General features: G+C 48.6%; 1 protein-coding gene across 4 annotated transcripts; it reads right to left on the bottom strand.

Moving 5' to 3' along the window:
* Positions 1-34,607: 34,607 nt before the first annotated feature.
* Positions 34,608-57,140, bottom strand: PFKFB3 (6-phosphofructo-2-kinase/fructose-2,6-biphosphatase 3). 4 transcript variants are annotated; one of them, XM_075024611.1, is made up of 16 exons: positions 56,488-57,140; positions 51,230-51,355; positions 50,808-50,904; positions 50,225-50,291; positions 49,996-50,070; positions 49,632-49,688; positions 47,694-47,818; positions 46,737-46,944; positions 45,730-45,876; positions 45,255-45,359; positions 44,102-44,231; positions 43,831-43,893; positions 43,608-43,672; positions 41,894-42,064; positions 40,699-40,721; positions 34,608-37,706 (listed from the first exon to the last, which is right to left on the bottom strand). In XM_075024611.1, exons 1-16 carry the CDS (start codon positions 56,564-56,566, stop codon positions 37,700-37,702), a joined length of 1,545 nt encoding a protein of 514 aa, XP_074880712.1. In that variant the 5' UTR covers positions 56,567-57,140; the 3' UTR covers positions 34,608-37,699. The 4 variants fall into 4 exon arrangements, with proteins under 4 accessions (XP_074880712.1, XP_074880711.1, XP_074880713.1 ...); XM_075024613.1 differs by lacking the exon at positions 34,608-37,706 and adding an exon at positions 37,723-38,757 and having other exon boundaries at positions 56,488-56,769; XM_075024610.1 differs by lacking the exon at positions 40,699-40,721.
* Between the last annotated feature and the right edge of the window lie 13,906 nt (positions 57,141-71,046).

Raw genomic sequence — 71,046 nt, 5'->3', positions numbered from 1 at the left:
GGACAAAAATAAACAAAGCTGTTAAAAAATATTCCTTTTTAGTAATAGTAAGGTTGCCCTGTGTGTACAAGAAGAATTGACTTCAGGATACGCAAGAAAGCTATGCTAAGGACAGCCCAAATCATCTTTCTGAGACATAGCTCCTCTTATCAAGTTCTATCTCCTAGTAGACAAGAAGTGGAAAGAGTGAAGTATTGCCATCTCCTTCTGAGGCACAGTGAGATGAAGCAACTTGCCCCAAAACCTACAAGAAGGTCTCCCTAAGCTCAGCCCTTCTAGTTCAGAAGAGTAGAAACTTAGTGTCTTCTAAACTGGAGCTTGGTGGCAGGATGATTTGATTACAGAAGCCAGTGCCTGGGCTACCTGACCCAGGAGAACCCATCTCTTAAATTCAAGCCTTCAAGGTCACACTGACACACTAAGGTCATCAGGTTGGACTGGTCTCCTAAGGGATGCCTATAGCAGAGTAGGGACTTGACTCCATGCCAATCACAGCCCCTACACCACAGACTAGTCTGTGCTTTTAGAGATGATTTTAAAATAGGTATCTGTTTTCTAGGGCACCAGAGTAGTAGGGTGTATGGGAGACGCTAACTGCCTAAAATGACACAGGGACAGGACTCAGTTGACTTAACATAAGCATTGTGTGTCATTTTTTTCACCCCACAGTTTCTCAGCAGGTCTCCAGCTGCTGCTCCCCAAGGGCATGGATCTCTCATAGACCTCTGTCATATCTGTCTGCCCCATGTGGGAACATCTCAAGTGACAACAGACACTTCTGTTTAAGCAACAGATCCTTCTTTATGTGCAGGTGTCCCACTGGAAGGTGGACATCCAACCTCCTGTTACAGTCAATGGAGACCTAGGGCTCTACCAAAGTGCCCACTCAGAGGTGCCTAAAGCCAGTTGAGATGTTCTGGCTTCCCTGAAACGTCTAAGCAGCATGGATAGATAAGACATAAGATCTTCAGGATACTTATTCCATTTTGGAGTGGTAACTGGGGGCTGGGAGGTACTGTACGGCCTCACGTATGGCACCGGGCATCTCTGCTGGGAAACTGAATCACGTCCCTAACCTCTGAGCTAAATCCCAGCCACCCAGTGTACTCCTCCTTGTTGGGTCTTAAAAATACTTCACGTTCTTTCTTATATTGCGTCTTGGTGGGGTTTTTTTAAAAAAAAAGAAAGCTCTTCTGTTCTTGTGACTGTTTTTTAGCAGCATCCCAAATGCCTTTTCAAAGAAAAACGAGCTATTTCACAGCTGAGGAAAGCATGGCACAGAGAGGTGAGCTGAGATGCCTGTGGTCATCCAGAAGGCATAGCTGGGAACAAAGCCCAGTTCTCTTGATCATCCATCCAGGCCTCTAACCATGAGGTGCAACTGGGCATCCCAGCCTCTGATCCTCAGATCCAGCACAGGAGATACTGGAGTCCAGCTGCTGGCTGAAGGCTGCCCTTTTTCCTGTAACCATAGGTTGAAAAGTAGTGAAGTTTCCAACATTCAGCTTGTCTAAGCCCCTAAGCCCAGCCCCACTCTTGAACCCACTGAAGGGTAGATGTCCCTCCCATTAATATTTTGGGACCCGCAAAGGAAGGTTTGGAGGACATGACCACATTACACTGCTTTGATGCGCAAGGAAGTCCCAGTCGCATTTGCTGCAAGGCTCTGAAAATTTGAAACTTCTCTCTGCCCATTCCCCCTCCTGGCTTTGTGCATTGATATTCTCCACCATCACACTGCACTGAGGTGACTCTGTGCACTGAATTTCAATTAGTGGGTAGGGGGTATGGTCCTCATACAGAAATCCATTAGAAGCTGCCTGCTATTGAAGGGCAGTGAACAGATAAATGTGATTGTCTATCAGTCTGAAAACAAAAGGAATGTGCTGTGATTTTACTGGAAGCAAGGTACTGTCGGTGGAAACAGGTCAATATAATAACGACTCTCAGCTACTGCATTAAAAAGTCTGGGAAAACTGAGATGAATAAGGAAAGCAATTTAGCTAGGAGAAAAAAAAGGAGCTTTATTTTATTAAATGACAGCTGTAGCTTGCTTTCTTTTTTTTAAAATTCATGGGTTGCTTGAGAGAGAGGTCAGGATCCTCATTCTTCAAAGCTGATGTTCAAGTCCCATGCACAGCAATTCAGAGCAGAGGTTGCCTTTTCACACTGCATTTATAATCTGCTAGCCATCCCTGGGGCTTTCAGGGCAGGGTCGTAATAATTTTCTGACAGCGTGTCCCAGCTTTAGCTGGAGCAGCCACTTCTCCCTGGGTGAAGGTGAGTCAGATAAAGGCTCCGTAAAGACCTGTGGGTGGCTGAGTTTGCATGGAGGTCCCATACCTCGTTTTCTCTGTGGATCCAGCCCTTAGATTCCCACTCTACCACCCTTACGGTATGGAAATCCCTTGAAGAGTTGGATATCCAGCGCCGATTGACACGATCTGTTTGGCCTCCAACTGCCAATCCCAAGGTTTGTTGTCTTGTAGATCCTGGGTCATATCTGCCCGCTCCACATGGATGTCTTGTACCTGGGGTGAGTTTGAGCACATGAATCAAGGTCCTGAAGTGGGGTGAGACGGTTGCCACCTCCAACACCAAACATCTTTGGGCAATTCATCTGGAATCGGTAGGTGCAAAAGTAAGGCAGAAAGCCTTGCCAGCAGCAAGTCCCGCAGGCTGTGCCGACAACTTCACCTGCATGTTCTCGAAGAGGTATGACATTCATTTAATTTTCAATCTGCATAATGGCTGTCAGAGATGGGAAAGCCAATTTCCTAGCCAGGGCAGGATATATTGCAAGCTATAAACTTACCCGGACTCACTTCTTCTTCACATTTCTGTGTCCTCCAAGCCTGATATTTCAACATTTCTGCCCAGCAGGCTCTATTTCACAGCCTTCAAACTATATCCGTTGCATAACATATCTGTCTCCGAGTATCACGTCTATAACTTACACTTTAGTGCAGCCCGCCAGAGTTTTACAGAACTGTTAAACAGCGAGGATGACTCCTTGGTAAGTGGGGAAGGCGTCCATGCATTGATGGTGTTTTCTGCACTGCGTTCTCCTTTGACTTTTTCTTAGACCAGGAAGCTTGTAATTGTGACGCAAAATGTATGCCCAAACCACAGAGTTTCCTGCATGGTCCACAGTGCTACAAGCACCAGCGCTTGAAACAAGAAACAAATGAGGAAAGAACCACAGGACAAGTGTAGAAACCTCCTTGTTTTCCTGCCAAGCCACTTCCCTCCTGCCCTTCCTTTCTGCTCTCACTAATAGTTACAGTCCCTCGCTGCCTTGAGTCTTCACACGTCCGGATCCCACTGATCAGCTCTTCCAAGCAGACACAAAAATCCCATTTCTGGTCCCCTCTGCCTTGTGGAGCTGGCTGGGATCAAATTCAGAAGCTCGATTCAGTCGGTTGTTTCAATAGCATAGAAGTATCTAGTGCCATTTGAGATCCCCTTGGGTGCCTGAAATATCTGCAAAGGACTTGCAGACGTGACACAGCACCTGTGGGAGGTCAAGGGCAGCTGAAGAGGCACCTTGAAGCCACAGAGGATATAGCTCAAGTGGCCCTGGGTATTTAGCTTTCTGGATCCTACGGAATATGCTGAGTAAGGGCAGGATAAAGTTGATTAAACCTCTGGGTCTAGAAACGTTTGCAGTGCCCAAGAGTATCCAAAGCATTTGCCCAATACTGACACACATGGCACAAGACCACGGAGGACATCTGCTCTTCAACAGCAGCAGCTGAAGACCAGAAGGGATGTATCACAGTGTCTAAGGTGGCAGCAGGCATCTGCGCCTAGGCAGCTGAAAGCTGCCCTAGATGTCCAATGCATATTTAGGAGCTCAGACATCAGACTCATATGAGGACACCAACACCACAAGTATGAAAAGGGAGGTCTCTGACGCTGGAGCTGAATCCCACCATAGAGTGTAGACGTGTATATCTGAGGTGCTGTCTACAGCCCTTTGGAAACCAGTGGATAAAATAGGCCCTTTTAGGACACAATTCATCCCGCTGTGGAGCAAATATCTATAAAAGGTCAGAATTATACCCTAAAATATATAAAAAGCTCTATAGCAGACACAAGTCCTAGACATCGGAACAAAAATAATGTGAGTCCCCACCACTCTTCCTGCCTGTTCCTCCATACTTTCCCACCCAAAACACAGCAGATGATAGTATCCATCTTCTTCTGACTCATTTGGTTCCCACTTACCTTCTGCATCGAGTTCACATTTCTCATCCTTCCCTTCCAGTCATGGCAGGATTACACATCTACTCTTATTTCTTACCCTCTCCTATCCAAGCAACCTTTGCTTCAAGAATAAAGCTACTGCATACCTCCATCCTCATCCTAATTCCTGCCTCAGGACACCCTGTTCCCTGCCTGGCATGTCTTCCCTCAAACACCTCCTTAAAGAAGACACTGGAGTGGGGTAGCTGACACGTCCCATAATTGAAACAAACAAAGGGGGGGAGGGGGAAGTTCAACAGAATTTAAATTTGGATCGGTGCAGAAGATCAGTGCATGGGGTACCACCACTAGAAGGTCTGAAGATCTGGGGGGGCTGGAGGACAGTCCAGCCTTCAGTGCTTTTTTTTTTTTATTCTGTTTTTGCACAGAGCAAAATTTTATGGGTGCTGATTTTACTTTAAAAATCACATGGTGAGAAATATGCATGTACTATGGGCTAAATCAAAACACTGCAAAGCCCCTTGTGGGTGACTGATCCTTTTAGAAAGGCAGATGACCAGCAGTGATCAGTCAAGTCCTGGTTTCACCTTTCCATCACGTAGCAATACATAGTGTGCTACGTGTTTTGGCTCTTTCCTAGAGAGGGCAACCAGAAATGCTGCTACTATCTCCCATGGCTTTTTTTTTTTTTTTTTTTTCCCAGCTGGGCTACAGCAATGAAAGATAAGAGTGGGACTGCAGGGCCGCCAAGTTATTGGAGTGATCTGAAGTCATGTGGCATTAATGAACCAGAGAGCTTAATGCTAAACTTGTCCTTTAATCATTAACCATCTTGTAAATAGCATTAATCTGAGTCTCGAAGGAATTACTCTGCAAAAGGCTTTGATCCCAGCCTTTTGGGGAGCAAAGCTCTTTAGGAGTGATTTTAAAATCACTTTCTTTATATCAAATATGATGAATTGAAGAGAACCAGCACTTCCTCTTGTTTTCACAGCGCTTCAAAATAGGCCAAAGATTTCTTTAGAGTTAGCCAAAAAAGGAAATTGCAAACACCTGAATTCTCCTTATTTTATTGAAAGTTTTTATTTCCACATGTGCTTACAAGATATTATGCCAATCTTCACTGCCTTATCTGGAGTCAGGAGTTACAGAAACAGACTTTCCAGAGCATATCAGAAGTTGGCATGGGGCAGAGATAAGCTTCGTAAGAGGTCAGAAAGAGTTCAAAGCAGCAAAACAAGGACAAAAGGCAAGAAGGACTGATGATACAAAAATGCAAATGCATCAGATTGAACAGGAAGGTATGTGAGACGCAGTGCATGTGAGATGCAGCTGTATCTGCTCACTTTGGACCTTGTGGAGGGGTAGGATGTCTAGACCGTGTGGCTGTACGAGTCAAAGGTAGAAGGAGCCACGTATGATGGGAGGAAGGGCAGCAGGAGAAAAGGGGACAGCACGGTCTGAAAACAGCGACGGCAGTTCCCGACTGCCTAAACCCATTTACATCCAGGCTTCTGGGTCCCTCTACATCTTTGGGCAGACCTTTGCCTCTTGTCCTCGGGACTGTGAATGCTCTAGGATGAGAGTTTGTTCTTAACCTGGTATCTGGGATGTCAAACAGTGAAGTGGTCCCTGTGCCACAAGGCCCCCAGTCCTGTGACTACCAGTGGACACAGAAGATACCGTGCTATGGGTGCACCAAAATCCCAGTATCTGCATTTTGTAATCCTGCAACTGATTGCCAAATCTTTCTGTGGCTCTGGCTGGCATTTTCAGTATCGATCACGCCTTCAGCCTAGGTGACATGAAGCTTAGGCATAACGATGCTAACTGGAAATAAGGATTTAACGCGTGGTTGAGGCACCACTGGCTCAGGGTAGCTGTGGCTCTGTGGAGCTCACAGCACATTAACCAAGCATTTCCTCAGCTTCTTGGGCAGGTTTTGCGATTGACGTCAGGTCCCACAGCTTCACTAAGAAGGTCAGAGAGGGTCCCACAGCCCGAGTACGCTGGGGTCTACTTCCTCCAATGAGGAGGAGGAGGAGAGGGCAGAAGTAAATCTGTAGCCCTCAAGATGAAGATCTCCCTTTCCTCCAAGTCCTGCACTGCTAAAACAACAGTCATCTCTGTTTCTGGAAGGCAAAGAGGGTTTGGTCACCCAGCCGACAACATAAACACCTAATTTCAGGAAGTTCTGGTGGGGTCTGAAGCCAAGAGCAAGAGAGGACGGAGCACCGTTCTCCTCGGCACGACCTCTCTGCTGGCTGCCTTCCCCTTGCGGTGAGGAGCACGTACACACGGCATCACCAGGGTCTAGATGCCCCCGTGGATGTGGTCTCAGGGCACCGCATCTCTTTTAAGGCCATGCCTATCTTTAGAATTAACTGCTTACCTTCGGACTCTGTAAAATGACATTAGTAATTACAATAGGAAAGGTGCCATCGCTGAGCATCTTGATAGAGTTGTACTCTACCCACCAGAAAGTTCAGTTTAGAAGAAATGCAGCCTAGATTTTCATCAAACCACAGCGTCAAGTTTGGCATTTCTGAGAGATTATGAAAAGTTTCTTCAATGACTTTGGGAAACTGGAGAAAAAGTTCATGATTTCTGGCACAGGACCATCTCATTGCGACATTCCTCTTAAATTTGTTCACATACCTCCTCACCATCTCTCTTTATGTTTCACACACATGTCCCTCAGAAGCAAAAGATGTTCTCCAAGGCTAAACGTTTTTTTATTTCAGACCAAAACAAAAAAAAAATCACGTGGCAAAGATGAAAACAAAATGAGTCATGGTACAAAAGGACGCACCTGTAAGGAAACCTGAAACAGCAGCTTCCTCTTTGCTGCAGGCTGCAATGTGCTGCTGCATATAAGGAGTTGAGAGAGGAAGGTGAGAATGTGTCCTTTCTGCTCCATGGCCAGGCACATCCAGTGTTGAAACCAAAGTACTGGACTCCCCCAGTGCTCAAACCCTCCATTTTCCCAGCCAGGGCTGCAGTGTCAGAAGAAAAAAACAAATTAAATTTTGCTATGCTTCAGCACAGGCAAGCAAAAGCTTTGTATCAAAACTATGCGATGTTGCAAGTGACAGCAAACTCAGACCACAGGCAAAGTTCCCACAGTGAAGTAAAACTTGAATGTCTTCAGCAGATCGGGCAAAAAACATGCCAGCTTCACCTGAAGTCATCAGACAGAAGTTTTCTCTTCACTGACTCAGAAGAGGAGAAATCTTCTCTATTTAGCTGGTCCTCTGCTTGTCTATACAAAGCCCTGCATCATTGTAACTGAGATGATCTCATGAGGAAAACCTGGAATTTAAAATAGGAGAAAAGTAAAAAAACAAAAAACAAAACAACCTTGGCATTTTGCTGTTGGTTTGGTTTTGGGGTTGGGTTTTTTTTTCCTTTTTCAGAAGTCATGGTCTGCCTTAGCTCTGTGTGGTTTCAGACACCCCACCAAGCCACCCGCAGCACAGGCAGCTCAGCCTGAATTTATACTCAATGCAGAGCAGTAGGGCCTCATGGGTCCTTTGTTGCTCTTCTCCTCCCAAGATTTTCCCCTTTCTTCTACTTATCTAGTGACAAAAAACCTCCCACCAATAAAGTGGGTAAAAATGAGGAAGGAAAATAAAAAACTGCATTCATTTTAGCAGGCAGTGACTACTAGAAGTTGTCTGAATCCTAGCTTTGAAAAAAAAATGATGTTTCCAAATTTTTTTTCATCTGCAATCATTTGCGGAATTCAGGCAGGATCCACAGGGAGCTTTTGCCTGTCTGAAGCTGTGCTTCATACCAAGAGCACCCTCTCAGATCAGGTCCTGAGCCCTTGAAGTCACTGGGAGGTCAAAGCCCTCAGCATCATCCATTCCTAATCCATATATTGCAAGACTGGGTCTTGTAGGAAAATTAAGAGAGATGGAAATGGGTCAAACTCCCCTTCATCCCTTCCCCCCCCTGCCCCGGAGGAACTGATTGCTTTTCCAATTAGCTGAAGCTGTGAAGAGAGAAGACAGTTTACATACCAGGACCATGGGTCATATTCGAGCATGTTGCCTCCCTCCTCCTTTACATCATTAGACAATTACAACAGGGAGGCGTTCTGCCTTAATTTGTCAACCAAGCTGAATATTAGCATTTAACCCAAGGCCACGGTTTCCTCTTAGCACCGACAGCTTCTCATGCCTTCTTTCAGGAAGCTGCCACCAACTTCCAACGTCTTTCACCTTAATATTGACTTCCTTTTCTTCTGCTGATATTTCCTGGCTCTGCACCTCCACGTGACTCAGAGATTTCCCGGACCCCGACTCTGCGGTGACGTCAGCTCCGAGAGCTGAAATTAATGAATAGCACTCACTCATTATGTCAAACTGTAATTACGGGGGAGGTGGGGATGGTTGGTTGGCTTTTTTTAGAGCGAGGATGTTGCGTTTCCTCTAAACCTATATTTGGACCTGAGCTGCAGCACGCCTGCTATACGGAATCAGTACAATTTTAATGACCAAGGGAAAGAAAGTGGAACACCCTGCTTTATTTTGGTCCCCAGTATCTCAAGACACAAGAAGTATGTATAAAGCAAACTGTGCTGCAAAACACCTGGCATAGACATAAGACAAAAGTCCAGCAGAGCTTCGAGGCGATTTCCGTGTCCTGAAGTCACCTCTGAGAGTGACTTCATCTCCATGAGACTTGGCAACTTAAAAAAAAAAAAGAAAATAAAAAAGAAACAGTAAAGGTATTTGAGACATGCCTAGCATCTGCCGGCTCAAGCAAACATTAGTAACTGTATGAATACATCTGCTTTCCCTGCTTGATCTTGTACATTCACTTTTTCCTTTAAAAGGGAGTATTTATGTCATCCTACAGAAGCAAGGTGAAGCCAGGACTGATGCAGCGCATTGAAACCAATGCTGTTTACAGTGGGTCTCAGCACAGCAAATTTTGCACTAGCCCAAACACAGGTCATTTGAAACTCTTCATCCTTTTACAGATTCTCAGTTTCCACCCAGATTTACATGAAAACACAGCTCTTCTATAGTTGGTAAGACTTTTTTAAATTATTTTTTCTACCCATGTTTTTTGGGTTGACTGCCCTGAAACCTCAGTTCTTTGGCCAATTTTCAAGAGAGTGGCTTGGAACCAGATCACTTTTTCTCTCCAGGACAAGGTGATCACCTGCCCATTGCAAATGCTACCTGGAGCTGTGATGCAGCACCGCCGCGAGTCACGAGCCCTGGGGATCTGCCGTACCGCAGGTAACACGTGCTCATACCGACACGGACGGTGAATTATGAGCTGTCACGAGAATAAGGTGCGAGCCCATCAAAAACTCAAGCAAGGCAGTGCCTCTCCCATCTGTACAGGAACCAGTAAGATTACAGAGCTGGAGAGACTCTTGCAGCACTATACAATGCTACAGCAGGAGACTTTTAATCTGGTTTATTAGCAGGTCATATGAATTTCGGCAAAGTAATTGAGTCTACCACAACTTTAAAAAAAAAAAAAAATTAAAAAAATCAGACTTCATAACATAAGCAAGATGTTATGAGAAACGCCCCTGAGTTCTGGTAAGGATATTTGTTTTTTCAGTCTGGATTTCATTTTTTTTTGGGTGTGTTTTTTAATCTTTTAATAACTCTGTCCGGAGTTATTTCTCTGTGAAAACTGCTACCCTGCTCATAAAAGGTAGAAATAATGCTCTTATGCAAACGCAAAGGGACTCTTTTTTAATATTTAGGGATTATTTTTTTTAAAAAAGGGAAATTTGGGGTTGAGGGATCAAAGCAGGCATGCCCAGGTAGGGAAATCTTGCCTACTGTTTGAACAAGAGATTTTGGCTGATATCAAACTTTCAGGGCAGGGAGTTTGCTGGTTTTTTCCTCCAGGGCTGATGCTGCTCCAGGCAGGTTTATTGACCAGGTCTGGCCATGGGTCAGCAGCACCCGCTGCCCCTCTCTCCCCGCTAAGGCGATGCTGCTCTGCTCATGGATGCAGGTTGGAGCACCTCTCCCTGATGCTCTTCACATTTCTGGGCCTGGGCTTGAAGACAATAAAAGCACCTTTTCAGTGCATGCAAAAGTAAACCTGCCCTCTGTCCTAAGCCCTCTCAGCTCTCCCGATTTATCCTCTCCGGTGCCCAATGTGGATACAACTGCCTCGACACCAATTGCTCATCGTTCCGCAGGTCCCCGTGAATTTCTGCACAGTTGCCTTGCTGATATTTAAGTACTGGGCTTTACACTGAATAACTGGGAGCCAGTGTAGAAGAAACAGGATGATTCAAAATGGTCAACAGCTATGTCCCGAGCTGTTCAACCCCATTTTCCAAGCAGCTCAGACCAAGCCAAAGACACAGGGCAGAAATAACCCACTTTCCCATCAACCTCAGCCCTTCCAATGAGTATTTGTATGTACACCTTGGTCTTATCACCTCTATCTCCATTGCAAAGAAAACAGGAGGCTGCAGTAGGGACTGATGTATCCGAGCCTCTGGATACATCAGTTTGAGTGACTATGCAACAAGGATGCTGCAGCAGATTTTAGGGTGAATTAGCAAACACCAGGACCCAGGATGGGCTCTCGCTGGGCACGTCATTGGCAATGCTGGTCCATGACTGCCAAACTCAGAGCCACAGATCACTGGAAGGGTATCCTGGGAGAAGGCTCCCATATTCTGGGCAGTCACTGCTGGCAGTGGTCTAGGTGGACTGTCAGTCTGATCCTGTACACGTGCTTTCATGCCCTTCATGTTCTTACATGTCTGTCTCCCCTAATTTCAGGGGTGGCATTGGACTGACCCCCTTTCATCCCACTCTTGTGCTCATCTTGTGCACTGGGGGCTGGAACCTGAGAGTGCAAACAAAAATGTTGTATTTATTTTACAAAACAACATAAAAATGACTACGCTATGGCCATCTAGCCCAGTATTATCACTGACAGCAGTGACCTAAGGGAAAATATGACAAAATAAACATACAGTCACATTTTTCCTGAACGCTCTCCCAGTGAATTTGTCCAAATAACTTCCAAAACCCTGAAAGCAGCAGGACTCTGTCTGTGGCATATTTGGTGATGGAAAATCTGTCCCTGGCAATGGAGAATATCCATGGATATGCACAGCTTTGCTTTTCACCCCCTGTGCTTTAAAGAGGCTGAGTCAAAGATGCTGCAGCCCCAAGAGCAGCACTTGCCCGGGGTAGGGATGAAGGTCCCAAGGAAACAGTACAGCAGCAAACAGCACAGAAAAGCCTCAGATGTTAAAATTATGCCTTTTCTGTGGTCAGATTTGGGTTATTTGGGGATGACTACTGAGACCATTACTGTCAAATAAATAGGATTTCACTTGAGCTGTGCTATCTGGAGTAACTCTGTTAAAGCCAGTCCTGCTGCACTGAAGCATGAGCAGCACAGGGTGAATCCAGCTGTTAGATGTGCTGGATAAGAAACTCTTTGTGTCCCCAAAAGTAGTCACGTCTGTGTTGTATGCCCTCATGAGCACATGTTAGATTTTGCTGCTAGGTGTGCTGGTTATTTTAGTGTTTGCCTGCAAATATCCCAGGAGAGAGGCTACAACGTGGCTGTGTCTCTTGAAAAAAGTCTGAGCCTTTAAAGACAACTGAATCATTTTGGAATTTAAAGGGCTGGAAAAAATCATGAGGAAGTGTGAAAAAGGAACCTGCGTAATGTAACATGATCAAATCACCCTTCTTTAAACATTAAAAACTACAGGAAAAATGACTGAAACTGTCCGGGCATTGTTTGAACAGGAATGTCAAGGTTTGGTTCAGAACCCATTGCAAGGGAAATATGAACACTGCAAACCTGTGTAACGAATATCTCATTCTCAGCCAACGACAGAGCCTGCCGTAGCAAACTAGGTCCTCTCATGCCACCTCACTGGAATAATCCTGCAGAGGAACTATTTTTGCCTGCCATGTAGCAGAGAAGCAAAAGATTCAATGGATGTGAGAAAAGCGTCACTTGAAAAATCTTAGTAGGCCTAAAGTTTGGGCCAAGGCATAGTCACGGAGGAAAAATTGTCTTGGCAGTGACTCGGTCCCTGGAGACTCACAAGGTCCCTGTAGGTGCTTCCCTCTTTCTGCAACCAGCAAAACTAGCCTGTAAATACCACGAAGAACCTGCTTCTTCTCATCTTATTCCTGGAGTTGGGACATGTTTCTCTGTAGGGGATCAAGGATCAACATCATCAGTTAGATGGTGTTTCTGTTTGGTACCCACCATCAGTGTCACAGGGGGTTTGGTTCCCGTTTAGCTCATTCAAGTGCTGTCTTTCCCATGTGGGGTCTTCTTTCATGGTTTTATTCAGCCAACAGCTCAGAGAGACCTTACTGGTCGTAAGAGCCCTACCTTTTCTCTGTAATGAAAACTCCTTACATTTGTATATTCTGCATTTCTGCTAAGGAAGGCAAACATTCACATCTCAGCTCCAGCCTCAGCACATGGCTTTGCTTGGTGCCTTGAATAAGGTCATCAGAGTAGAACATGACGTCCACAGAGGGCTTTCTCCTAGTTGGGAATAAAACCTGCAGACATGGGAAGGAGTAGGGCTCCAGGTTATGACAAGGCTCAGAGGTCTCTGTGGCCTGAAGACAGGCACGCAAACCCTGGTGTGGGTGTCTACCTTCAGTTTTACCCCCACCCCTCTCCGTGGAGCTGACTGCCTTGAGCTAAGAGCTGGTTTGAAACCCTCATGGCTCTACTTGGTTGGACATACCAGGCGCTTAAGTTGCCCGTGCCTTGTTGCCCACAGCTGAGGTGTCTCAGGGACTCTCATCTGTCCTCCAGCTGGGTAGAATGGCTCTTCCTGTGGTTTATCAACCAACCCTGCATGGATGTCCAGGGCAACCCTTGCACTTGGAAGCGGTGTTTAGGCAAATGAATCCTACCCCAGCTGTCCCTTTCAGGGCAGGATGAATCTCTCTGTAGACACGATCGGCTTCATTGGTCACATCTCAGCTGATGGGAACTGAGACACACATCTCGCATCTAAAAACCTCGGTGTAGGAGTCTTCCTGTGCAAACCAGAGGTAATTACAAGCCATTTCTGCCCTTTGTTTCTTTGTAGCCAGCAACCTGGAAAGGTAAAACTAATGACAGCAGGACTCAGCTAATCTTACATTAGCGTAGAATCGGAAGCCTTCAATGAGTCTGACCCATTAACCTTAATCTCATAATTACCCCACTATTGATCAGGAAGTGTGCACTAATTGGCAGAGCACTCGAACAGAAACTCGCACCCAACGCATGAATCATGAGCCTAATTAGCAACTCCTCCTCACAGGCCTCATTAAGGCTGGCACTGCAGCAGGTAATGCTATGGGCTCCCTCTCCTTTTGGATGGAAACGGCACACAACTACATGAGAAAATGAGTTTGTCTTGCACCACGTTGTCCTTGTCAGCTGCTTAGTGCCAATATGGTTCCAAAAGAATTTACATAACACCACGGTCTAAATGCCAGCCCAGAAGAGTCCAGCCTTGGTCTTTGGATGACACTAACCAAAAAGGGAAAGCTGGTGGACTGATTCTTGTTTATGTTGTCTCATTTTCTTACGCAAAATGACCTATAGCCCCTGGACTGCCTGAGGCAGCCATGTAGAAATAACTTAAGACCGTCAGGCTGCAGGATGCACATTGGATACGTGTCTTGCCTTCTCCAGTCTTTCCGCAACTTTGCAGAGCTGGAAGTCCTAATGACTCAGCGTGGCTGATCCTTGAAGAGGTCTCCCACTGGAACCGAATTGCTCTAGGTGGCATGTTTACTCCTCCTTGGGAGAAATGTGGGTTTTATCCAGCAATGTCCCCATCTGGTGGGGCTCCTATGGAGGTCTAAAGAGAGGGTGCCTGAATGGTTTTACGAAGGCAGGATCTGCTCTGTTCCCAATGCCATTCTCACCAAGATGAAGGGAGCTATTGGGAAGGGAAAGCCTCCTCCCTGACATCTGCTGGGCCCAAGGGAATGGCAGGCCCATGGAAGGAGCATCCTGCTATTCCTGTACAGTCACACCGGGGTTTGATCTCTCAGGGGTTCAGGGAAGACTTCTTGTAGCAGACACATGGTGCACAAGGTCCAGGTACAGGTGTCATCCCTCCACATGTTGGTTATCTCCAGGAGAGGAGCTGTATCTCCCTGCCACCTTGAACTTTAGCCCCATGAGATTTTACAAAGTGTGGGGAGCTGGGCCAACCCCAGAGCACCAATGGGGACAATGAAGAGGAGAAAAGCGCTTTGGGCTTTGCATCTTTTCACTTTTCAGCTCAAGTTGACAGTGCGTTCACCACAGAGGTGCCTGGGACCAAACAACCTGATTTTCACCTGTAGGGTCTTGTGCAATGCTCAAGGGGAAGAGACAGAGGCAAATGGCCGTTTTATTTCACGTCAGCATTCCCACTGAAGATTAAGCATTTCTAGCCAACGAGTCTGACGAGTCCCGTGATCAAGGCTTCAAGAAAGACCTACCGTAAGAAGGGGCTGCCTTTCCTCTTTCCCTTTCTGTTTCTCCTGGGGATGTCACACTGACCATTTTACCACAAGGCACAGCATTTTGCAATAACTGCTCACACCAGCACTCCCAGTGCTCTCCGCAGGGCTCAGTTTGGTAGTTTGGGGCAGTGACCAGCACCTGGGTGCCCTGGGCCTCACTTAGCAGGTGAATACACATGCAGAAATGCTGCACTGGTGAATTTTGCAACATCTCTGCACCTGCTGGGAAGGATCCTGTGGTGCTCCTTGCCAAAATAAGGTAGCTTTTTTCTCTTTTATTGGTTAATGTTGCAGCCAGAGGAAACTGCAGTGTGGGACTGGAGAACTTCATGGCTAAGGGCATCCCTAAATCAGCGCTACAGTAGTCCTCGAGCCCCAGCAATGAGCTCTCACACACAGCCCAGATAGATTGAACCCTTGATCCATGAGCATGAGTCAGGACTGAGTACGTTTTGCTTCTCATTTGTCAAAAGCAGTTTTACTTCTGGTTTTATTTCTTTCAATTTCCAGTATGGGACAAAAAGAAAGTTTAAACAAACAAACAAATAAACAAAAACCCCAAAACCAAAAGCCAAGGAAAAAAATCCCACAGTATTTTGCTATTAACACCTAAAAAGTGAGAATAAAAATTTCCAATATTCCAGCAGCTGCCTAAGTCCAGCTCAGCTCCCACACTAAAAGATTAATTTGCTAAGAATAGTGTTATTCTGCCTTGTGTCTTTGAGAACTTTGTGAAATTCAATCTCAGGTTTTTCATCCCAGGCTGACAAATTATCTGCTTGCTTTAAAACTCCATTTTCAATTATTGTAAGCAACTTGTGACTGGAAATGTTGTCAGAGGTGGTACAAAGTCCCCCCTCTAATTAGCAGCTCACCCTGCAGCAATGATCAAATTCCACTGCTGCATGTGATGTGTAGCTCTGTTTTGCCCTGACCTTGGGATAGTGCTACTTCACATGCCTGGAAGGCAGAATTGTAACTGATAGTACTGATGTTCTCGCCCTTACACTCTGTCTTTCATCCAAGGATCTTAATGTGCTTTAGAAAACCTGGGAGGCTCTGGGCCAAGTTAAACATCACACCTCTCCCTGAATTGTTTTTATTCACTGTTGTTTCAAGCATCACCAGGTTAGCATGCTCTAAGCATCAGTGAGTGGTGAGAAAAATGGAAACTCTCAGTGTTGGATGACATTGTACCATGCATGTGACTCAACTTTATTCCCATGATTTCGGTGTGATTCTTCACAGTGCTGCAAATGGCCACGTCTTCACAGGATCTGTGTGTAAGTGGGACTGAAAAGGCAATTCTGCCTCGACTCATTGTTGGAACCAGGCTGAAAGACATATGGCAAGCTGAGTCAAAGTCATGTCCTTCAGGCTCCTTTATTACTTTTACATTTCTTCCACACATCAACTCAGAATGGACAAGAACCTAAAAAAAAAAAAAAAAAAGAAAAAGAAAATGAAAAGGAAATAAAGAAAAAAAATTGCTAAAGTGCTACTGACAGCAAAGGTTGAATGGCAAGTGTAAGAGATGAACCTGTGGTAGATGAGAATGGATTAAACATGTCCCTTTTCTCCCACAGGGGAAAATTTAGCTGGTTTTAACTCATTGCTTGGAAATGCTTATCTCCATCAGTCTGAAAATAGCTGTGTCTCTGGGAAGGTGGTCAGAAGCTGCAGTATGACTAATTCAAGCTGTGTTAGAGTAAAAGAGAAGCAACTTCTAAGTGGAGAAATGCCCTGTGGAAATCACCCAGGGGTAGAGTCAACATGACAGGCACTCTTAGCTCTGACCAGGGGACCATGTCAGCTGAACTTGATTGCCATGACCACTCATGAAGAAAAATTCAGTTGTCCAGCAAGTTAGAGCCTATTAATATATGGAGCTTTAAAAATCTCCATTACTGGATGTTTGGAATAGGGCAGAGTAGTCCAAGCTTTTTCTTTTTTCCCCTGATTTTGGAGCACTTTCTACCAGAGGTGTGGATCCCTTTGTTCATGTTGGTTGTCATAAGCCAAATACAAACTTGCTATCACAAGCCACTCCAGAGCACAGCATGGACGCTGAGACCACAAACTGAAGCCACAAAGAGGAAAATGATAAGCATTTTTGCATTCCCTGGCACTAAAAGCTTCTAGTCATCTTACAGACAGAGGAATTCATGCTTTCTGCAGAGTTCTCTGTATTGTTCTCTGTTTTACATATGGGTAATGTGAGGAGTAACAGTCACAGATTCAGGAACAGAGCTCAGATGTCTCCTCTCCAAATCCTGCTGATTGAGCACTATAAAAAGTTTCTTGTCCCATCACCTCAGGTAGATTCCTTTGTGCTAAATCACTGGTAGTAAAAGGGCATAATGATTAGAATAATTAACTCCTACATAAGCAAGACATGATGCAGTTTGCAAAGATCTCCAAGAACTCCTTATCACCATTTTGCATCTAGGTAAATTGAAGCACTGGAAATTCAAATCATTCAACCCCAGGCCTGTCCTTTTCAGTCACAGGTATGTCCGGGATCAGAGAGACTCTGTAAGGTCACCATGAACTCCTGAAACCCAGGTCTCTGCATGCCAAGCTGCGGGACTGCCAAAGAGAGATGTGAGGTTTGGCAACAATGGGACACCAAAGGCGGGTGAGACACACGAGTGTTAATCTTATCACATGTCTACAAGCCATCTCAGGAAGGCTGATTGCATCCCTGGAGCATTCAGCAGGTGATCAGGGTCATATTTTGCATGTCAAATTTCCCAGCTGGGAGACCTGGGCGATGCCCACTAGGAATTTGGGTGTGTTTGAACAAACTTACTCTTCTCCTGCCACTCAGCATGCCAGGAAGAGCAACATAAGCTTCTTAGCTAGAAGAGATGTTGCTAAGAAATTGGTGAAAAATGTAGTTTTTCAGGAGGTTATCTCTGGTTGAGAGAAGTCCTTATTACTCATGCCCTTTGTAGAAGTGGTCAATGGGGCTGTTCTTCAGTGGAGATGGACAAAGGCAATGTTTCAACTGGAGTTTCATTCCTGCAGAAACCTCAGGCTTTTTTGTTTGTTTTTCTTGGAAAAAGCCTGCAGGTTGCTATACAGAGGACTCCTAATTTACCCAACCATCTGCAGCAGAAGGCTGGTGATGAATCAACACCAGCTGGAGCTTAGCAGAAGCATTTAGGTTGCAATTATGCTAGGCTATGTTCTGAACCCTCGTTAATGGGAACTTCTCAATTGTTTCTAATATCTACTGCTTTCCTTACAACAGTGCTGAATCAAGCTGATCAAATCCTCACTAGAAGAGCATGCAAGAAGTTCTGAGGTTGTATTTAACTCCCAGACCACAAGCACTCCTAGATGACTGTTGGTGGTACTAAGCAAACTGTTTTTAATGAGTTCAATCTCCAGTTTTCAGTTTCTCCTCCAAAATCCCCCTGGTTTTGGCTTACGAGTTCCTCAAAAGCCGCTTCCTTCTATGTTCCAGGTCCCAGAGGATCTGACAGCATATCAGACCTTGGGGAAGGCAAAGCGTTTGGTGTGGGATCACACTGAGATCAGTTCCCAAATCCCTCAACCATGAAGTTAGATGAAGTCCAGGCCACCTGTAGGATTCCCTGCCCTGTTCAAGGATCACAGGAGAGAGATTTAAAGTTGAATGTGCGCACTTTGTCAGAATTGTGACTTGGAGCCATCCCACAGCCCCTTTCATTAGCTCAGACTGATCCCAATTCCTAATAATGGTTTCACTAACCAGAAGAATTAAAAGCAAACAAATGTACATTAGCTTCTTGGCTACTGGCAAACACAGGAGCAAAAAATGTTGCTGAGCTGGGATCAGTCATTTATGTGTCTGGAAGGCTTTGTACTCCCTAAATAAGGGCAAGTTCTTCTAAAAGATGATTGATGGGTTTTCTGGAGCCCCAGACACCTTTGGTCACACCAGAGGCCATACAGAAGATACCCAAGTCCTCCTCTTTTCCATTACATTGAAACCCTTATAATGCTCTATGATAGCTTTACAGGTGATGTGAAACACTTACACTTGTGGATCATCTTCCTCCTTGCCTAGAGTGTGGACTGCTGAGGACTGGAAGACGCTGAAGCTTCTGCACAGCCTTTAGCTTCACCTACAGAAGAAGCAAAGTTGAACAGGCTCGATTTTGGGTCTTCACTTTATCAGATTAATAACCAGGCTCTTGGGCAGGTAGAGAGGATCATGTGTATTTCAAACCACTGCTACCACCTGGGAGTGCAGGGGAGGAACGTACCCCACAAAATGCCTTAGAATGACACCAGCTCCCAAATGGCTAACGAGATGGGGTTTGTGGCTGGTTGTCAAGTTTTTTCTCACATGGATGAATTCCTGAGACACGTTAGAGATGACTTGCTGTCCTGCTCCATAAGTTAGAGCTTTTCTAGACCTGGCAGAGCTGTTAAACCTCTGTGTTCTTCTACCTGGGAAGAGCACAGAGAGCCAAGTTCTGTGCTTAATACAGGGGCTGTAAATTCAATGTAACTTCGCTGATCTCATCTGACTGCTTCAAGTTGATTGAGATTAGAACATGACATAGAGACAGATACATTGCTTCAGCCACAACTATCCTATCAGATGTTCATCTAACAGTTCTTCGCTGCTTTATGTGAGGGATGTTTTGTACCTGATCACAGGTGGGTCAATGAACCCATAGCGATAACCACTCAATCTCTGTTTCCCTCTGACCTGCACTGAATGGTCTACTCAACCTTCACTTTGTAACTTCATGCTGGCAGTGGAGGACATCCTATAGGCAGAAGCAGATCAGAAGGAACAGCACCGTAGCTCCCAGTTACTATCTTTTGCCTGGCTTTTGCTCATTTCCAGATAACGCTCCTCAAGTATTTGCTTTTTCTTGCCCTTTGTATAAATTTGTAAGGGAAATAGCACCAGGTTTTTGTCTCCAGACACTAGCATGTTTCTTAGTTTGTACTCAGCCCATAGGAACAGCAGGGCAATAGATGTAGCTACTAATTATCTCCATCCCATGAGCCTGCAAGTATCCCCTAACCCGTTCCTGGAGGGATGACAAGGGAGCCAAGACTGCGGGTGGCAGTAGATGGCGCTGAAGACCTTGGAGCCCATCAAGGAGCCTTGGCCAACCCACACCCACCTTGTAGGGCTTCCCAAAAAGCCTTCACCCCACTCTGTTCCTCTCCTACAGTGAAACCACCGCAGCGGAACACGGGGAGACCTTGTCACTGAGACCTGGGCCACTTCGGGAGTGGCTTATGCTAAGGTCAGAGATACTTTTATCAGAAGTGGGATCACACACCGGGGATGATGGTAGAGGGTCTAACTGGGCGTATGAAAAGGGCAGCAAGCCATGGACCACAGGAGAGCCTTTTTTCTGGACAGCAGCCATGTTTAATGCCTTCTCAATAGACTTTGCTACTGGGCTATTTAGAGGGTTCAGCATGATCACAAAACAGCTGATGGCCTTCTTTCTCTGATCTCAGTAATCTCTCGAGATGCAATTACATTTATAGCTTCAGAGGTGTGTCTCCAATTATAGAAGTACTGCAAGTCAGCTCCAAGCCACTGTCTGCCGCTGTTACCATGAGATTGCTGGGAACTTGTGACAGCCTGTGCCCCGGGATTTCAGGTCAGAAGCCATCATACCTCCTCTTATCTGATAGAACGTGCTGTATCTTAAGTGGAACTTGACACATCTGACTGAAAAAATCTACCTTGACCTCCCAGGCTTCCCTGCCTGTTTTTCTGATGGTTTCAGAAAAAAAAAGTAGAGGAAGATATTTCTTTGGCACACAATGTAACAGGTGATGTACACGTGGTACGGCTGGAGGAACACCATACCTTATGGTGGCTTGGCTCTGGGACCACAAAGGTTTCTTAGCTGGAAAATGCAAATTTGTTTCTATTCCACTGGTGGGTAGGTATGCCTGCGGAAGAAAAGCACATTTACAGGCGCCCGTGGCAATGAGCAGTGGAAGGATGACTTCAGGTGGAGCATGTGTCATATTGAACCACTTTCTGGTATGACTAAGATGAGTTGTGCCTTCTATCCATCTTAAAAACAGAAAGCAGATCTGAGCTGCCTGACCCCAGCTTCCTATCCAGTCAATGGAGTCAATGGCACATGGACATTTTGTCACCTATGTCTAAACTGGGCATCACCCCCCTTTCTCTTGAAGTTAAACTGCAAGGTGGGCACTGAAGTATCTTGCAGGTGCTGCAGTGGGATATCTCAGTAAAGTCTTGTGTCTCCTTAGCAAATTGCTGTCATAAAGACTATAAAAGCAGATAGTCGCTGATAAGGATAAAAAAAGTCCTTAAGTACCTGTTGTAGGGGTGTAGGGACAGACAGACTTGGGCCAGAACAAGAGTCTCCATGTTGCCTTCAACACTTCTCTGAGTTACTAGTTCAAATTCACGAGTCTCACCAGGGCAATGGAGAATCACCCCAAGGATCACTTCTGGTTAAAATCCCAGCTCCATAAAGTATTCAGATATAGCTGAGAAATCCTCTCCTTTCACATCCTTGAAGACATTGAAAAAACCCTTCCCCTGGGGCCAGTTCCCTGACCTCTAGCAGCCCATCATTATTCGTCATATCACAGGTCATCATGACCATTTTAGGCAGGAAATTAAGCTTCTCACTAAACAACCTTATCTAATCGCCATGGTCAACATTTCAAACTCACTTGTCCTAAAGATATTTCCCCTAATATCCATAAAGCTGGGACAGATCAAAGGGTAGTTATCACATGTTGTGTGTGCTCACCATTCTGGAAAGCTTTTCTCCCGGGTGCCACACCTCCACATTTTACCCGCAGCCTTATTCAGTCTACCTGGGGATGAAGCACTTTAGTGGTCATGGGGGTCAACCAGGAACTTTTCCTCTTTAGTCATACAAGGACACTTCATTCTTCTCTTGGTAGTTACATCAAGATGATCAGGATATTGATGCATGCATCAGATTCCTATTGATTCAACGAAATACTACAGGCATATGATTTTTAATTACATGGTTCTGCTGACATTTACTCTGGCTGAGATAACCAGTGCTGTGTGCTAACTTAATCCATCCACATTCCCATATAAGAACATACCAGTGTTAAGCACACCTATAAACTGGCATGTTCGTAACTAGACAGCTGGAGAAAAGATGTGTTTGTGTGTATGCAAAGATTAAAATGGCATCATGTGCCATGTATTCACTGCTGTAAACATCAGATTTATCCACTACTAATGCCAAGGCATCCAGATTATCATTTCCAGCACTGTGTATTCATATGTAGGTGAATGTGGGTGGGTAGATATACATATATGCTAAATACATAAGCACACACACACATATATATGTAAAAATTTGCGAGTGCATGAATATAAATGGATAGACAAATGTGTCGTGCAGAAGAGTGTTTAGGTGGAGGTTCAGATACCCAAAAAGAAATATCCTTGTGCATCTAGACACCAAATTGCTAGAAATCCTAGCATATTTATAATTAACCTTGCAGGCAGGATCTCTTTCTTCCCCTGCTTTAGCAGACAGAAGTGTGCCCAGATTCGCTGCGAACAAAGGCATCTGGCAGGCAGCCTGAATGTGAGTGTGGGCCCCTGAAACAGAGAGAAACAAATATTTGGATGCTGAGTGGCGATGAATAAATACTTGCCAGTGTTTATTCCACACCCCAGGGTGGGGCTGGCACTCAGGCTGATCAGGTGAGCCTTTTTTTGTGTTTGTTTTGTCAGTCTCCAGGGGTTTTTCCCATCCTTTCCCAACCCCCCGGTGGGATTTGGCTTGGGAGGTAGGTCCTCTCGGACAAAGCTACTCCATGTAACAAGAAAAGCTGCAGAGGTGGGCTGGGGACCGGCTGATCAGGGAGGTTTAATGAGCGGTGTGGGGAAAGGGGAAGCATCCCTAAATACAGAGTGAGTCAAACTCACCTCTGGGGAGGGGAGGCGAAAACCCAAAGCAGAGAAGAGGCGTTGACGAGGCACCGTATGTGCTCTCAGTCACATCCTCTGCTGTTTACTCAAGCTGGAGGGATGTGAGCAGAAGTAAAACCTGATTTAGGTCACATATGCCTTTCTCTTTGCTCAGTGCCGGAGCCAAAACATCCCTTGGGCAAGAGAAGGAGGAGACGAGGAGCCGGTGCATTGTCTGGGAGATCAAATAGGACTTGATGTACAGTCCTGGACTAGCAAGGATGCCATTTCTCCCAGCTTCAGTGCTCCAAGCAGAGGGCGGGTTCTGCATCTCTCTAAACACTTTTTGGTTTTTGTGGACCTCATGACAGGCTAGTTTGGCTTATCTGAGACTTTATTTTCATAATCATGCAGCTTTGCATAACTAATGAATGATGTTCCCAGCATGTTTGGTAAAGCAAGCACTAGCTGGCGAGGAATTTGCTCAATTTATGCACCTAAACAACGGGCATGGTTTGGTTCCTCATCTCCTCCCCTTCCACCCACACTGCCTGCTTAGTGCACAGCCTCTGGGCTCTGCATAAAACCTTCTGGATTGTTAATTCAGTGCGGCAAGGGCCTAACTGCAGCTCCACATCCATGCAAGGCTTGGTGCAATATTGGTTGCGGCGTGGTCAGCCTCTAGGCACTGCCCTCATGACTTAATTGGCCTCACCTCTAATTTACTGACTTGAGGACTTGAGTTTCCCAAGGCATCGGTGTCCTTGGGTTTTTGGCACCTCTGACATCCATCTGCTGAGCAAAGCCAGAACGAGCTGTGCCGGGAGCCCCATTGCAGGTAACCCAAAGCACCTGACCCCCATCTCATGCACTTTAGATGTGGGACACTGGTAGGACCAGACCCAGGTCCACCAATGCCTGTCCTCAGGCATCCAGGGCCAAGACAGCAGTTCTGCCAGACCAGTAATTCAAGTGAATTAACTGGTAGAAACCTTCTCACCAGGAGATCACATGTAGAGATGGATCACAAGATCAGTGTTGTTGATTGCCTCTGGTTGGGGCAACAGCAGAGAAGAAAAAGGAGACTTCGAGCCCTGTGACCAAGCAATGGGAGAGCTATCCAACATCTGCCTGGCAGTAAATTAAACCTGAGCTTTGCCTAAGCCGTGCAGCACACAGCGATTACTGGAAATGACTATCTGTGACACGTGGTGACATCCTCCCCCCTGCTTCTCCTCTTCCCCTATGGTCGCAGCCGCGGCTCTCATTTTGAGCAGCTGCGCTGCTTCTCGCCTCCGAGCCAGCGCCAGGCGAAGATGCAAATCTCAGTCACTTCTTCCACTCACCACATGTGAGAAGACGGCATTTACTGGCGGAAACTAACTACCCACAGCTTTAAATACCGCTGTACTCAAAGCCTCTGTCTGCCTCCAGTTTCTCCTTCAAGGGAGGAGCCAAACCCGCATGCTTTCTACAGGGTTTATTGGAAACGGATGGACAAAATGCACCTGAAGTCAAACAGCCTTATTGCTTAGGCTGGCTGCTGCTAACTTATTCCAACCTGGTGGAGAGTTAGGCAATGCGACAATTAAAACCTGATCGCAGCAAAAGAAGCTGCAAACATTTGCCAGTGGCAGTACCTGCCGGGCAAGGCACAGGTTGTAAATCAAAGCATCAGCACTAATAAATGCAATGTCAAGAAGCTAAAGACAGTGTAAATATCCAGTTTGGACACCAGTTACAGGTTCTCCTCTGTTTTGTGATTCCACTGGTCCATCATCCACTCCATTAGACAACATCTGTAATTCCCCAACCCCAGCAGATTCTAAACTAGAATCTAGTGACCATAGTGAGGTGAATGCACAAGACTGATGTGTCCTGTGGGAATGCTGTTTCCCCAGGATTGCTTAATGCCTGGTCTCAGGATTGCAGAAAATCCATAACTGGGACCATTGGGGAGGAAGGGGCATGTTGGCTCTGGAAGGCAGGGTGGATGTTTTTCCACCTTGGCTTTCTTTTGGGAGATGCCCTGGCTGACTATGTGTGAAAGCAGAACGGACTTCACATCTAAACCCTGGGTTTTGATGTCTTCCCCATGCAGGTTCATCGGTCACTCAAACTACAGGAGATCCAGATGGGTACATGACTCTTGCTAGAGGCTATAACAGAAATTTATCCCCCCAGGGATCAAAGAAGTATGCCTGGGGATCACAGAGGATGAGAAATGAGGCAATTTACCACCTCTTTTCCCAGACCCTTCCCAGACAAAGAAACTAAATACAGGGTTTGGCCTCCAACAGAGCTATACTGAATCCACTGTGCAGCCTGGATCCCCCTCTGACCTCCTGGCTCCTAAGATGCACAGATGAGCATATGCCACTCCCAGACTTAATAATAGTAATAGTAACAAAGACAACAACAATAATAAAAATAATACTAATACAAGTTTTCTATTCATTGAGGGGCAGACATTCCCTAGGGGTGATTTACACACATACAGGCTCAGAGACCAGCAACTTTCAGTGGTCCAACGACCCCAGCCCTGCCTTTTAGCCAGGGGCTGCTGTTTGGGAAGGGAGGTTGCCCCAGAGGCAAGGGACAGCACAGAGATTTGTCAGCGTGCAGCTGAGGGTAAAACCATTTTCTGCCTCTGCCCCAAAACCCTGTGAAACAGGTGGTTTCCCACAGCTCTCCCCTTCCACATGCAAGCGGTGCGGACGCGGCCGTTGGGATGGAGTTTCGCTCTGAGCGCGGGGACTTTCCCTGGGGCTGTGCATGGGACGGCCGTGGCGTGCATCACGCTCACGTGGGCCCCTCTCTGCACCTCACCCAGCTGCTGCCGGTCTCATCCAGTTCATCCATCACGGAGGGGCATTGGCCTCTTGACAGCAGGCTGCTGCCCTTAGCTGTGTTCACAGACCCCATAGGTATAATCCACATAATCCCGCGGTCCACGGACTGCATCTCTAGTCAAGGTCTCGCTCAGCGTGCCTTAAATAAGGAGCTGATAGGAGCACCCTGATTTATTGTAGAAGATTCCCTTTGGAGAGGAAAGCCCCATATCTGGTGCACATACCCAAGCTGGGTGGTGGGTATAGTGCGGCTGCATCCAGGAGCCATCCCTGAGTCGTGCCGTCCCCTGCACCCATCAACCACTGTGCCCAGTTAGCCCAGGCCAACACTGCACTGGAAAATACACCAAAACACCGCTGACGGTCACGGCCCCAGCTCCAGCCCTTGTCCTGACCCTGTTGGTTTGCCAATACAAACATAGCCTGGCATCTCGCTGCAGAAAGCTTCAATTTTTGACAAACCAACTTTTTCAGCTAGAAAAAAAAAGCTCATCCGGAAGAATCCTGCCTAGCTTTTCCTGCGTTCCCAGCCTTACTTAAACACAGCTGATTTCTCCCATCAGCCACAGCCCCTGCTATGCTCCTTGCCTGCTCAGACGAGCTCCTACAGACAGCGCAGCTATAAATAATCCCAGCCGGCATAAGAAACAACCTCCTTGACAGTTTTATTTTCTGCAGGCATGACCAATCCACAAAGATTTAATTTGCTATTTGTGCATATTTGCTTTGGTCCCTTGGTTAATTACTTGAAAGAAGACGCTACTGGATTTCCACCCCGGAATATATCTGGTTTGCAACTGAATGCTTCAGCGTTGTGCTTTGTCTCATCTGCCGCGAGCAGAGGTGATGATAACCCAGAGCGACTTGGTTGCAGCTAATGGGATTTATCTAAAACGTATCCGGTTCAACAGAGGAGACAAGGCCTGATTCTGCAATAGCTATTAGGCCCATTTCCTTCAGTGGATTTATTCCTAAGCCCTTGCAGCAAATGGTTACTCATCCAGAGGTATCTTGACCTCTGGCATTTGTGTACTGAGGCATGCAATTTGATTGTGAGTTAGCGTGGATCCCCCACACAGCCTGGCTTTGAACATCCCTCTATGAAACTGGACCCAGACCGCTTCCAGCAATGGGTCCCACAGCTGTTTATCTCAAATCACCTCTTCAAAACAATAGGGGGATGTAGCAGCTGCTTGATACTTCGTCTGACCTTTGCGCAAGGGCAAATGCAGCCCCTTTTGAAGCAGATGGCCAATTTGCTTGTGCTCATTAGCGCTATAAATACCAACTTCCCAGACAGTATGTATTTATTAGTTGTTGCTTGTATTTCTTCTTGCACTGATGATTTAGTTCTAAGTAGTACTGTGAGGAGCAGGGAGTTGGACTCGATGATCCTTACGCGTCCCTTCCAACTTGAGATCTTCTATAATTTTAGGACTTTGATCCACAACCTGCAAGAGATGCACTGACACGAGAACTCCCGTTATCCCACAGCCAGTTGATGGGCTGGACATGACGATTGCGTGGGTTCCTGCCTGCTCTTGGCAAACGTCGTGCTTTGCGAAAACCCTGGCTGTGCCAAAGACAAGCCACGAAGCCCAATCCTCTCTCCCAGACCAGCACAAAAACCCACCAGAGCAACCAGAAAGGGAAATATTGCGCAATGCATTGCGCTGCCGCTGGGAAATACCAGAGGGTTTCAGATTCCCAGGTTGCATGTATGAAGAAAAAAAAAAAAAAAGCCTCCCAAAGAAGCTGCAAAACTCACATTACAGGCTCAGACACACAACCAAGCTATTGCAATGGCAGCCTGTCAGCCAAAGCCCGGCTGCCCAACACGTGCGTGTTCTCACCCCGTGGCGGGCGGGCGATTGCCTGGCTTAGCATAACCCTCACAGCACCGCTGAGTCAGCCTCTCTGCAGGTAAATCGGCTTCAAGGCCATGGCAAAAAAGCCTTTGTGGGCTGGCTGACATCCTCGCAGCCCTTAATCAGCACCGGTCCCATCCTTCCCAGCCCTCGGAGCGGCCGTGCGAGCGCGCAGACAGCAGCAGTTTTGCTAGGAGCAGCTTCAGGAGGAAGCATCCAGCCACAGATCAGCTTAGCAGATAGGAAGGTAATTAATACCCGAGTTAAAACCACCAAGGACACACAGGTGGGCTTTTTGTTGGGAGACTACCTCTCCCAACCTTTCTCCCTGTCCGGGGCATTGCTGGTCATCCAGCTCACGTAGCTTCCAAGAGCATTTCAAGGGTTGATAGTGAGATGCCAGAGATGCCACGCTGAGCCGTAGCTGCATTCCTGAGCCCATAGCTCCTCTCTGCTGGGTCTCCCAGGTGGTGACCTGTTGGGTGGGCAAGGTGGGCATCCAGCCTAACGCGAGAAAAGGGAGATGAAACCCCCATTTCATCTTTCCTGAGTGATGAAGGGCCATCCCCCATTCTGTCATCAGCGGTGCGTCTTCCCCCAGCGTTCCTGCAAGTTAATTCAGTGCAGCGTTTTCCCAAAAAGGAGTGTTTTGTCAAAAAAAAAAGCCAATGCTCTTTAAAACGTCTTCAGCAAAACAAGGAAAATGATATGTCAGTTCATGGGGTCAAAAGGAGCTTTGGAAATTTTGAAAAATAGTGGTTTCCATCCCATTTGGACAGGAAGATATTTTTATTTTTATTTACATTTAAAAGAGAAGATCTCTGGTGAACCGAAAGCCTTGGGTTTCAGCCAGCTTTAACCATGAGTCTCGCAAACCCCTTATTACAACTATTCTGACTTAATTCACTTTCCTCCCAGTCCCATCTCTCTCCAGGGTTTGCTGACTCTTGCAAGTGATTTTACGGAAGGGATGCAGATGGACTTCTCTCACCTCTGCAAGAGACGCAGTCGTGGGCAAAGATGTGCCAGAAGAAGACGCTTGAAATTAGTCTCTGTGCAATGGCCATGCTCAGAAATACTCACTATAAGCCTGCATGATGGTTTAGCAAGCCTGGAAAGGCATCCCAGTCATTATGACAAATTAATTATAGTGAATATTAGTGCTTTATTATTTTATTATGCCTTGCTTATACAGCACCCAGTCCCTGCTGGGTAATTTATAGCCAAATAAGAAAATAACTTCCCTGCCCCAAGTAGCTTCTAAAAAGTGGGCTCATCCACACCAGTGGGGCCTGTAATGGTGCAAAAAATGTCACTGAGAACGTGCCCAAATAGATTATATCCTCTTAGGGAAAACTGGGAGAAAATATTAAAAAGATAAATCGAAGAGGTGGCTGGAAAGGCATTGGGATTTTTTGGCAATGACTCTGACACTGTAGATGGGTACACCTCAGGTAGAAAGGGCAACCTCCTCCTCCAAAAACCTCTCCTGGGGATGACTCCCAGGTCTTTTCTCTCATCATTCTCCAGTAGGATAAGCCACCAGTGCAGACCCCCAAAAACCTGACATCTAACCCTTGTACCCATACAGCAGAAACTGGGCACGGGGAGCTGCTGGTGGTGGTTGAGCAATTACAGAGCGGGTTAATGAGCAGGATGTCTGCCGTCTGACAAAGGATAAAAGGTGGCCTTGGGATACTGCAGAAGGAGGACAGGCTTGGGAGATGCCTACACACTGCGCAGAAAATACAGAGTGAGAAGCAAACGTGTGGCGCTGCAAATGCCTAGCGAACGCTGGAGGATGGGGCAATTAGAAAGAGTAAGACGGCTGCATGGCAGGAGAGCACGTCTGCCGCTTGTCACAGGTGAATCAAGGCTGGGCAGAAGGAAGAGTGAGTGAGTCAGGGCGCCTGGTTGGTAGGGTGGTGTCACCCATCGGAGCGGGTGACATTAATACTGTCTGGAAGGTAAAAGAGCAGCCCAGGAACAGCCAGAGTAAGTCACAGTCCTTGCAGCATCACCAGTGGGAGAGCCAGGAAGGAAATCAGCCATTAACCCTTATACCATCACCCTGAAATCTAGGTCGATGGTGTGATTTGCTTGCAGAGACACCCCCGAGGACAGCGTGCTGGCAGCACGGAGTGGATGGGGCGACCAGGTGCCCGTATGAGAGCTACAGCTTTGTTCCCCTCCTTTCCTACTGGTGCACCAGTGCCCTGGAGTAAGGAGTGGGTAGAGATGGACCAAGAACCAGAGAAATCCACGGTGACGTTTGCTTCTCCATGCTGCCATATGGTGGGACTCCTGCTCTCAAGGGAGGACGTCAGTATTTTTAGGTACTCCCTACCTCCCCTAAACCAACACATTCCCTGCTAGCCAGAAAGCCTTCTCCCCTCTTCATCGGGAAAAGGCAGCTCTGCCCACAGGTTGGCATCCAGCTTTGGTGGAGGCATCCAGTGCAGGCTAACGCAAGCTCTTCAGTCTGGTTTGGATGACATTTATCAAAATGCTGGGTTTTCTTTTTGCTGATGCTGAGTCAGTTGTTTTGGTGGATAAAGGCGGCGGAAGGCAAGACCCAGCTCTGGAAATACCTCCTCATAATGACCAAAATCACAGCTTAATTGTGGGGTTTGAGCTGCAGCTAGAAATATCTGGATTTGGGGCTGTGCTCATTCTCGAGCTGCCCTCCACCATGGTAATTATTCGTTAGGTCTTAATTACTGTTTCTCTCTGTAGCTCTAATTCAGCCATGCTTTTCGGTCACAACCTCTGCTGCCATCCACTTTTCTAACTTCTGCACCAGGCCACCGGTTGGTACAAATTTTTGCCAGCATTGATTTCAGTACAAAGAGCACTCAGATACCTCTCGTGGCAGTAAAGACCAAGTAACGTTTGCTGGGTATCTGACTGGGAGTGCATGCAATATAAGATTCTGTACCTTGTACTAGAGAGAGAAGCAATTCACAGAGCCTGCGTGATCCTGAACGTTGTCTCCTCACCATCCCTTCAGATCATGCTAGCTCTGAGTCTTAGATCGGCAAGATGTTATCTTCTCACTTTGCCAACAAGTTGAGTGGACAGATGCATCAGTTGGGTTTTGTCTGGCTTGTCATGAAGCTCACCAGACTCAAGGAACCTTGTCATGGTCTTATCAGGTTGCAAATTAAATTCCCCTTAGGATCGTGGGAGATAACATTCAGGAAGACCTCTCAAGGCATTTAGCCCATCATCAGTTGGGTTGGAGCTGCTGGGTCCTCAAGGGATAATGGTGGCTCATGAGGAGGTGAGGAATGTTGGGCCTGGCAACACTCTGTACACCATTGACCAATTTCTTTGTATTCTGTTGCTCTGTGGACTGTCTCCTGTTTACACACGTTGGCCGGTGCATCAGACCACAAGGAAAGCACGGAGCAAACCTTACGATGAAGGAGCAAACCTTACAATGAAGGGTTCCGGGGACACAGAGCCCAGCCTGGCCCCAGCAGCAGCAAGGACTGGTTCCCCCCATGGCCTCCCCAGACCAGGCACTGGTCCTGGGGCTGGACCACGGAGCAGGACAGAGGATCGGCAGGATGCGGCAGGGCACACAGGAACATGAGACATGAAGCCAACTTTGTGGATGTAGGCACTGTACATGAATTTCAGGGGTATGATGTCAACCATTTTGGTATTGACTTTTACTACTATTCCTCCGTCCACATGATGTCATTTCTTCTAGCATTGCTGACAAGTAGATTCAGTTTCAATTCTATTTTTCTGACCATTTCCCAGAAGCACTCCCAGCAGAAGACGAGTGACCAAACCTTTAAGGTCTCCCCTGGGTCCTGCCATGGCTGCAGAGACCTGCAGCTCTGCAAACAGAGGCCAGATCGTCCACAGTGAACAGGTCATACACCAAGAGGAAAGAGATTAGAAAGGAAAGGCACATGGCTGGGGAAATAACACAGCCTGATTTCTCAAGTGACCTGTTTACTGTAAAAAAAAAAACCACCAAAAACCCCTCACTGTATTTACCCAGGAAGTTGCAAGGGACTGTCACAAGGTATAGGTCACTGGCCAGCTATTTTAAGCAGCACCTCAAAGACAGAACTGTTTGCAAATGGCTCTGATGGCTGCTCCTTATCGCTGCACACAGTGGGAAGCAGGGCTGGGAGGATGCTCTGCAGTGGGCAGGAGGGTAACAGAGGGGCTGCAGATGGAGGTTTCTCCAACAGGAGCAACCCACAGGGCTTAGGAGCATCTGGGCAGGTCTGGCTGCAGACTGGATGGCTGTTACTGGTAGCATGGCTACTGTTGTCCCCTTTCTTGCCTTCTAGATGAGTCCTTTTTTACTGGCCCTTTTAAATTTAGAGAGGTTTTCAAAAAAAACTCAAAGTCTGTGCAGTTTTTGGAAACAGCAGGACTTCAGCATTGTAGGTCTTCCCGTCTACTGCTGGTGGGACATTGCCTGGTGAAAAGCCAAGGCAGGCATGGCCAAGGGTGGAAGAGGCTCTCAGTGCCACGGTGGGCAGGTGCGAAGAAGGGAAGCCAGCAGCTAGTGGTGACTCCCGTGAAGGTAGGTGAGATGAAGGATGGGACCAGTGTGGGACCCTTGCCCACTTGACTGGGCAGGCCAGCAAAGATGTGCAGTGCCAGGGCCAGAGGACGCCTTAATGGGCCCCGTAGCAAGATCCACAACAGAAGGATTTTATTGGGGGGCATGAAATTGCCGGGTGCGAGCTTGCACCTCTTCCAAGATCCACCCTGAGCCTGACCGCTCATGCAAAGGGGCTGTTTCACACCCAGGGAGGGGGCAACTCGGGGAGAGGAGGATGGCACTGCCCCGTCGCACCCCCTCAGTCTCAGAGAGGAGAGAGGACACGGATGCACACACAAGTAAGGGAAATGCAAGGGTCAAATATTCACGTCCATGCAGCCTTCCCTTAGCCACGAATGAAGCCTGGGCTCTGAGCCCACCCTGGGGATGGGGAAGGGACCCCAACACTTAGAAGGGTTTAGGCACGGAGCAGCAAGACTGTGATTTACACGGGTCTGTGCACAGCTGCAAAATAAATTTTCCATATTTCAGTAGAAATATATGCCTTCCCAGGACATGTTTGTCATAGCGAAAGTGCATAAATGCATCTAGATACCTGGAGCTGTTGCAAATAATTCCCATCAGAGCCATAAGCAGTAAGTAAGTTGTTTCCCCTTGCAAAATATCCATTTCTTTTTATTTTTTCTCATAGGTAAAAAAAAAAAAAGAAAAATCCCTCCAATCCCATGACGTGATGGCAGTCACTCCCCAGCCGGAGGCAGGTGAGTGGGGTGCCGGCTGGGCTTCATCCAACACTGTAAAGGTTTGCCCATGGTTTATTTAATCCCTTGCACGTATCAGACACATTCCTGAGCCATCAATCAGAGCTGAGTCAGCCAGCGTGACTGGTCTGTTCTTTTTTTTTTTTTTTTTTTTTTTCAATCACAAGTTCTCTAGCCTTGTTTGCCAGCAGTGAGCTGGGGTTTTTGGTGCTTTTTTTTTTTTAAATGAAAATGGGACTTGACTGGGAGCAGGGAAATGTTCCTGCTGTCAAGTATAACCTTTAAAGCCTCCCAGCCTCGAGGAACATCTCTTGTCTGCGATGCTACAAAATGCATCACATGAAAGAAAAATAAAGGCTGCTGCCTGGGATGGCATTGGCCCACAAACCCCATCCTTGCGTGGCTGTCCTGCACGACACAAGCTCCACCATGCCCTGCAGAAATAAAAAGCTTTTTGCAGGGGGTGTTCTCTTGCAGAGCAACCTTGAAAGCGCTGCCCACAGCCACGCTCTGGGAGGCAAAGCCTCCCTGTGCTCCCCCTGCAAGGATAAGGTTATCACGGCTTCAAATCAGCCCCTGCCTACCCGGGGAAGGCAGAGGAGAAGTGCTGCTGTTGTGGCTACAGGTAATCTCAGCCCACCGCAGCGGGCTGCCTTATCGAAGCCCCCCGCATCCTTTGCGGGACACTCTGCAAGGCAAGGCTACACTCCCTGCCCTAAAATAAGGCAGGAGCGTTTCGTCTCTGCTTGGGTCAAGGAGACAGCCAGGTTACTGGAGACTTAAAAAAAAAAAAAAAAAATTAAAAAAAAAAATTGTGGTTTCTGGCTTTCTCAAAGCGCATGGGTCTTCCCTGCCCCCAGGATGCTTGCAAAGGGATGAGCATCACCCTAGAGACTCACATATCTGCATGCAAGCCTAGAAAAAAAGTTATTGCAGATGCCTCAATCAAGCTTAAATTCAGAGACCCCCTCTCGGTGGTGAGGGGTCCTGTTGCACAGAGCGATCAGGAGAAGGGAGAAGGCAGACGGCCCCTGTGCATCCCGGCTGCATTGCAGCAAGCCCCAGCCTAAAACAAGGCTCAACCTGCTCCGAAAGCCCAGGGAAGATCAGAGCAAGGGCTGCGCATCAGCCAACGGTAGCAAATCACAGAGCTGAGCTTGAATACACGGTGGTCCACACCTTTTTTCCTCCTTTGGTCCTTTAACAAGCTTTCAGAGGCACAACTGCTTGAGGGGGAAAAGCCTCCAACCATACAGGGAGCATCCACCCAAGATGTGCTCCAGAGCATCGCATCCAAATTACGCCTTTCCCTGCCTCCCCCTCTTCTTTTTCTTTGGACTCAGAGAAAAAAAAAAAAAAAAAAAAAAAAAAAAAAAAAAGCAACAACCTACTTGGTGGGGAATTTTACAACTCTGCTTGCAGGTGGCATCTGCTGTTTCCTTACCTTCAGGGCAAAGACAGCCGTGATCTCAGAGGACAGCTCGTGTCCAGCCCTTGGGCTTCATTTAGCATCATTTTAAGCAGGTATTTTATTTCAACTGTACTAGGTTTGAATGCCTAGTCCTGCCTAACTTGCAGCCTAGATGAACACTTGCTCTAAGTAGGTGTCAACACTTGGTTGGAGGAACAACAGCCTCAACTCCACTGATAATCATGGAATCATTTAGGTTGGAAAAGACTTTTAAGGTCATCGAGTCCAACCATCAAATGATGAGCTCTTTAGTCACCATACCAGAAACCTTAAAATCGCTGTAAAGTGGTCAGAAAAAAAAAAAGGATCAAGCCATAGGATCCAAATGGTTTCTCTCAGAGATGATCCTCAGAAAATCCACCGTGGGGTCAGGAACACATGTGCAAGGCAGGACAGCATGGCACGTGGTGACCCTTGGGGCCACCGAGCCACAAGTGAGACAGGCCTGAGAGTATAACACCTAACGCAAGGAAGAACCAGGTCACGTCTGTATTTCAACAAGATATTTTATTGGTCCAGCAACTGCAAAATATACAAATTTCTGAAAGGCATACCCTGTTTTTAAGCTGGCACAGCTTTATATCAGGCAATTATTCCAGACGTATATACATAACAGTTAACATACCACAAATCAAAAAAAAAAAATCCCAAGTAACTACCCTTCTCTCCAAGCTTTGCAGTATACATTAAATAAATAGACCGCTTTGCTATCAAAAAAAATAAAAAAATAAATTCAAGTATCACAAAGGAAAACAAAACCAGAAAAAAAAAAAGGGGTGGGGAAGAAATCATTGGTGTGGTTTGACAAGTCCCCTCTCCCCACCCGCCTTGGCTGCAGCATCGCTACCTGGTCCTTGGCTGTTAACCAAAACCGATGGGCAGCGAGTTTCTGGGGCAGCATGATGGCACGGGGCTGACACCACCCCACCTACTGCCAACCCCTCCAGCACGAGAGGACTTCTCTGCTGCTCACAGACCAATTTTTCCCTTGCTGGAAAAAAATACCAGGTTCAAATGTCATTTTTTGTAGACCTACCAAGACCTCTGTTAGTCCCAAAGGAAGAAAGTTTAGGGTCATTAAGTTTTTTGCGGCTTGCTCTTTTTTTTTAATATATATATTTTTATTTATATATATACACACACACACACAAATACACACCAAAACATCTGCAGAATTACATGTGTACCGGATTGATCACGGGGCAGTCAGACGTCATGTTTACATTTGCCAGCTTATCTTTTCGTAGCAGGAGGAGAAAGATAAAACTCCCCAGGAAGGAGGCTGAAAAGACAAGTGACTCGCCTTCCCAAAACATTCATTTTTCTCAAAGTCAGAGAAACCGAAAGGGCAGATGTCAACTGTGTGCACAGGGAGAAGCCTGCTTTTAGTGCGGTTATTAAAAAAAAAAAAAAAAGAAAAAAAAGGGGGGGGGGCAGTGTTCTTTATTTCATCTGTACAGGAATATAATACACATATGCACAAGCTCACACAGGCAGGGCACTGCCGAGACCGTCTCCCCCAGTCGGATACGGACCGAGCTCGGTCCCGGCCCCCTCCCGCCGTCGGTGCCGCTCCGAGCACGCGCTTTGGCTGCACGAGGCTGAAGCGCTAGGCACTGTGGTTCACCTTTTCCCAAAGGAAAAACAGACCAAACCCCCCAAAAAACATACACACGAAAAAAATTAAAAATAAAAATAAAATTAAAAAAAAAAAAAAGAAAAATCGTCATTTCTCCCCAAACCTCTCTGCTCCCATCTGTAGGGATGATGTTTCTTACACAAGGGGTTGGGAAAGCCATGGGAAGGATGAAACCAAAGGGCTGCCCATCTCCAATCCCCCAGCCCAGCACTGCAGGAGAGCTTGGCTGCCTTCACCTCCTGCCTCCAGCTCAGCCATGCAGCCAAAAAAGCATGAGATGGGGATGAAGGTGATGCTGCACGTAGGAGTGGGAAGGAAAAAAAAAAAAAAAAAAAAAAAATCACAACCCAAAACCCTAAAAAAACAACCCCCCAAAACAACCATATTCGAAATCCACAGACTTTTGCACAAAGCAATAGTGGTTAATTGCCATTTTTAACCACTGTCTCGCAGCCTAGGACAGGCTGCCAAGAAGGGATCTTGCATTATCAAACCACTGGGAGTTCGCTGATGGCGGCGTCTCAGTCAGGACTTCGCCCCTTTCTCCCTCCACATACACACCTCGAACACCATAACTACTATTTTTTTTGTAGTCCCAGCTTTCCAGCATGCAAAACAAAAAGAAAAAAAAAAAAAAGTTGCCTGTATTCAGGCTTCCCCTGTTAAGGGGCACGACTCAAAAAAAAAAAGTTATGATCCTGCCACAAATAAAGTGCAAAAACCAAGCGGTTTCTAGATATACACATATACGCACACATGTATGTGTGCATGTATATATATTAAATTAAAAAAAAAAAAAGAGAACACAGACAAAATTGTCCCTTCTTGTGGCTTTTTGCAGCCACACAGGGACTTCTGCATTCCGGCCAGACCTCTGGCCACCTCCACGAGACCTGTGTGTCTGCAAAACCCACCCAGCTCAGCCCATCCACCCGTTAGACAATCCTGGGACGATGCAGGGATTCAACCCCCCCCACCAAACTCTCCGCTTTCCTCCAAGCCAGAGGAAAGGGGAGATGAAGTACTGGCACAGCACCTCAACCGGTGCTCAGTCTCCCCAAAAATCGACACGTGCCCGAACTCGGACCATCCCCGGGTGCTCGCCGAGATGAAAGCATCACCCGAGCCAGCATCAGCGTGGGTCCCTCTACACTACAGGCAGCTCACAACCAGTTTTAGAAGCAGATCAACATTCTCTGCAAACACCTTTAAGGTGTATTGATTTAAAAAAAAAAAAAAAAAAAGAAAAAAAAAAAGAATGTTTTGGGGTGTTGTTTTTTTTTTTGTTAAACCCGGCAGTTCTTGCTGTGGAAGACTTCACACAACTGCCTTCCTGGTGCTCACAGGCCTGGGTGAGCCGGGCTTGGGTGTGCAACAGGTTGTAGCGTGGGTAAAGGACTGCAGCACAGCACAGTAGAGGCTTTCTTGAAAAGTAATTAATAATAATAATTAAAAAAAAAAAATATGCAAAACCCCTTCACTCCCCACCCCTTTCCCCTATTTCTCTGCTAACCCTGCACCATCCACATATATACACCCCGCCCAGAGACGGATGGGTACCAATCGTCTATACAAAAGGAGATCAAAACCACTGACAGAAGAAAATTAAACTCCTGTGCGCTAGAAGCACTTTACAGCTTGCTACGATTTAACAGGACGCCAGAGAGGAGAGCAAATGCTGCAGCCTAAAGAGCTGGTGGTGACCCTGGGGAGCTTGGCTCCTCTCCTCCGCTCTCCTGCATCTCTCCCCCCCTTCAGCAGAGCGGTTTGCAGATGAACGGGCGCGGGTAGAAACAGCCGAGGGTCGACCTCACCGCAGACGGAGGAGACCGGTTGATAAGCAAGCTTCGGAAATGGTGATGGGATGGGAAGCTGGCGTCGCCGGTGACGTCGCTGGTGGCCTCGCGACAGCGCCAACAGAGTCACAACGGCTTCTGCGAGTTGTTCATGTTCTGCAATGAGAGGGGAAGGACCGGGGTTGGGGGTCACGCTTGGGTCGGACCCCATCCCGGCAGCATCTTCTATGAGCACGTCAACAAGGGGAATAACAGAAAGCCACAGCACGGGTCACTACGAAAGCATCCACCACAGAGGAGAGGACACTGTCCGCTCAAGGAGGCAGGTGGGGGGGGATGCGCTGACTTGGTACCCACATCCCTCCCCTCCAGCATCACCTGGCTTTAACTACAGGGCGGGAATTTGGCAGAGATGTCCCTAAAAACTGAGCTAAAAACCAAGACAACCCTCCCACCCCACCTGGTCTGCACTTCTGAAGCTGCTCTTTGGTCCGTGCAAGACAAGGTGACAGGGGACCACAGTGTTGATTCAAGGAGCCCAATTAAACCCTTCTCTCTTGCTCTTCTTGAGTGTCCCCCACCCGCCTACCAAGGAGGTCACTGTTTGTCCATCCTTGGCACTGCCAAGAAGACGCAGCTCATGCCGCCCGCGCCAAGGAGTCACCATGGGGACCAGCCGCTGGCAGGAGTGCCTGCTCCCCCGATGACACCCCATGAGGTTTCATGGGCCCTGGAGCTGCTTTCGGACACAGCCCTGGTACAGGGTGATGACAACGGGCACCCACCAGCGCGTGGGGAGGACCACAAAACCAGAGACAACCAGCTAAACACAAGCAGGACCAGCCCCAAGGGTGGTGGCTGGAGGAGAGCATCCGCTAGAGGAGGAACCCAAGGGAAGATGATCACAACAAGAACATTGGCCAATTCACAAAACTACACGAAACGAGGTGGGGGAAAAAAGGACTAGGAAACAGCTAGGAAGGTTTCTCGACTTTTTTGTTTGTTTCGGTTATTTGTTTTTACTACCTAAACTGCCTCTTACAATCACCAAGAATCCTGGCCAGGCTACGAGGCAGAGCAGGCTGAGCCGTTCTCTCTGTTATCTAAGGAGACAGGAGGAGGGTTAGGAAACGCCACATGCACCACAGCCATTTACCTTGGAAATATTAGTAAAGAGAAAACTTTGAGAAAGTGACAAACGGGTCGTCTTTAAGCATGAAAAGTGAAGGGGAAGAAGAAGGGAGGGGATCAGGTTGTTGTTAAAAAGTGCACTTTGGATCACAAACCAAGCAAAACGAAACGAAATCATCGCGCCAGGTACTCCCACGACCCCAAACCAGCTCGATCCCACAGCCAGGAGGACTCTGAGGTACACAGCCATGACCCCAGCCTCTCCACATGTCCCCTGGTCCTCCTGGATGGTGGTCAAGACCCCAACAGCGAGGGCTGACACAACAAAGCCCCCACTGCCAACCAGGTCCCATGGTGCCAATTAGGAAAGAGGCACCTTCCACCTCCCCTGACCCCATACGGGTTGTGGTGGGACACAGCGAGGGACCAAACGCACGCACGTACGAGACAACAGCCTCCAAGAGAGGTGACAGCAGTTGGAGTGCCACCAAGCCTTTGCTTTGGGGTGTCTTCGTGGCTGCCTCAAAAGCAGGCTTGCAGTCCCACACTAGTAGGTGGAGGCAGGCTCCCTTCAGCTGGAGATCTTAAATGTGATGCTGCCAGCCTACACCTGGGATGGGTAACCATCACCGCCTGCTCCAGCAGAGCTCCTGATCTAGCAAAATCTGAGGCAGCCATCTCCCAAACTCAACACTGGAGCGCGTTTTCAGTGTCCCAGCCAGCACTGAGGCATGCAGTGCTTTTTATTACAACATGGATGGGAAAAAGCTGGATGGAGGGATGGACAAAGAAACAAGAATGCTCTCAAAGCAACCCAAGATGACCAGGCACTTCATCAGGGGCTTTTATGCCCATGAGTAGCAAGGGAAAGAGCATAGACATGCAGGCCATGCTGAGCAACTCAACCGCTACATTAGCCCAGGACCATGAGTGTGATGATCTTCCCCAACCCATCCAGCAAAGCCAAATCTGACCTTCCTAACTTCCCTTTTTTCAAAAGCGTTGACTCTAAAAGGGGAAGAAACGTGAGTTTCGCCAGCTGTGACATGCAAGCAGGACTGAGTTCTGGCCTGGCCATTTTATAGGAAATCCTTCCATCTTCAGCCCACAAAATGAACCAGGACAGGGATGCACATAGGCTGATTGCCTATAGGCTGTCTAGTCTCCCTGGTCTTTGAGAAGACATTTGAGCACAGCTCAATGACCGCTGCTTTCAACTCAATGACGTAGCACGAATTAAGTCCAAAGGCTTCACTTTTATCCAGAAGCTGTCCTGTCCCTATTACACAAGGATCTAACAGCACTAAGCCAAACTGTCAAAGCCTTGATTATTCACAATTAGTGCATTAAATGCTCAAGGCATCTTGCTTTCCGAATAGAGGGAGAGGAGGACAATATCCTTGCACCTACTCTGCCCAGAACATCTAGGCAGGCTGTTCCCAACATGCAGGTTTGCAAAACTGCAGATGCCAGGACCCAGGATCAGTCTGGCTCCAGAAAACACACTCCTGCTCCCACGCAGGCAATAAAACCCTGTTGGGGGCTGAGGTCAGAACCTTCTTGGATATCTCTCTGGTGCTATCACTCATAGACATAAACTGGGAGCCCTCGGGAAGGACAGACCACCTGGGTCTATCACCTACAGCACAATGTGCTATCAGAGAGGACAGAACTCCAGGTAAACCCAACAGCATCTCCCATCCTGTGACTGTCCAAGGAGGAGGCAAGGAATTTTGACATCACCAATAGAGGGCAAGTGATAATTTGCTTCATTTCTCAACAAAATTGGGACATTTAATCAAGCTAGGATACTTAGGCGTTGGACAAAGCAGCAGCATCCATAGTCTCCTCTTTACCCTTCCTAAGATGCATGCAAATCCCCCCCACACAGAGAAATATCACCTCCAAGAAGTCCACGCCCCGGCCGGGTTTCACAGCAGCAACAAAACAACCGGTGGGATGGCAAGAGACATGGAAAGGGGGTGAAAGGAGGAATAAGACACAAGAAGGTACTTACAGGCATGCCTTCCCTAGTAAAGGCTGCAGAGAGACAGAGAGAACGGAGAGAGAGGTGTCAGTAACGCCGCGCGAGACCGGGCAGAGGACACTGGACGGCAGCGAGGGGCACCCGAACAGCGAGAGCTTCCAAACCCGAAGCCGGTAACGGGTTTGTTACAAGACTCAACCAGCCCAAGCGGAGCCCCGAAAACCGAGAGACCAAGTTGTCCCACTCGGTCCTTGCTGGGGTGGGAAGGCTCATGCGAAGCGGGCACCAAGCAGAGCAGTCGGACGAGCACGGCACCCTTCCTAACCTGCCCGGGACCTGGCCAAGGAGGGACCAGAGGACACCAGACAACACAGACAACGCGAAGAGGGGCTGGGCGAGACAGCGCGATCCAACAGGCAGCTGGTGGCAAGGGCAGCATGGCGAAGGGGCTCCTATATATATATATATATATACATATACTACTTCTCCGGTACCACCCCAGCTCCTTAATGAGCACAGGAAGGGGGGTTTTGTTCCCGAAGAAGCGTGCGGCAAGCGAGGTCTCTCTTTCTACATCCCTTCATCGGTGGGTGAAAGAGGAGAGGACACATGAGCATCACGGCAGCTACCCACAGGTTCTCACCCAGAGCTGCAGAAGGCAGCCGGGTTCACCGTGCCAAGAGGCTTCTACCCATCTTTTGGTCCATTTTGCCTATTGCTCCAGGAAGGAGGAGACCTCTCCAGCCAAAGATAAGTCTTGGCAGCTCCTTCCCGAGGGAAGCACAAGAACATTTGCTTTATTGCAATGCCGGGGTCTACATCGGAGCCGAGCGCATCCAGAGGGAAGGCACGAGCCCTTTGGTCCTGCCCGCTCTAGAGATGCGGCTCCTCAGGAGGTTGACACCACGATGCCAGATGGCGAAGGCACTAAATTAATGCAGCCTAGAGCTCTGAGGGGGGTGGGTTATGATGCTCTCAAAACCCGAGAGAGGATCGACAGCGACCCTTCGCCGGGTGCTCCCGAAACCAACCCAAGGCAGGGAGGGACAGCAGCCGTGGGAGAAAGATGCATCTCAGAGACAGCAGCACAGGTTGCGACAAGTGCAAGCCGTTCCCCAGCTTCAGGAGCGACAGGAGGACGACAAACAATAAAACAACAGGAATAACAACAAAAAAAAACAAAGGAAAAAAAAAAAAAAAAAAAAAAAAAAAGAGTTCAACTAACTTGTCCCGGTAGCTGCGTGGGCACTTCCTGAGGAACACAGCCTGGCAGGGCGGAAGAAACAGCCACATGCTCCTCAAAGCTGTTGATGCGAGGTTTTTTGGTGGGCTCTGGGCTTGCTAGAGGGGTAACGCTATTACGTCTCATGAGCGGGTTAGGTCCCTTCTTTGCTTCCTAAATTAAAGTGAGACAAAGACAAAAAAAGTAAATAAAAAAAATAAAATAAAGGGAAGAAGGCGACAGTTATAAAGGAAAAAAAAAAAAGAAGCAGGTTCTTTTGTTTTTTTTTCTTAAAGCGGCCTCTGCTTTTCCCCCACAATCACTGTCAACGTGCAAAGGATGCATTGAAAGGCTCTGGACACCGAAAAAAAACCCAGACGCAAAACGTTCAAGAACTCAGCATGATTTCCTAAGAAGGGGAAGGGGCGGGGTGAAGAAAAAAAAAAGACCCTGCACTCAGAAACGAGACAAACTTTCTCCTCACCTGAGCCTCTGCTCACAAAAAAAAAAAAGTAAATACAGATTGCTAAAAAAACCCCCTAGCAGTAATCAAAAGACATGACTTTGCACGACAGAGATTGGCGCCCATCGGTCTCCTCCTCGAAGCCGGTCCCTCCAGCCCAGGGAGAGATGTGAAAGCAAGAAGAGGGAAGATGAGCCAGCCCGGGCTGATGATAAGATTTGGGAAGTGGGGGCAGAGCAGCCAGCGAGGGTCGGAACCACGGCAAGCTCCAACTCAAGCGAGGCGGGATGGAGGGGCAGCGCCCGCGCAGCCGAGCAGAGGGACCCAAGCGCTTCGCACGCGTCTCGCTCCGTCCTACCCGCGGCCCCCCTGCCATCCCCAGCGAGGGTGCTGGAGGAGGACATCGATGGTCCCCACGGCGGGGGGAAGGACCGGATCCCCCCACCCCGTTACGGCCGCGGGGAGGGAGAGGCGGCTCAGATGCTGCCGCCTGCTGAGGTCGGGAAGCGAAGGAAAAGGAGATGGGGGGCCAAAAGGGGATGGTTCCGACCGTCCAACATCCAGTTGGGCTCCATCACCGCTAAGTGCAAGTTGGAAAGGTCCCAGAGGCTGGGACGTGGGTGCTGCCAGGGTCCCTGGGGTCCCCTTTGGGTGGCCGCCCAGCCCCGACACCAAGCTGGTGTCCTCCTGCTCTGGCCTCCGAGCTCCCGGTGGAGCACATGGCAGATGGACCTGACCTTATAGGAGTTTTCCTCTACGTGAGGGGTCTCCTCCCTGCAGCACCCCACCGCCACCCCCCCACCCTACAGAACGGCACTCTGGTAGCCCCACAGAGCGGTGGGCATGCCAGGAAAAAAACCCACAAAGGCAGATGTTGGGCAAAGTGTTGAGCCTGGGCTCTGCCAGCCAGCTGGGAGATCTGGGAGAAGTCACCTTCTCCATCTGTGGCTCCGTTCCCCGCTCGGGCAAGTGGATGACTGCACAGGTGAAAGTCAAAGACCAGGGAGGAACTTGCCCTGGGCAAACACATTGGGAAGCAGGCACATGCAACAGTCCTTTTCCCTTGGAAAACCCTCAACCGGCTACGTCTTTGCAGAGCAAGAACCCATCTGATGCTCCAGTCCTCCAGCAGCGCTTCCGAGCATCCAACTGAGCCATCTCCCCATGCCCACCCCGGGCGTCCTCGCTGCCGGCAGACCGTAGGGGAAAGGAGGGGGACACCAAGGGACAGCTCTGAGGAGAAGGAACACTCACCTCTGGCCGTTCCCTGTGGGTGTTAACGGCTTCGATGTTCAGCGAGATGGACTCCACCCGGCAGCCTGCAGAAGGGAGCACAAGGAGACAGAGCGGCCATCAGCAAACCCAACGAGCCCAGGATGCCACCCCAGACCCCTGCTCTTCTCCCACAGGCAGCGTGGAATCAGGAGGAGGTACAAGTCAAACCCCTTGGCATGTTTAGTAGAAAGGTCCCACTTACCATAGGCCACCGGGGTCAGCTTCAACACTGTGTGAAGGGGACATTTCAGGTAGGGCATTTCATCTGCAGAGAAAGCAAAGCAGGAGGGTTATCCCATCCCCTCTCCAAAAGCAGGCTCAGACATCTTCCTCAACAGCCAAAGCCATCCCACATCAGAGATGTATGCTCCAGGCCCCGCATGGCCCCGAAAACAACTCTCATCTCCCCAGAGCTCTGCCTATCATCCCTCCTCCAGCAGGATCAATCCCCTTCCAAGGGACGGGGAGCCCACCTGCGCTCTTGTCAAGGAAGTACGCCAGGAGACAGCGCATGACAGCCTGGTGACAGATCACAAGGACGTTCTCTTGTCTCTCCAGCTCCATGATGACCGGCTCTAGGCGCTGCACCAGATCTTGGTAGGACTGAGACAGAAGAAGGCAAAGGAGATACAGCATAGAATCAAGGAAACAAGGACCTCATAAGAAATGATGGTCGTTGTCTTTGTCCATCTATTGATTTCATGCCTCTAATTAAATTAAACCAACATAATTACTGCTAAAAACAAGAGAAGTTCAACAAATCCTCATCTTCAGGCTAGCCTAGAACATACCTACTTCTTCTGGTCAGAGGACAAAGTAGCCATTCACATCTCAGTTACAGTCCTGGAGAGTTTATTAAGGTAAGCAACAACTGCGGAGCAGCTTTGAGCATAGTGTCTCCCTATCATTTTGAAATTTGATTTTCTATAGGATTTCTAAGTTCGGAAAAGTCTGGAGCATCCTGAAAATCTCCAGGGTTTTGAATGACTTCATAAAGAACCATGACAGGCAGCCAGAAGGAACTCCAGACACCCAGCGTCAGTGTCAGACATCACTGAACATTCTCCTGTTAGACACGCTGTCATTGGGATGTCTCCAAAGATTTACTGTTCCCAAATATCTATGGACGTGACTTAACTTGGGGACAAAAAGCTCAATTCACAACCTAAAGTATCATCCAGAACTGATGTCAATTCCCACCTCAGCGTGTCACACCCCAAAGCAGATCACATTCCCCATGCCAGGAACAGAGATACCAACATCAACCCAAGAAGTAGAAATCCCTTCTTTGGTGAAATGAAAAGGAAATCGGGGCAGCACCACACTTTGAGTGGACGTAACGGAGGATGTTGGACTAGAAACCTCCAGAGCCCCATTCTTCTAGTTTGCTATCAAGTCAGTGGGACTGTTTATTAAGTGATACGTTTCTTAATAAGATCTTCATGCACCACAATTTCACAAGAGCTCAATACAAAAGGTAAACGGGAGCCCTGACCCTTCTTGATTCCAGTTTCTTGGAGCACTTGCTGCTCCCCTGCTCCAAGTGTAGAGGACAGCATGAAGACAAGAAGGCCATGTTTAAAGTAAGAGTCACGTCTCTGAAGGTATGTGTCCTCGCAGACCTACCTCCCCAGAAGGATAGCGGTAGTAATATTTATCCTGATCACGTAACGCAAATTCCTCTGGATGCTGCTCCCTGATTTCTTCATACGACATTTCTTCACACACACCCTGTCAGAACAGGACATCCACCAGTTTACTGGACGTGCTTAAAAAGCATGAGCACACCCAACAGGCAAAACCGTCTCCAAAGCAATTGTCTATAACCTTTTGAGTGGTCAGCTACAGGGCATTTCCAAGCAAAAATCATTTTAATCTACTCACTCAAGTCAACATCTTGACACATCTGCACAGGGTAATGATAAGATCAGAAGCCACGTTGTGAATACTGCAGCAGAAAAAGTACCCTTTGCTACAGAAGGAAGATGTCCCCACAGAAGGTGAGATTTAGGCAAAAGTGAAAAGACCGGTGCTATCACCCTCTCTACCAAGCAGCAACCGGCATAACCTAGCTGTTCCTACTGCAATCAAAGATACTTACAGCATCTATTTCATTGAGTGCTTTCCACTGCTCGTAGGGCAGTTGGAGAGCTTCTGCCGTTTGGATCGTCCTCTTTAGTTGGCTGGTCCAGACTTTGAGGTCCTTCAGGTTCTGCTCCTCAACAAACTTGTTCAGTGCCAGTGCAAACTGTGGGCCATAAAAAAGAGGTTGATTCCTGATCCACAGCTTCCCAGTAAGCTGCCTTGTTCCCTGCTTCCCAGTAAATGTTGCCTTGTCCAGGTCCTTCTCCAGGACCTCTTTTGCCTTCCATAGGCAGACATACTAGCCTTCTGCTCTGAGGTGAAGAGCAGCTTCACATGCGTTCATCCCCAAAAGCTACGATGGGTACGAGAACAGAGAAAACAGCAGAGGAGAAAGCGGCAACCTAACGCCATCAAGGAACAACATCAGCACCCAAGAAAAAGCACCACAACCTGGGCTCTCCTACAATGCTACGGAAGAACCCTGGCCACCCCTAACCACAGCTCTGCTTATTTGTCGTAGAACTAAATCGATGTATCCTGTAGTCCTTAATAATAGTCACATGACTCCATTTGGACTTCAGAATCATCTGGCAAGCCGAAATAGCTCTTAACCCTCCCTGAAGCAGTGCGCTTGACCATGTCTTTGGAGAATCAAGCAGCGGGCAATCTGAAAGCACCCTCGGAGTTGGCTATCCCTACCAAAGGTGGCAGCAGTCCTTGTACATCTCGCCTGGCTTGTGCAAGGTCTGAACCAACCCGATGAAGATACTCATACCTTTCTCTCCTAGAGATTTCTGCAGTCCAACCTCTGTTAACCCCTAACTACATGCAAGCCTACACGCAATGTTGATGGCTGGAAAGTCTTGTTTTGAGGCCGTGCCCGAGCCCAAATTTAACCAGCCCTATAGATGGATCCTCTGAGCAACCCAGCTGTCATCAGATATGCACTTAACCCAATGTATGGCATCTGCTACAGCCGAATCACCCCTAGAAGCCATAGGGGAATATTCCCTTCCCCCTTACCTTCTTGCCCCTGTTGGAGAGGCCCGAGTCACCTCCAATCTTCCCCTTGAGGTTGGACTCGCACTCGCCATGCCGACAGAGATAAATGGTGCGGGGCTGGACATGAATGTTCATCAGGTAGTAAACGATCCTGCTCTGGATGTGATCCTGAACCCTGTTGACCAGGAATCGCCGCCCAACATCGATGACTTTGATGAGAGAAAGCTCCCTAGGAAAAGCACAGCAAGGATAAGGGGGTTGCCAGTGTGGAAAGCAGAAAGAAAGAAAAGCCATCCTTGAAAAACAGCCTTGTGAGGTATCTCAGTCAACATAATCAGCCAGCTAAAAGGATTTCCTGCAGGCTATTTTCAACAGGAAGCCAACAGGTAACGGCGATTCATGAAGAGCTAAGTAACACCAGTGTAATCGCCATTCCTCCTTGCAGCAGTAAAGAGGATTAAACAAGACTAGCAGGGAGCACGTTCCTCTCCAGGACAGGGCTCAGCAGGACCAGGATTATCCAGACAGGGCACACAGACGTATTTGTGAGCAGTGGAAAGGCTGGGAGGTGCCTGCATAGTCATGCAAGACAGCAAAGGTCTTCCCAGGGCACACAACTAGGTGGAAACCACAGGGCTTGCTCAACCTTGTGGTTTGAGCCTGTTCAAGCAGTCCCTTCCTTTAACTGACAAAAGCATCTCAGAAGCACTCAAACCTTTGTATTTAGACCCACAGAACCAGCGTATCTCAGCCCAGAAGAGCCTGGGAAGGTTTCAGTGCCCGGCTCCCTGGCACAGGGCTGGGGAAAACCAGCATTTTCAAGGAAGACAATGAATTCATGATGAGGCTTGGCCATACATTGTTCTAGAGCAGTCACATATTTGAAGACAAAGTGAGATACAGCTCCATACTTCATTAGTCTTCTCCTGGGAGAATAAAGGCATTGAAGCCAGTTCAGAAGTCAGCAAAGTTTCCTACCGGTCATAGTCATCAGGGTCGAGCGGCTGGTAGCTGGCTTGGTAACAATTGATCCTCTTCATGAAGTCCTCCATGGCATCGGTCGAATTACAGTCCCGGTAATCAGGGCTGGACAATTTTACTTCCTGCGACAGGGGAAAAAACATACCGCAAGGAAAGGTTAGGAAGCTTTCCAAGCCAGAACATGCTGACCTCAAATTTCAAAGTCCTGCCAAGATCCATCTATCAGCTGAACCACTTTATAGTCGTCACTTATATCATATGACAGAAAAGAAGCAAACTAGGCCCAAAACCAAGCACAAGGTGAGAAAATCAGGTATAAACAATTGCATGACCGGTATAAATGCGTATCAGTCCACTCAATTTCTCCCAAGAGTTGGGGTAGCACCTCACCACCCAATACAGTGGGAAAACTGAGCTTTCTTATGGCAAAAGAAAAGCATCAGGTTTAAGCAATTCAAGCTGAGAATGGAAAGTGCATGTGCTTAGACAATATGCTTATCCCGGGCCTTTTGAGCGAATAAAGATCCCAGGAGTTAGGGGTCGACCTGGCTGTCTGCAGGATAACAACATTCAACCTCTCTCTCTACATTATTTGCTACAATCTACTGGGCTGCAAGATGCTAGAAACAGGCGATGTGAATATCCAGAACTCTCATGGACTAAGCTTTGCCTGAACTACTCTAACAGGCTATTTTTCCTGAAGATTTGGGTTTCAGCAGCAGCATTACACATTAGTAAGTTCACAAACAATCCTGAAATCAACAGGATAACACAACCAAGCGACACGCGGCAGCACCCCAGCCCCGCAGCGTATTTTCCGCGCTGATCCCAGCACTAAGAGCACCATTCATCCGCAGCGCCTTGCAGAGCAAAAACCTACACTCAGCTAGTAATTCATTTTTCTCTCCCTTCAATCATTAGTTTCCAAAGAAAGGGATTAAATCCTCCAAAAAAATCCAGCTTCAGGGTGTTGCAAAGGAAAAAAAAAAAAAGGATGGAAAAAAAAAAAAGATGAAGCAAACTGAGCATTTTTATTAGCATCATGGAAAAGGCTGTGTGCAACCTCCCAAAAAGCTGGTCACTGGCCACAGGACACCAGCTCCCAGCAGGAGCAAAAGCCACGCTCTAGCCCCAACCCCAGCACCCTTTGTGGAGCCCACCCCAGGGGCAGAACAAAACCCTTCTCACAGACTTTGGGTGTCCTCCGATGCATTCCCAGGCACCTTAAAATGGCTCACAAAGTTCAGATGTACAACTGGAGATAAAGCTGGAGCAGAGTCCAGTGGAGGAAAGGACACTTCATTCAAGTTAATCATGCCTAGGTAGACCAATTAACGTCTACCTGCCCTAGCCAAGCCTAATGGACAAAGGAGTTCTGCTGGTGGTGGTGGGAAATCAAAGATCCAGCAGCTCCAAAGGAGGTGGGAAGCAATGTTTTATGCTCCTCTCCCAGCCCAGACTTCAGCTAGTGGCAAGAAACCTCTAAGCTGAGCTGTTATTCTTCTCAAAGCAGATCCCAGTAGATTTTGGGAAGCTGCATGGGGCCAAAGACACCAAGTCTGACTGCTCTCTGATGGGATTTAAACCTCTAACCACATCCACCACTTCCAAAAAGTGGGACTTTGGTGGAGGTCACCAAAGCATCCTGAATACATTTCTGTCCTCGATATCAAGTTAGACGTCAACAGAAATGCAGAGAGCATGGAAGGGAACTGGGGAAAGGCTGCAACAATTTTTATTTTTATTACTTCCAGGTGGCCTTGGGTCCCGGGAGACAAAAGCTCCTTTCTCATTCCAGGGCAAATAGATCATAAAAAGATAAAAACCTCCTAATCCTCAACCAACTTCGGCAAGATGTTCAGACAAGAAACCGGCCGGGTGCAAGTGGGAAATCCTACACAAGGGAAAACAAAAACAAGACACTTCCATGCTTACCATAACGTTGCTGGCAACTACCGTGGGATCATTGCAGACAGATTCAATGAAGAACACCTGCGAAGCAAAGCAAAGCTCAACTGAAAGCCACTAAAAAGGTTTGTAACATTCAACCAGCTCCTTGCTCAACCCAACCTCCTCCCTGCTTGACCAGAGAGCTCTCCCTCTGCCCCACTCCCATCTTTTCCTTCTCCAGGGCTCGGTACTGGGAATGAGGGAAGAGTTTCACGTTTTTAATCAAACCCAGCAGTGAAATCTCCCTTACACAGTAGCATCATGAGGACAACGTGTTAGTGAAAGAAGATACACCAACAGTACGTTAACATGGACTATGCAATACAGGCAGCAGCCCGATGGTACCAACCTTGAACCCATTTTCTTTGGCAAAGTTTAGGATCATCCCTCTCCTCTCCCGCGTGGTATTAGTGGCATCGAATACCTTTAAAAGCAAAGATTTTGATTAGAACCAAGAGTGCCTGGTTTCCCAGTGAGCCCTTGCTGAGAGAAGGAACCACGGAGCAAACTGCACAGGGCACAGCGCCTTCGGGACCAGGACTGCTGCCAAACCCCGCGGAGCACAACTCTGAGCTTACCGCAATCTGGCCAGCCTCCTCCGTCAGGTACAGCTTGACATCCCTCAAGGCAGCCAAGGCACATTGCCTGCAAAAGAGGCGAGACACCCATGGTCCTGATGTCCTTAGAGATGCTTGCAGCAGCCAGCGCACGGACCTCCACAAAGGCAGGCAGGCTTTGTGGCTCCTCCTCACCATCTCCCCCCCCTCCCAGGGACGTTTAGGAAAGACACAAAAAAAACCCACAAGAGCCACATGTGTTGAGCAGCGTGCTGGTCTTCACAGCAGAGGCAATGGGAGATGAAGAAGCAATGGTCAAACCTCATGGCAGACCTCATACCCTACGTTGCTGAGCCTGAAGGTGAATTTAGGGCACCGCTGATGGAGGATGCGTCGGTGACCCTGAAGCTACCAAGCCCGTACAGCTTTTCAGCTCTTGGAACTCAAGTCAGGCACTCCTCGGACAAGCAGGGAAAACTCAAGCTAGAGCCCAGTTTTTCTGTTCATCACCCCCCAAACAAGCTGGGTAACCATGCTGCCAGCCATGGGCTTCGCCACCCATTTGGGACCCCAGTGCGAGCATGGACACGGTGCCCACACTTACCTCCTGACTTTCATGGCCTCCTCGTTGTCGGGGCGGAAGAAGTCATAGGAGCTGTAATGCTTCACCGCTTCGCGGCGATACTCTCCCACGTTGAAAACTGTGGGAAAGGCAAAGACCGTCAAAACCAGGAGCGGGCGTCAGCACAGCTCGACTCGGCTGTGCAGTTTCTGCAGATAACGCTTTCTAGCAATGGGCCAAGAAGTGACATCTTTAGAGGAAAAGGCTCAAGGGACATCCCTTGGCCTTCAAAATCAAAGAGAACATGGGCTGCAGCAGAAGCAATGGGAGGAGATGGATATTTGGCCCATGGGATCTCGGAAAGATCCCCCCACTATCTCCCACCCCCCAAGGCACTGAGCTCCTGGAGCAACTCCCAAGGACCAGACCTCATGCTTTCCCCAGACAGCCAGCGAGAGCCTCACCTTTTGTTGGGACACCAATCCAGTTGAGGTAGCGAGTCAGCTTCTTGGAAATGTAGGTCTTCCCGCGGGCTGGGAGGCCAACCATCACTATCACGGTGGGGGAATTGGCAAGCTGCGGCCCACAGGCTACGAGAAGGAGGAGAAAGAACAACATGAGCTGCCATGAATCCTCCAGCTCATCTTGCATCAACCCTACAAAGCACTTGCTCTTCACCCAGCCTTCCCCCAAGTCCTTCAGCAGCAAGAGGAAACACAAAGCCTCTGCTCCCCGTTCACCACCGTCATCTCTGCAGTATCTCCTATGCATCCCTCTCATGACCCTGGAAAACCAAAACCGTGAGCAGGTGAATCCAGTGACTCATTTTTGCGATGGGATCTGCTGAAGGAGCATACGTCAGAGCAGGGTGCATAGCGGCCGGCTCCATGGCTGCCCATCGGTGAGACGCAACTGCCCCAGCTAAGCCATGCTGACCCAAATTCACCCTGGTGCCACCCAAACCAGGAGACCGGAGTCACAGCCCGACAGCCACGGCAAGGAGAACATCCTGACGGCTACAAAGTGGGCAAAGAACCAGCAGCTGCCCCAGGCTCCCTGCAGGACCTCTGTGCCTCAGTTTCCCCATTTGGGAGGAAAAAAAAAAAAATATCAAGGCAAACACAACGTCCCATTCCCACAGTTCAGCCAATTCTGTGAAAAACTAGAGAATGGCCAAGGGTTTTGGTCCAGTCCCCACAGCAGCACACTTCAGACACGGCCGCTGTGCTGAAATCCCAGGTCTGCACCAAGATCTTGACCCACAGAGAACACCTTCCAAAAACTTCTGCTAGCTTTTTTAGCTGATACACATGCAAACGCAACCAACTAACTGGTTTTTCTGAAGACAAGCAGGGCATGAGGACTACAGAACAACTGGCATTTAAAAGCAGGTAAGTGACTTATTCCTTTTTCCTCATAAACCTGTTTTAAGCTGGCTTTTTTGTTGTTGTTGTAAAGAGGGTCCATGTCAAACAGCTGGAAATAAATCCAGAGGCATTACTTCGTGATGACTTGGCAAGCGAAGAGAAACTCCTCTCCAATTCACCCTAACGGCATGGCCAAAATGCAGACAAATCAGCTGTCAGGCCGCCCAGGTGAATCACTTCTTCCCCCCATAAATCCTTTAGAAAGTAAATTCCTGGTTCGGTTTGGAGGAAATTGCTGAGGTTGCAAGAGTGGGAATGCAGTTTGGGCATTTTTTTAGTCTTTCACAGCCCGGTCCCAGCACGACGGGATGCGTCTGGACTACCCGGATCGCACGCCCCGTGGACCACGTAAGGCGGCAGCATCCCTCTCCCGTGGCAGCATCCCTGCTCCTCTCCAGGGTTTGCCCTGCAGAATTCCTTCTCACATGGTGCTGCACACCCGAAAAGGCCAAGGCACAAAGCCAAGCCCTTTAAATAAAGGCAAGGAAGATCTTAACGATGCCTAATGGAATTTGGATTAGCCAGCTGCCTTTCATGCAGGCATGACACACCAAGAGCCCTCCCGGCGAAGGCAGGATAGGCGAGACCCTCCGGGGGATTTTCTCACCCACCCTTCAATCTGTCTGGTGAGCCTGGAGACCTCATGGGAAAGGAATGCAGGGAGTGAGTGGCTGGTGGCAGAGCCATAAAAACGCAGCTTAATTACGGTCTGGGTGGAGAACTCTGCCTGTCCCAGCTGCCCGCAGGTGGGCAGAGCAGATTTTGGGGATGGAGACCGGGGAGGTGGGTTGGGGTAGAGTTTTCTCAGTGGATATCTGGGAAAGGCAAACAAAGTGAGAGGTATTCAGAGAGCATGCAGAGCACACGCGATTTCCCTTCCCCTTCTGAGAAAAAAAATAATAATCCAGCAGCTAAAAGAACCAAACTAAAGCCACAAGAAAGAGTTACGGCGCTGGTACCCAGAAGGGCAGAGAAGAGCTACCCATCTTGCCAAAGCAGACTCAGCAGGCAAGAGATGAGAAAACCATCTTAAAAGAGGTTTTCTTTTTTTTTTTTTTTTCCCCCCTAAATATTCCACATTCCTCAGGCTGGAGCTGCCCTCATACTCGCTCCCTTTGTGTGACCTGCATCCCCGGTGCCGCGTTTCAAAAGCCCAGGCCAGCTTCCACTGGTTTCGGCAGCAAGCGCCGATTTTGCATGCTGGGGTACCAAGGGAGCTGTGCAACGTATCCAGAAAAAATATTTTTTTCCTCTCTAACAGTCTCACATCCTTAACCAACCTACGGGTGCAAGTCCTGTTTTGCACAAAAACCAACCACTTATTAGAAAAAGGGAGGGGGGAAGAATAATACCTGAATAAAGAAACTCCTCCTTTCCCTACCTGCCAGCGGGCAAAGGATCTCAAAGAGCAGAGCCAAGAGGATTTGGGACGAAAAGGTGTTGCAGGAGTTAAACACCTGTATTTGAGGAATCTCCCCCCAAATTCAGTTTGCTGCCAAAGGAGAGATCCAGGTTCCCCTTGGACCATGAAAAAGCATCTGTTTTACAGACCTGGGAAGCACCTCCCAAAACACCCAGGCATGAAGCATGCAGCTTTTTATCAGGAACCTGAGCCCAAACCCAGCTAAATCACAAAAGCCTCCGGGAAACTTTGCATCAGGGATGTAACAGAAACCAGTGTTTTGCTCGGTGCTTCACAAAGACCTAATTCATCATTTCCTTTCACCGCTGCTGGAAAGCTATCAGGGATTTCAATGCATATTTATTACTCGTTATCGACATCTATGCAGGTAAGTCAAGGTCAGGGATGACTTTTGAAAAGCTCAGTCAGGATATTGAGAAGTATATTGTCACTTGTGCCTTCTATCTGCTAGAAAGCTGGTGTCGGTGCGCTCTCATGCTTCACCGGAGTGGGTGGAAGGAAGCAAAAAAAAAAAAAAAAAAAAGAAAAGGAAGGAAATTTGCTTCTATAAAAGGTTCGATAAAATAGCTACCTCCCCATTTCAGGCATTTTTACTGTCTTTTCGCAAGAAGCATTCCCCCGCGCCTCCCCCGAGCCCACGCCACGCGTTCTACGTTAGCCCTACGTTCCCCCTTTTCCAGCTTCTTCCCGTTGCAACTCCCCGACGCCTTCGCGGATGCTCCGAGCACGCGTTTCTGCGCCGCACACGCGCGCGCAACTGGTATCGCCCTGCCGACGCGCCAGCGGTGGTTCTATTGCTTTTATTTTCCCCATCCCCTCGTCCGCCGAGCCGGAGCGATGGGAGGAAAGAAAAGCAGCGGCAGCCCCTTTCCTCTTCCAGCATCCCCCACCGGAGCCCCCTCCCCTCGCCTGGCTCTGCCCATCCAGCCGCCTGCGACGACTTGACTTTCCCAGCCCCTACGTGAGAGACGTGCAGCTTGACAGCAATTTAATGGATCGCCGTCAAAAGGCCAGATGAAGGCATCACTTCGCATCCATTCCAGTGGACGGGGAAGCGGACAATCGGACTAATTATTTCACACGCGAGGAGCGGCCGGGCGGGAGCTTTCCGAGGATGCTCCCAGGGATGCTCCCGCTCCCTCCTCCCCTCCGGGGACCGCGTCGGCCTCGTGTCTCTCTCATACCTCCCTTCCCACCCGGCTTTGTGGCTCTGCTCTTTGTTGCTACCGAGGAATTAATAGCACCTCGAGTTTAAAATAGGCACCTTGGGTTTAAAGAAAAAAAAAAGACCTAAAAAAGACCAATAACGCTCTTATAGAGCGCAGTGAGCACTGCCCAACATGGCTCGTTCCCACCCTGAGAGAAAATAATTAGAAGCCACATCACGGTATTAATGAGCCCCTCGGTGCCTTAATATATTACAGTATGTTAGTTTTCTACTCTGCCAAGGAGGGAATTCTCTCCTCTGAGAAACCAGTTGACTAAAGTGGCAAAAGACACAGGGAGGCTCCGCGTACACGAGGGATTTCTTTCAAAGGTGTCGGCCCTCGAGACAAATCAAACCGAACGGATACATCTGCAAAGCATTAAGCCAGGAGACATTTTACCCCGCTAAAAGCAAAGCCCCATGGCAACCCAGATGTGCAGCCTGTTGCTGAAAGCCATTTCCTCAGCAGCTTCTGCTGCAGAACTGCCCTTGCCAAGCGCAGGCTGCATGTGCAGACATCTGCTATAGGGCTCAGACATCCCTTGCCGCATGCCTGACCCATAGCCATGGGGCAACAACACGTGGCAAAGCCATAGGATATTGTATTATTATTATTATTTTTTAAAAGGGGGAACTTTCCGGCCAAGGGAAATCAACATCCAAAGCGACTTTAAAAACGCCTGCTCAAGAAAAGCATCGGAAAGACTGATTCACCCAACTGCCCAAGCCACTTCCATCCTTTGCCAGGCTGCGAAGTGCCACCTCCTCCGTCCTGGCTTTCCGCAGCCCCGGATCTGCGGATTCCTGCGACGCTTATTTAGAGTTACGCGGAGTTGCACAACTGGCAGGTTGTCAGTTTAGCTGTTGGGCGAGTTAAAAGAGCTGTCTCTCGAGCTTTAGTATTGTATTATGATTCATGATTTGTTTTATAGTAACACCGGGATGACCCAAGTGGTTTTTTTTTTTTAGTTTGTTTTTTTTTTTAAGCACGGAGGTTGGTTTTAAACACTCGGGATGCTTTCTGAGCTTTGAAAGGAAGGGAAGCCACTGCAGAAGTTTCAGCAGTAATTTTTGCCCTCCCCTCCACCTGCCTCCTATCTCATCCCAAGCACAGCACAGGGGTAAAGTGGTAAAGTGCAAAAACCTGGTGGTTTTTTCCTCCCCCCAAATCCACTGCCCTAATCCTAATCTGCTCCCCCCACCCCCAAAAAAAAATAAAATTAATAAATCACTAATAAATCTCAGAGCCAAGTACCAGACACCCTGGAAATCCCAGCTGAGCTGGTACCTGGGTGTTGAGCTTAGATTCCCTTTTAATCCCAGGGCTGGAGGTGGCGGCGGCGGCGGGGGGGGGGGGGCTGGAAATTGGGCCACGCGTGTCCCAGCTCCTCTGAGAGCACCGGGAAGCTGCCATGTGATGGTCGCACCTTCCTCCGGCTCCCACGGGTGGAAGCGAGTCACGGGATGGCAGCGGGTGGGATGCGGACACGGGAATGATGCTGGAAGGAGGCAAAGGCGGAGGAAGGAGTGGGGGGGGAAACAAGGAATGCTGCATGGATATTTGGGGAAAAGGGTGTTGCGGAGTCCCCACGCACACTCAGGGAGAAGGGGGGCTGTTCCCCACCCCAGCCCACCCCGCGGGGATGCTGCGGTGCCCGTACTCACAGCGGCGGGGCAGTGCCGGGCGGTTGTCATTGGGAAGCCAAATCTTCTGGATGCGGCTTTGCGTCAGCTCCATGGGCATTTTTAAAACAAAGGTCTTTTTGCGCTCCGCGTCCACCTTGGGGCGTTTGCGGGGGAGGGAGGGAGGAGAAGAAAAGAAGAGGAAGGAGGGGGAAAAAAAAAAAAAAAAGCAATAAAAAAATAAAGGGGGGTTTGTTGCGGTCGTCGCTTCGGGGGGTGGTTTAGGGCAAAGCGGCTGCGGCGCTGTCGGATGCTTCTCGGAGGCGCGTTAAGGCTTTACGGCGGAGGAGGGGGAGGAGGAGGAGGAGGAGGAAGAGGAGGGACGGGGCTTCAGGGCACAAAGCCGGCAGGAACGGCACAAATACCGCCGCTGCCTGCTCGGAGAGAGCGAGTCCTGCCGGTTAATTTTGCTGTAAATCAGGATGCAGAAAAAAAACCCAAAAATTAAAAATTAAAAAATACTTTAAAAAAATTTTTTTTTTCCCTTTGAATTTGCAAAAATAATTTAAAAAAAAAAGGAGGAAAATCCCAACGCTAGGCAGCCGGGGAAGGGCTGGCCCTACGGCTGCTGCTTTTTTTCCCCCCCGCCTTCCTCCGCTCCGCTCGCAATGAGCCGGCAGCGGCGGCGGCCGCCTATTTCTAGCCGGGCAGGCCGGGCGGAGGAGGAGGAGGAGGAGGAGGAAGAGGGCGGAGAGACCAAGGGGGGGGTTGTCGGGGCTCGGCCCACGCTGCCGCCTGCCGCCGGCCCCCCGCACTGCAGCGGGGACAAAGGAGGAGCCGGGGAGGCTTTTGTTCTCTGAAGGGGGGGGGGACACACGCACAGCGACCATCACCGTGTCTTCGGGCCTGCGCCTCGGGGATGCGGGGGGGGAGTGCGGGAGGGCCCCGGGGTGGAAAGAATCAAGTGGAACGCGTTGGGAATGAAAAGGTACAGATGGGGGAGATGAGGTGAGAAACGGGGGGAAAAGGGGGAAAAGGGGGAAAAGAGGGAAAGTGGGGAAAAGAGGGGGAAATGGTGAAAAGAGGAAAAAAGGTGAAAAGAGGGGAAAGTGGGGAAAAGAGGGGAAAGTGGTGAAAAGAGGGAAAATAGTGAAAAGAGGGGGAAAGGTGAAAAGAGGAAAAAAGGTGAAAAGAGGGAAAATGGTGAAAAGAGGGAAAATGGTGAAAGCGGTAAAAATGGTAAAAAGAGTAAAAATAGTGAAAGCGGTAAAAATGGTAAAAAGAGTAAAAATAGTGAAAGAGGTAAAAACGGTAAAAAGAGTAAAATAGTGAAAGCGGTAAAAATTATTAAAAAAGCGGTAAAAATGATAGAAATGATAAAAAAAAGTGGTAAAAATGATAGCAATGATAAAAAAGTGGTAAAAATGATAGACAAAAAAGTGGTAGAAATGATGGAGATGATAAAAAAGTGGAAAAAATGGTGAAGATAAAAATAACAAAAATGAAACCAAAAGAAAATAAAAAAGAATTAAAGAAAAAAGCCCCCAAAATGAAAAAAAAAAAACCCACAAATAAAAGAAAACACAATAAAGAAAAAAAAAAAAAGCTAAACCCGAGCTGAACTGCGGTGCCATGGGGGGCATTTGCAGCGCCCCCCCCCCCCAGCCCTTCGCTGCCGGGCCCGGGGGAACCGGTGGCGGCCCGGGGGGGTCCGGGGGGGCCCGGGGGGTTGCGGAGGGCCGGGGGCTGCGCTCCGGCACGTCGCTCACGTCGCACATGGCGGGGCCGCCTCCCCCCCCCCCCCCATCCCCGGTCCCGTCCCCGTCCCCCCCCCGCCGGGGATGCCCCGGCTCCGCCTCCGCTCCGCCCCGCTCCGCGGACGCGGAAAACGCTCGGGCGGGTACCGGGGGGGAGAGGAGGAGGGATGGGGGGGCTGTTCGTGACACCCCCCCGCAAAAAGCTGGGGATGCTCCCCGGGAAGCTTGGCTTTCCAATGGGCACCGTGCCGTTCCTTTCTTATTTTTAGCCTGTTGGTAGTTTTTTTGTTTGTTTTTTTTTTTTTTTTAATTTTGTATTCTTTTTGTTTTGTTTTTTTTTTAATCTTGTATTCTTTTTGTTATTGATTATTTCTGTTGGTTTACCTTTTGTTATTTCCGTTGTCTCATGATTTGTTGTTTCTTATTTTCATAATTTCCATTGTTTTTGCAATTTTAATATTTATTAGTTAAATTCTTTATTATTCCAATATTTTCCTGTTTATTAATTTTACCTCATTATTGTATTATTTACTATTTCTAATACTTATTACTTCTTTAAAATATTTTATTACTTAATCCCTCTCATTATTTCATCATTTCCATTTTTCTATTAGTTTATTACCCTTATTATCACTGTTCTTAACCCGGTGGCCAGCTTCCCGCACCTTTCCATCTTAAATTAAGCAGCGGAACAGCAGCCCAGCAATAATAACAACCCGAAGCAGTCGGTGTTCACAGCACAGGGCGGGTCGGGGACATCATCCAGGGGTCACTCGGAAAACCGCTTCGGAGATGCCGAAACCCCAAATGGGCAGGTCTCCCCCCCCACCCCGCAGCCCCGGTGACGGGGAGGGTCCCGCTTGGCACTGGGTGCTGCTGGGTGACGAACGCGCCACGGTGGGGAAACGTGGAAATAGATCATCGCTGGGAAGAGTTGTAGAGGTGGGAGCATCTGCTTCGATGGGGTTTCATAAAGCAAATTTTGCTTGAAAATTTAAAGCCCCGTAAGTAGCATCTTGGATACTCAAAAGTGTTTAAGAGCTTTTTTACTTCAAGCGTTCAGCAGCTTGCTTTGATTATATAGGGCATTTTCCTCCTTATATTTTTATCACGGATCTAGAAAGAACATATTTTTGGCTGTCGCCTTACATGGAGCCGAGATGGATGGAGTAAAAAATAAATGCACAATCGTTCCCTCTCCTACGCAGGAAAAAAATATTCACAGGCAAAAAAAAAAAAATTAAAAAAAATAGCTACTATGAGGGAGCTGGAGAAGAGCCAGAGATTTGGGATGTGGGATGGAAGATGGGGCGGGGGGGGAGAGCAGCGAGCGTTCTGGCTGGCAAAGATGGGGATGGGGGTCAGACCCAACTTCGCTCCCTGGACCACCATACACAAAAATCCATCCTCAGGAAAGGGCAGGAGGATTATTTTTTTTTATTCCAAAATCCCAGACTTTTTCCCATGGAAGGCAACAAAATTTTGGTTTCCAGCTTCAAGTCAGAAGAAGGAAGAAAATTCACGTGATGTTACAGGATGAGGAATTTGGGCATCCCCCTTCCTCCAGCAGCTCAGCTCTCCTTTCCGTGGCTCTTCTCCGCTTCCAAATTCACCACCCCCACAATATCGAAAGGAGCCCGAAAGCAAAACCCCGCCTGAATTAAAATCACAGTCACTTCAAATTAGATCCACCTAGTAATTCTTGGCTTAAAAACTCCTAAATAACTGGAGCGGAAAGCTTCAACTCCTAAATAAATGGCCTGGTTTTCAAAGGCACGAGCACCCAGCTGCTCCAAGCGAGGTCAGCTGGAAGAAGAAGCATCGTTACTATTTATAAAGCGCTTTCACCGCGGGGATAGGGTGGCTGGCAGGATGGCACTAGGTGCACGGAGAGGATTTATTTTCCCCTCTCGAGTCGTGCTGTGCAAAAGCACAACTCCCTATAAATAGAGCCGGGACGGGTAAATAAGCTGTTGCTCACAGCTGCTGTGAAAGGAGCCCACGGGGTGCTTAGCTCAGCGATTTTTCGAGAAATCCAAGTCACCGACGGGGCCAAATGTTGTCGGTGAGAGGTGCGTCGGCTTGCCCAGAGACCCCGTGGGACGGCCAGCGATGCTGTCCCGCATCCTCTGCTTCTCCAGGTGACGAAAGATGCGGAGGGAGGAATAAATCACCCAGCGTTCACCAGAGGTGCCGCCTTACCTTCCCCGTCGCAGCAACCTGCGGGGATTTAATAAATGTAGAGGGACAGGGGTATCGATGTAACGTCAGGGCTCGAAATCTGAAGGTTCTGGTGGTAGATGGGGGAAAAAATGACCTCGAGGTTCCGAGGGATGGATGCAGCAGGTCCAGAGGAATAGGAGAGGGGAGGGCAGCGCAAAAGAGGGGAGTCTGGCAGAAAAGGGTGGAACAACCCCGTTTCTGTGAGAACGGGACACCCGTCTCTGATGGGGTTTACAGGCTGCGGACTACTCCAAAATACCAAAGCCAAACCTCCTCAAGTCCTTCTTTTATTTCTCACTGAACTGACCTAGCAACCTGCCCTGAGCAGTGGAATTAGGCTCTGGATATGGCCCAAAAATCACAACCCTGGACTAAATTCCCCATCCCCTTTGGAAGAACCTACTGGTACCAAGGAACCACCAGCCAGCCTCCCCTGGCACCCTTCCCCCAGCATCAAAACGCAGGCAACGGCAGTGATTGCTCCGGCGAGCCCCAACTCTGACTAAGACATGATTCATCCTCCTCTTTTTTTCTTTTTCTTTTTTTTTTTCTCAACCCCCCACAAAGGAAACTTGGAAGAAAAGGACAAGTCACGTTCATGCCTACGTTTGGTGCAACACGGACTGTCTCCTTCGGATGTGGCATGGAGGGGACAGGGTGCAGCGTGTGTGATGCCCGGTGGGATCCGAGTCATGCACCCAGCAACGTTTTGCCCGGTTAAAATTTGGAGACGGTGGCTCGGAGTTGTGCGTACATCACCATATAGATGCAGCCATACATGTGCTTGGTTAACGGCGAGGCAGCTTGACCCACAGCAATTTCCAGCACGGCCTCGGTTTACCAGCCTGGGACATGGGCACAAATAGTTCTCCCTACCCTGGGAGGGAGGTTGCAAAAGTCAGGCAGCAGCTGCCCAAATTCTTGTTAGTGCATTAACGACACGCTCTTGCAATGGAGAAAATTATTCCTCTGGGCTGACCGAGGGGTATTTATACACTTATTTAAAAAAAAAAACAAAACAACAAAACCAAAACCTGCCAGACTTTGCACTTCCTAAAAAATCAGTGAGATTCTGGAGAAGCCAAAAAAATTGTCTACAATGTATTAGGGGAATTGAGGGCTTTCAAAAAGGTCAGGGAGGAAACCAAGTGGTTGCCCCCTTCTCCTGCCCACTGGATGCTGAGCTGTTTTCGCTGCTGATGGCACTTTCTTTGGAGGGACTTGAAGTTTGCAAAAGCTGCTGAGGGTCAGGCTCACGGTGGGGAGGGTTTGGCAAAGGCTGATAAAATATGTTTGGGTTTGGAGAGGCAGCTGGAGTTCACCGTCCTTTGTGTCTGCACGTTTCAGTCGCCTCCTTCCCCCTCGCCTCTGGCAGGTATTTCAGTTACAAGAATAAATAAACGAGGAGCGAAGTGCAAACTGGGCCGGTATCATGGGGATATCACCGCTCCCTCTTCTCCTCTCACCCTTTCCCTCACCCTGCTGCCCGGGGGACCGTGACGAGCTCCCGCATCAGCCCCTGTAACACATCGGGGTGTTTCTGCCATGGAAAAGAGTTTTTTCTCGCCTGTCCTTTTAACGAGATGTTTTTTCCTTCCTCATTTCTTGCCTTTCACCCTGCCTTGCCCTCACAATCACACGCTCCCTTTCCTCCTCAATGGCATCAAACCTGCGGCATCAACCCCGCTGCTGGCCAAAGAGGAACAGAAATCGGGGGAAAAATGGTTTCTTCACGATATTATTTCAAGGCAGGGTTTCTTGCAGCGATGACGGGATGCTGCTCAGCACAGGACTCGCAGTCCCCTACCCTGAAATCAGAGGAGAGCCCCCAGTTGACACCTCTCCGGTCTGAAACTGGGAGGGCTGAACCCTTTCCCAGGGTGCAGGATCAGGGCAAGGCAGGGAACGTTGCATGTTTGGGGCTGGCCCTGAGCCATCCCTCCCTTCAACCCACCCGTGCAAACACCCGTTCCCCTGGCCAGGGACAAGCCGTCCAGGTTTTGAGACTATTGCACGCTGTAACTGGACGTGATGTGCTCATGCAACGTCTTCCTTCCCCGCTCGTAAGAAATTCAGCTAGTTGCTAACAACAGCCGAGCACTGAAATACCAGCAGAGCAAGCACTCGGGGCTGCCGCACGCATGCCTTTGGCTACAGCTTTTCTTAAAAATAGCTGCGAGCAAAGAAAGGGAAAATTCAAAGGGGTTCAGTCTCCGACGCTGAGAAACAAGTGCTGAGCCCGAGCCGGGTAAATCCCTGCAGAAGCACAAGGCATTGCTCATCCCTGCTGTATCAGCCCCAGTCGAACACGGTGCCGAGAGCTGATATTGCCTTTCCTGGCAGCCACGAGGCAGGAAAAGCCACGAAGGGGTTGCAGAAATGCACAGGACGGCTGTTCCCACACTCAAGCAAGAAGCAGCAAAAATCAGCTGTTCTGCACGTGACCTCGCTTGCAACGACGGGTACTGCCCAGGCAGTAAAAAAAAAATCATTCCACTGTCCACTGGCAAAAAAGGGGCTCCCTATAGTTTTCTTTAAGTGCTTTTTCAGCTGCATTCAACTGATTCAAGCTTGAGGACCTGCTTGCTTTTGCTCAGTGCTCTGCTCTGAGCTCCCCTGCGTGCTGTCACCGTCGCGCTCAGTGCAATGCAGAAACTATTTTCAGGGACAGTAAATTCTGCCTGAAGTCAACCCTCTGTCGTGTTACGCCATCAGCCTTGCTAAAAGCAATTTTTATTTTTTTTTTTAATTCCTTTTCATTTAGGAGCCCTTCAAGCAGGAGGATGAGGGTTCAAACCTAGTTTCTTTTCAGCTGCCAGATTTGTGCCCTAACTAGAGGCATTTGGTTATAATCAGGCGAGTTAAAGGTAGATGGGAAAGGAAAGGGGAACGTTGCAAACACATTGCCTGGCCGTGATGAATATGGGCAAGAAGGAAGGATGAGAGCCTGGATTTAATCTTGATTCCCCAAATTAGAATCAAAATCACTCAAGGATCCCTCCATTGTCCTCAAGGAGAGGTGGGTGCCCCCAACTATGCTCAGGTCTTGGAGAGTCCCTGGGAAGACCCAGTAAAGCTCAAGGCCAGAGGTGGGTAGAACATAAGATGGGTGTCCAGTACCCAGGACTGATGACCCCAAAGGAGCCTCCCAGGCCGATATTCTTATTTAAAATCCCAGGAAAGGTGTTTCATCTGTACTTTTCGAGAATTACATTCTGTAATTGTCGAAAAAATAAATTTGGAAATAACGTTCTGAACCTGCAACAACGATCGGAGCAGGGAGGTTTCTCAACGCTGGCAGATCTGCTCAGAAACGGGTCCAGGAGGATTGAGCAACGTCCTGTGAAAGTTCCTGACCTTACAAGGCTGGTGCAAAACAAAGCTCACCCCGTAAACGGGCTAAATCATAAAAGATAATTGACTCCATAGGTTGCAGAGACAAATAGGGGTTTTTAAAAGTGGTTAGAGGGTAATTAGATGGCAAAAGGTTGGGGATATTCCAGTCTTGGGAATCTGATACGGGTTCTCCTTGAAATGAAATCTGGCTGAAAAAATTCACTCATGGTCCCAACAGAAAGGGTCGAAGGGTATGGATCAGTCAGAGCGCCATATTTCAGGTTTTGGCACTGGCCGTGACTCCGAGAAGCCAACATTCACGTTAGCCTGACACTGGGTTGTGCCTCCTACTCCCAGGTACTTTTAGTAACACCAGAGGAACACCTCCCCGTTTGCCCTGTGATTTTTAGGGTGTGAAGTTCCCCACTGAAAGTCCTGCCATTGATTTAGGGTGTAAATCCACAAGATGTCAAACTTGACTTTAGGTTACCTCGTCCGTAAGCAAGATGCCACAACCACCTGCGACAAGGCACCGATCCAGCACAAAAATCCTGCTGGTTTGAAAGAAAAGCGTGTTTACAGGTTTACTCTGTCCCAGCTGCCAGATCAGATATTACCCGTCCTGCTGCTGCCAGCATAAACCTGGCATATGTTACCACAGATAAATCAGCAGAAATACAGCCATGGGCTCACACCTGAGCTAGACCTAATTTGTGCTGCAAAGCGATGCAGCAAGTTGGAGATCCAGCGGGAAGGAGCTAAAATCCCAACCCTCCTCTAAGCCCGGATTGTTATAGGAACCATTTCCATGGAGGTGCCCAATGCTTGAAGTTGGTTGTGTTCATGAAAAGCTTAATTCCCGGTCCGGTGGTGCATTTGGGATGCGGGTCTCGGGGTCTCCTGCCTGCAGGGCCTCAGTGATGGATATGAAACCCCTGATGGATGAATCTCTTCAACCCATTTAAGGTGGAAGATGGTCACCCTCCGGAAATCACAGCCCGTCATTATCCCATGGACTTTGCCATTGAACTGTTTCCTAACATCTTATTAACACCCACCTTTCATTAAAAGCCTGGATGGTTATCGCATCATTGCAGGTTATTAAATCAAGCAACGGCAAAGGCTGTGGCCTTTCCTTCAGGGGCTGACTCACCTTATGATGTAAGAAGCCCAGGCCAGTGACAACCTCAGCATTGCCATGGTGACCAAGACGCTTCTAAAGAGTTGTAGGCAATGATGTCATGAGGCCGGACACCCGGGAGATGCTGGGAAATCTCTTCAAAGAAATGCAAGAAGCTACAATACAAAGCTCTCGGGAAGAAACCGGGGTGGTTTGTATTCCTGCTGATCAAGGAGGAGGCGGCAGCATGCACTGGAGTAACCGTAGCCTAGGAAAAAGGATATTTTTTTATCCCTGCTGTCAACCCCCGCTAATATCAGTTTGGCTCCTGATACAGAGGCTTTTGATCAAGGGGCGATAAAACGCCGTCCTACGAGGCAGCATCCCAGGAGGATCTGCACTGCCTGGGAGGCTCAGATGGAAACGTTCCCTGGGGGATGCGAAGCAGGGAAGAGGTGTTGCAGCCCCGCACGGCTCCTGCTGTGTCCGTCTCCATCCACGGCAAAGCTGTGGGTAGTATTTGGGCAGGATTTATGTCATTTTGGGTGTCTACAAGGAACGGGTCACCTTTGACCACTTGACCGTCCGTGGAGAGAAATGGGCATCCCCAGAGCAATTCACATGCCCTGCTGTAGATATTGATTGTAAACCAGGATGAGAAGAGTCCTGGAGGTGTTTGCGAGGACGGAGGAAGACCTCAGCGCTACCTGGGTCCAAAGCCATCCGACGCACACCTCGGTGCGCTCCAGCACGAGATGACCCAAAACGCGATTCCTTGTTCGATCCAGAATCCCATGTAGGGAGGAAGAGTAACACTTTGATGAGGAGATGCATTTCGAAACCGCGTACGTGCAGAGGATCTTTCCACCCACACCCTTGTGAGCACGTCTGCCGTATTGACAACCTGCTTGTCCCTGCTTCCTCGCAGGGCTGGGATGATACAGGCAACGGCAGGTGATGGTTGCCCAACAGCGTCCTACGCACCTCAACTCTGGCCACGAAGAACCACTTTTCGGACCAACACCGCTCCTCGGGTTGAGCTGGTCCCTGGATCGGCCTCCCTAAGGGTTCCCCTCTCCATTCAACTGATGGAAACCACAAGGCATCAAGAGGTGAGGTCTAAATGTCCCACTTCTCCAGACTGCTGCCATGTGCTTTTAAACCTGAGACCTGCGGGGACTGCTTTTAGGAGGTCTGTGAAAGACAACCAAGAGAGAAAGCGTATGGTCAATAGGTTGAAATTCAGATTAGTAAGGTCCACAACTACACTGAAAAACGCCCCAGGACCAACCAATTGAAAAGCCATTATGAGATGGCAAAGATTTCTGAATTCTCCGCACCAGGAACAAAAATGATCAAGAGATGAAAGAGTGATTGAGGCTCTGCCCTTCACACAGCAGCTATCTCAAGGAGGCTTTTTTTTTTTCAGCTGCAGGAGTCAGTCTGAGTTTCCATAGCTTTTGCTGGAGCTCTCTACAGTCAAAGCCTCCCCCAGGTAACCTTTCAGATCTCCAATTTCCTAACAGCTCTCCTAACCAATTTTTGGAGCCAAATCACTGGAATCAGATCACACAGATTGCTGGAATGCAGAAGTTAAATAACCAGATTTCCTTATCAGGGTTTTCTTAAATTTTTTCTGCTTATAGGGCAAAGATTTTCATTTATCTAATTCCTATCAGATGTTTTTAATTTGTATGTTTTGTTTAATCATTTCCATGCCATGGAGACCTGACTAGGGAGGAAAAAAGAAGGCTAAAATTGTCCAAAGATATCTACAGAATTTGTTTCTTCTTTCCCCAATATTTTCCAATCAGACACGAAAAATATTAACAGGAAATTTCTCTGGAATTTTGGGGCAAGCTGAAACAATATGGGGAGCTGGCTGCCAACATATTTTCTCAAATGCATTTAAATTTTCCAACCTGCAATGACAAGCTGTTAACAGCTCCTTGGATTAAAAAAAAAAAAAAGAAAATTCAGCTGAATGTTTCGATTTCTGCCCTGGCGTTTAACACAGAGTAGCAAACCAGCACTTGGGTACCTGGCAGTTTGGTAGGGATCACGAGGGAAGATGCTGTGCTTCATAGCACTAGGGAGTGTCCCAGTTTCCTTCCAAAACAACTGCTGTTACTTGAGCTGAGAGCCAGAGCCGTGAGGGGATGGCACAGGTGGAAGCACACGTTGGCCGTTGACCACCACTTGTCCCCACCGAATACGATGGAGAAGGGGGAAAACCACTTTCATTGCATCTGCTTCGGTTTTTCTGGCAAGACCACTCATCAGAGAATCACACCGTAAACTCTGTGCCCCAAATAGGGTTCGATTTTTCCTTCTCACTCCTTGAAAACCAAACAAATGACTCCAGCAGACATGGGCTCACCCCACACCTTCATCCCCACCGTGCCCACGTGCTCCTCTGCACCGCGCCGGTGGGTCCGTGCTTCTCCGCTTGCACCTCCCCGGGCTGACGCCTGCGGCCACGGCGAGCTCCGAGCGAGGGTTTCACATTTCCCAGCCCGGCTGTTTACCCGGCACTCAGGCTGAATTAAAACAACTGCTAGAGAGCGGCTTGAGTCAACAAGAGATCTGACGGCCACCCGACTCCTGGGCAGGCTCTCCTGCCAACTTCCCAATGAAAGAGAGCCAAGCTCAGGCTCAAGGCATGACCTTCCTTCGCTTCATGTTGTGCATTTATCACCCGGGCTTGGATAGTCCCGGGCACCTAAATGATGGGCACCTCGTCCCCACTGCTGGGTGAAGGCACCTATGGTGCCCCATGGATCAGACAGATGGGTTGGGTCTCCCAATCTGTGCCTTGAGCCAACGGGAGCTACAGTCTGCATCCAACGGGGTGCCGAGACCCATGGAGGTTTGCACGGGCAAAGCCCAGAGCCTTTCCCAAACCTGCCAGCTATGCAAAAGCAAGGTCTTTCTGCAGTTGTGGCTATTGGGGATCTCACCAGCATGGGTTTGGGGTGAAGGCAAGGGTGGCCAGAGGGTCACGGTAGGTGCAGTCCCCCATATCTGCAGGACGTGCTCAGGACGCGTTGCATGTCCCCCTCCCTGTCCTGCCTTAAACACAGGCGCTCATTCCAGAGCTGACCAGGTAAATAGCCCTGGAAAAAGCATCTCACGCAGGGTCCAATCCAGCCCTCCACGCCTGGAGAAGCACAGCTCCCTTGGACACGTGCAGGAGCACACGCAACCGCCTCGATCCCTGGCAGCCCGTGCCGCTGCTGCCTTCAGATGCTACTCAAAAATCTGGTCCTTTTGCATTCAGATGGAGCCAGTCATCGATGAAACGGGGTGACTAAGACTCGGTGCTGGCACATGCCAGCCTCATCCCACATTGCCTTGTCTTGTCTTGTTTGCAGCCGGGCCATTAGCCGTCAAGGCCACCCAACCCCACTGCTGCAAGCCCAGCATGGCAGAACATCCAAACCCAAGCCAGAAAAGGCAGCCACAGGGTTTCTGAAATTTGCACTGGTAAAGCCATACCCAAAAAAAGACCTCTTCCCACCCTCACGTCCTCCACCGAGAAATTGCCCAAATTGCTGCCGTTGCAACAGCCATAAACCATTTAATGGTTTATTAAATTGCTCTCGTATTTACGGCGCCATTGTGTTTGACTTGAGTGAGTTTCTGAGCAGCTCAGCTGCACTCAAAAATTACAAAAAGAAAAAAAGGAGAGGGGAAACACGGCAGCAACCAGAGGTGATTCCATGTTTAAGAGAACCGAAGGCTTTGCTGACTGCGTTCCCCCATGTACATGCTCTTCACAGCTGGTAGGAGGTGGAAATCCATTCCCTACCTTTGGCAAATGAACCTTGGAGAAATAAATAAACACAAAAATCACTGCTGACAGGTGCCTCTTCCATCTCGACTCATCCTGCTCAGGTCAGCTCAACAACATGGAGATTTCGGTGACAAAGCCACTTCCGAGTCCCTCTTCCCACCCCAAAGCCCATTTTCAGCTGTGAACAGGATCCAGCCCCCCGGCTGGGAAACAGATCCAGGCTGGGGAAAAAAAACAACCAGCTTTTTCTTTTTCTTTATTGTTTTAATTTTTTTTGCAAAGCGAGCGTTGTTTCGCGAGCACGGATCCATCCCTGGAGCACTGGTGTAGGCACAAAGCGGGGCAGCATCCCGCGGTGCCGGGGCTGGAGGGGCTTCGCTGGACTGCCCAAGCCCAAATCACAGCCTCAGCTGCGTCCTACTGTTCCTGTTAGAAATCCCTTGCTAATAAGGAGGATTTCTAAGAAAATCAGTGAGCAGGAGAAAAAACCAAGTCAAAATCTCAAATTTCTGCACCAGGCATGCTAGAGGCTCCTATTAGCTTCAAGGTGGGATGCTTGCCTGGATCATACCTGGGATGAAGGGACAAGTTTCCTCCAAATAAATTTATATTAGTGACTAAGGAGCCTTTGTTCTCCACTTGTGCAGGATAACCCAGCAGTGCCTGTTTGCATTTTTAGGGGCAGAATAATTCAATCTCCTTGGGCCGGGCACTTAGTCCTTGCCTTCAAGCCCACGAGCCAGACACGCGCAGCACAACCCGTCCTCCTGCTTATCCTCCAGTGGAAGCAGCTGGAGCACCCCAGCTCCGGAGAGACCGAAACTGGGAAGTCACATCCCCCCTTTGGGCTTGTAGCCAGATCCGGGTGCAGGACAGCAGGACGCCCAATTTTTCTCCCAGTACCACTGGGAGAAAACCACCTCCCATCCCAGTGGCGTTAGCCCTGTTGTTTACCAGGCTCAGCTCTTCTCCAGGTTTCCTGGAAATACCAGCAAAGCCCGGCAGCGCCTCGGCACCGGCGATAACTGCTCATGCCCCTTTCGTGTGTCTCCGGAGGAGGTTGCGGCTGCTGGGAGGGACGGTGGCGGTGCTGGGTGGCGGCGAGGTCAGGAAAACAGAGCCCGGCAGCTTTTCCTTCCTGCGTGCACGTGAACGGAGCATGGACAGCCCGTGCTACTTCCCAGGGCCAGCATATGCGTCCCCGTCGTCCCTCTTGGGCTGCCGAGCGTGGGTTCCTGCCGGTGGACGCGTGCCAGTGGGTCGTGCACGGCCAAAAAAACACCCGATAAAATAAATCCGTAAACAAGTTCCCCTCGCTGCCCCTGCAAAAGGCTCTCCCCGCGTCAGGTTGGACAAACAAACATCGGAGCCGAGTGCCAAGGCGTCAGGGAGGGGAATAAATCAGGTTGTCTGGAGGGTTGCAGCCATTTAACACCAGCCCTGCCGCGTCCCTGCCCAAATGCCGGCTGCCGAGGGCTGCCAGCCCCACCGGGAGACCCCAAAGCGGAGCTGGGGTTGCACGGGAACACAGCAGCACCTCCTTTTCCCGGCAGATTTGTCATCAACCCTTCCCCAGCCTGGAAGCAGCATCGTATCTCCCCAAGCCATTTCAAAGGGAGATATTTGTCTGTCTCAGGCTCCCCACCCCATCCTCGGATAACCTATTTCAGGGCTGAGCAAAGCTTTCCCCAATTTCCAACCCAAATCCCTCCACGTGGGGTTTTAACACCCTGCTCCTACCCACATGGGTGGATTTCAAAGCTCTGCATTGCACTACGGTAAGGTCCAGACCAGCGATGCGCACCAAAATGTACCAACATGGGGGGACGCAGCAGGACGCTCAGGCATGGTCAGGCTTGATGCAGAGAGCACTGGATCTGCAGATAAGAGTGGCTAAAGCCACAATCACAGCAGCTTCCAGAGTATGGCTGCACCCTCCTGTGCCTCAGTTTCCCCCGCTTCAAGTGATAAAGCTGGAAATCCTCCAACGAGGACTGAAGGACTGGGGAGGGGAGGAATAAAAACAATCTCGGCAGCCAACTATGAACAAACAGTGTGATGCCCCCAAAGAAAAAATAATAATAATGAAAAACCAAAAGGAAAGCCCAATTCTAGGATGTTTTAGCAGGAGGGTGCTATAGAAAATGCAGGAGGTTGGGTTTTCTGGCCCCGATGGTGCTAGTTCCTCAGCACCAGGGAAGGGCACATCTCACCCTGGGCCCCATGCTTTTGGGAAGAGGTTTAATCTGGGATGGGACAAGGTGGGCAACAACCAAGGAGATGTTTCCAGAATAGGGTATATGGGAGAGCACAAAATGAGAGCGGTTTTTTGCTCCAGAAAGGAGAAACCTGGGGTGGAAAATGTGGGA

Source organism: Buteo buteo, chromosome 4 (genome assembly GCF_964188355.1).
Source record: "Buteo buteo chromosome 4, bButBut1.hap1.1, whole genome shotgun sequence".
NCBI classification, from domain to species: Eukaryota; Metazoa; Chordata; class Aves; order Accipitriformes; family Accipitridae; genus Buteo; species Buteo buteo.
This window is presented reverse-complemented; position numbering and strand designations above follow the sequence as displayed.

What these genes read in the sequence shown, in the direction of transcription:
- PFKFB3 (XM_075024613.1), bottom strand. Translation starts at nt 56,566, where the DNA reads ATGCCCATGGAGCTGACGCAAAGCCGCATCCAGAAGATTTGGCTTCCC. An exon ending in CTTCCTTGACAAGAGCGCAG is followed by an intron (nt 43,894 to 44,101) that starts GTGGGCTCCCCG and finishes CTTTCTCTGCAG; the next exon opens with ATGAAATGCCCTACCTGAAA. An exon ending in CCCACAGGGAACGGCCAGAG is followed by an intron (nt 42,065 to 43,607) that starts GTGAGTGTTCCT and finishes ACTTTAATTTAG; the next exon opens with GAAGCAAAGAAGGGACCTAA.